This window comes from Eubalaena glacialis, chromosome 14 (assembly GCF_028564815.1).
Source record: "Eubalaena glacialis isolate mEubGla1 chromosome 14, mEubGla1.1.hap2.+ XY, whole genome shotgun sequence".
NCBI classification, from domain to species: Eukaryota; Metazoa; Chordata; class Mammalia; order Artiodactyla; family Balaenidae; genus Eubalaena; species Eubalaena glacialis.
This window is the reverse complement of record NC_083729.1, coordinates 13,944,271-14,016,359: the sequence shown is the minus strand read 5'-3', so window position 1 is coordinate 14,016,359 and position 72,089 is coordinate 13,944,271. Positions and strand designations below refer to the sequence as shown.

Sequence of the window (72,089 nt, the reverse complement as noted above, 5' to 3'; positions counted from 1 at the left end):
GAAATGACCTGTTTGCCCCATGAATGAAAGACTAAAAGGGTAATGACTAGCTATATACACTTATCTCTCTATCTTCCCACCTAGTCTCCAAATGGAACTTTCCAAAACAAGTAACAGGTTAAAAAGACTGCATTTGGGGGCTTCCCTGGTGGCGCAGTGGTTAAGAATCCGCCTGCCAATGCAGGGGACACGGGTTCGAGCCCTGGTCTAGGAAGATCCCACGTGCCGCGGAGCAACTGGGCCCGTGAGCCACAACTACTGAGCCTGCGCGTCTGGAGCCTGTGCTCCGCAACAAGAGAGGCCGCGACAGTGAGAGGCCCGCGCACCGCGATGAAGAGTGGCGCCCGCTCGCCGCAACTAGAGAAAGCCCTCGCACAGAAACGAAGACCCAACACAGCTAAAAATAAATAAATAAATAAATAAATAAAAAAGACTGCATTATACAGACAGGTGCCCAGTAGGTAAGCAATTAAAATTGTTACGGTAAACGAATCTTTAGCAACATTTAATTCAACTCATTGAAAATATTATAAGTAAAAATAGACAGTATGAGGTAAAACAATGTTATTATACACTGACAACACAAGTATTCCTTCTGGCAATTTCAATTCAGCTCATCTTTAAGGCTCTAAGAAGCCTCTGTCAGGCCACAGGGAGCTCCTCAGAACTCCTGGCACATTGGACTATCTGCTCCACTCCTACTGCACTAATGCTTATTATGCGCATTTCCATCTTTTCATTTGTACATTCTTTCAAGCTTGAGTACAACAGAAACTACAAATCAAAGCATTGTGCATAACCTTTAGTACTAAACAGGAATCTAGGAATCATATGTATGGTAGGCAGAAATCTAAAATAGCCCTCTAAGATTCTCACCCTCTCGTATACACACCACGTTGGACAGAACCTTTGCATGTGATGGGAGAAGAGAATTTTTACAGATAATTAAGAACCTTAATCAGTTGACTTTGAATCAATCAAAAGGAAGATTGTACTGGATAGCCCTGACCTAATCAGATTAGCTCTTTACAAAAGACCAGAAATTTCAGAGATTCTCATGCTGAGTTTGAAGGGGCCACCACAAATTCTACACCTGCAAGGAAATGAATGCTGCCAAAAATCATGAGCTTGGAAGAGAACTCTTAACCTCAGATGAGACTGCTGTTTCAACCAGCACCCTAACTGCAGCTTGTGAGGCTCTGAGCAGGGGACCCAGCTAAACTATGCCCACACTATTGAGTCATAAAAACCAAGATAATAAATGGGTGTTGTTTTAAGCCACTAAGTGCGTGGTGCTTTGGTGTGCAGCAATAGAAAACTAATGTAATTATCTGTACTGACTGTGCTACTTGTGCAAGAGGGTCTGGAAAGAGCGAAGCTGGTTCCTCCAAGCACAAAGTGACACATAGCGAGTGTATCAGTCAGCCTGGGCTGCCGTAACAAAATACCACAAGCTGGGTGACTTAAACAATAGAAGTATATTTTCTCACTTTTCTGGAGGCTGGAAGTCCAAGATCAAGGTTCCAGCAGGGTTGGTTTCTGGTGAGGCCTCGCTCAGCTTGCGAACTGTTACCTACTCTCTTATGTCCTCGCATGGTCTTTCTTCCACACACATGAGGGGGGAGAGAGAAATAGAGATTGCACGTGCTCTGGTGTTTCTTCCTCTTCTTAGAAGGAAACCAGTCCTATCAGATTAGGGTCCCATCTTTATGACTTCGTCTAATCTTAATTACCCTTTTAAAGGCTCCTTCTCCAAATACAGTAATGGGGGAGGGAGTTAGGGCTTCAACAGATGAATTTTGGGGGAACACAGTTCAATCCATAACAAATAGGTAAAGCAGATGGCAGAGGCATAAATGGGTGACAGTGGAAAAAGAGGAAAAAGGATGCAGCCTGGAAAATCTATGAAGGAATAATTGCAAGGGCCTGATGCTTACTTGGATATTGAAGATGACGGAGCAATACAAACTGAAGCAAAGTTTTCAGTTTTGGGGAGATCCACCAAAAGGGATGCAACCACAAAAAAGAAACCGTCATTCCTTAGGGGACCATTGTCCTTTTGTTTTGGAGGGAAGTATCAGGAAAAGAGGGATGGAAATAAGGCAAGGAATTTTGTTGAAATTAAGGAATCAGCAAGTCATATGAACAGTTGTATCTACTAGAAAACAAGAAATACAGGCTAAAAAAGTAAATAATAGGTTCACATTTTAGCAAAAAGAATTGAAATGTAAATGGTTATAGAATTGTTACAATTGAGGTTGAAATTAGTGAAAAACTTATGGAATTTTTTCTATTTTTTAAAATATAACTATATTTTTGTTTCCTAATAATCAACCCATTTTATTTTGTTTGATACAGTTGAGCGTGGAAAAGTGATCAACTATAATTTTATTGAAACTTGAAGTATTTCATATAGCAGTTCTAAAGCATGTTTATAAGACATAAACCTCATGAGGCAATCTGTGATTACAGAGTTCTGTGGGGTAATCAAAAAGGGTATAAACTCTAAGTCTCTACCAGAGATCTGTAATGCCCACTACTTATGAATGATTCTGAAATCAATAAGGATAGCCTAGAGCAGTGGCTCCCAAATTTGTTTGCACAGTAGCATCACTGAGGGGTATTTATAAAAATGCAGATTATCAGGGCTCACCCTAGGCTTACTGAGTTAGATCTTGGAGCTGGGCCTGGATCCTTCTAAATGTGAATCATCCTCAGACAAATCTGATGCATGACTGGAGTATTGGTCTAGGACAGCCTGGCAAGATACTTCATGGTAACCTTGTGCTTTATCCTTCTGTCATCATGATCGATTAAGTAATTTCTACTAGAGGCTGCTACTAGCCTCATTCAACAAAGGAGGAAACTAAAGTTTAAAAGAAGTGGCCCTTCCCATTTACTGGTATAAATGGTGGAGCATAAACCAAGACTGTCCAACTACAGTATGTCCAATGTGCCCTTTCCACTAGACTAAGCTTCCTTCTAGTGTCTAAGAAACCTCACATTTCATTCAGAAATGTCTGAATGCATTCAGTGAATATTTTCTTAGTACTTACATATTCAGCTGCACTACATAAAAAGATGAGAAAGCACAGCAGCCCCAGCAAACTAATACAGTGGGATAGAGGCAGAAGGAGGGGCCATTGTTTTCCAGTTGGATGGCATGCTACACCGGACAGCTTTCAGGACCACAAGCATGAGGGAAGAATGGGTTATCCTGAGTGTCAGGAGCCTGCAGAATGCTGTGTCCTGAGGAGTCCTCTCTGAAGAAGTGGGTCGGTTCCCTGTGAGCAGCTCCCAGTGACACCTCCTTGTCCTCTGTCTTGCACTTTTTTGACTTGCATTCCAATCTGTTGCAAATGCATTGTAACCATCCCTCCTGCTGCCTTTTCAGATCTCATTCCTAGTAGGGGTAACCACTGACTACAGGAGGTGCCTGTTTTCTAACTATGTCACCTACTGATCTCTTCTCTGTAAATTCATGCTTAATCACCTGCTACTCAGTGAAATGTTGAATTGTTCAAATAAACATTGCTGGGAGAACTAAGATCAACAGTTTAGGCCTGTGTGTTAGCAGTCACCTCTAAAAGGGAGTGGGGAGGCCCAGGCTTCTGGCCCAAGATCTATGATTACTATACCTGAAAATCCACTGCTTTCCCACATCTGATACCCGGATGGGTTAGGTACTTCCTCTTTGGAAATTCATTTTCTCACAGTTCTGGAAGCTGATTGCCCAAGATCAAGGTGTTGGCAGTGTTGGTTTCTTCTGGGGCCTCTCTCCTTGGCTTTTGGATGGTCATCTTCTCCCTGTGTCTTCACATCGTCTTCCCTCTGTGTCTATGTCCCAATCTCGCTTCTTATAAGGACACCAGTCATTCTCAGTTAGGGCCCACCAATATGACCTCATTTTACATTAATTACCTCTTTAAAGGCCCTATCTCCAAATACAGGCCCTATTTCACATGCTGAGGTACTGGAGGTTAGGACTTTAACATATGAATGGAGCACAGGACAGAATTCAGCCTAGCACCCTTTAAAACCATGTCTTTAAAACCTAATTCCCATCTCACCCAAAACCATGTCCTCAAGTCTTTGATCTAAAGATCCAGTAAAGGCATTTCCAGAAATATGCCCAAAGAAAATAATCAGTGATACAAATAAGCAGTTATGTATCAATATCCTCATTTTAACAGTAGAGCAGGAAAAGAAATCAAGGCAATAAGGAAAAAGAATAGTATGTCTCTACTAAATGTTTTCTAAATGCTTTTAATGAAATCAAAAGGTACTCGTGTTATAACAGAGAATTTTAAAAAGGCAGCAAAATTTTATTACAACAAAATCCCAAAATGTTTTTTCTAAGTATTTCCACAAAAATGTAAAATAGGTAAGAAACATTACAGGTATATTTTTTTCTTATTATGTATTTTCTAAATGTTCTACAAGGAGCATATATTATTAATAAAATCAGGATAATATTATTTGTTTCAATCTTCCCAGCATATCCAATCCATGATTTACTATGTATACTAATTTCATAAAAAAAGAATTTTATATTTAGGTATCACTCTTCTCATGAGTTAAACAAAAACAAACTTAAACCTGTATAGCATATTACCATATAGGGAACAAATGAAAATTCCTATCTGTGTGGATATCCCCATTATTTCCACAATATAAAACAGAAGATACATATTTTATCCTATTGCAGTAATTTACCTAAAAAATGGGGACAAATATCTAATATACCTATTGATTTTAGTGAAACTAATCCATGATCAAATAAATTAGTGTCTGTGAATAATAGCAATATCATCTTTTAATTATTCATGACTAGGGTTGCCAGATAAAATATAGTATGTTCAATCAAATTTGAATTTATGATAAACAATTTTTTATTCTAAGTATGTCCTTTGCAATATTTGAGAGGGTCCATGCAATATTTGGAACATACTTATACTGAGAAATCATTAACTGTTTATCTGAAATACCTATTTAATTGGCCACCCTGAATTTTTATTTGCTCAATCTGGCAACCCTATTTATGATATCATTTCAGAAAGCCACATTCTCTGCTCTGAATATTCATTACTCTAGCTCCAGCAGGGGCTAAACAATTGAATTAACTGGAAAACAATTCATCAAGCTAAAACTAGAGCTTTCTAATTCAGAGGGAAACACTCCCCAAGGAGGACACTTGAAGAGATTCCAAGCTTGTGAATCTTGCTGTGTACGCCACTCGATAATTGCCTTTGCACACCTCTCTCTCCGCATCCCTGTTGAACAGTCCCAGAAAAAACAAGAGCAGCAGGGAATCCAAGTACCCTCGTTTCCAAACGAATTCTAAGTGAAATATGTGGGAGCCCAGCAATCCTTCCCTGACTCTCAGAGCCACCCAGCCACACGGCTGAAGAGCACGACAGCTGCGGGAGGGAGCGTGGGGCTGCACCAGCGGTGAGTCCTCTCTGATGCCCCGAAAGCAGGAAGCCAGGGATCGCCACTGGAATACCTGTTACCACGGGAAGAAACAAGGAAGAAGTTGTCTGGCTTCTTTCTTCTTATCCCTAAGATGCTTATCTCACATTGTGATCACAGAAAGATGAAGGCTGGGCAAGGACAAGAAGGACACTTGGACAACTGGTGTCATTATCCTGTGGCTATTATCCAATGGCTATTATTCCATTGTTGTATGAACAATAAAGATATAGACCAAAAGATGCAGGATTCAAACCCCCTGGTTCGGGGTTTCCCTAGTGGCGCAGTGGTTAAGAATCCGCCTGCCAATTCAGAGGACTCGGGCTCGAGCCCTGGTCCGAGAGGATCCCACATGCCGCGGAGCAACTAAGTCCGTGCGCCACAACTACTGAGCCTGCACTGTAGAGCCCACGAGCCACAACTACTGAGGCCGCGTGCCACAACTACTGAAGCCCACGAGCCTAGAGCCCGTGCTCTGCAACAAGAGAAGCCACCGCAATGAGAAGCCCGCTCACCGCAACGAAGAGTAGTCCCCGCTCGCCGCAACTAGAGAAAGCCCGCGCGCAGCAACGAAGACCCAACGCAGTCAAAAATAAATAAATAAAATAAATAAATTTTTTGAAAAAAAAAAACAAACCCTGGCTCACATTTAGGTGAGACCTCATCCTCCAGAAGATTTTGGTAGCCAGATGGCTCTCTGGATCCTTCATTAAGTACTTAGCTCAAGCCTCAAAAGATACCTACTCACTGTTTGGTGCAGTTGTTTAAAAGGAAGATCAGCAACAATACTGAAGTCTGAAAACCAGATCAGTGGGAATAAGAAGGAATCCAGCAGAGGGCCTCAAAAGAGGACATGTTCACTGTCTGACCTTTTAACCAGATGACCCACCATGCCAAAAGGGACTTGCAAGGGCAGGTCCAGGTTCCTCCCAGAATAACCTCCCCTCCCCCCGCAATTCATCAAGACACGCCCATCCCAGCAAAGAGGTTTTATAACCTAGTAGAGAAAGTGACAAGTAGATAGCATCAGGGTTAACACCTGCTGTTCAATCACAAAAATGGCCCTAAGACTCAAGCTGATGAATTATACATTCATCACCCTGCAATCATACATTTACTCACCGTGCAACTGTCCTATTCACCTGCCATGGTCCTGCACACACAAAGTGAGGATAAGCACCATTGTCCAACAGTTTGAAATCTATACGATTAGCCCAACACTGACTGGATACAAACCGAAACAGAAACGATGCCTTTTGTATTCTAATTTTTGCAACTTAAATATCATTGCTTTCAAAACTATTCCAGTATTTATTTTTTGTCTGCATTTTGCTGAAAAGCCGATGCTTTCCTGGTGTGAGGTTAGCGTATTTTCTTTTAGCCCCACCCTTTGCGACACTAAATACTTTAGTTATGTGTCACTTGCCTTAAGAGCCTGAGGAACCCTGCTTCTAGTCCTCTTCACCCAGCCTAGCTTCTCAACTGAAGTTTTCTTACCTACCTAGGCTGATTGTCTCCACATGTCCTGTGGCTGGAAGTTTCCATTCAGCCAGCCCTGTAGTATACACAAAGCAGCAGAGACCTGAAAGAAATGACTCCTAGTCATTAGGAATAAGTTCTATTCCCATTTTTCCAAGCTTTTTTTTAACTGATACTGGTAATGAAAGGCATCTGAAAGTATTCCAAAAATTGAAATGCACTGTCTTCATCAACAAAATACTTCTGATAACTGTTTGCAAAGCGAGTCTGCTGTTAGAGAACCTAAAAGTCTGGGCTCTCCACTGACACGGGCATCCAACAGTGTGCTCCTTCCTCGCTGAATCCATGAGGGTGCGAAGTGGGAAAGGATTTTTAATACATCTTGGCTACCGCTCTGTCGTATGAGAGGACAGCATCTAAACTAAGATGACTCTGTCAGGCTGCTTTCCCCTCACAGAAATAGAAACTGGATTTATCTCCTGGGTATCTTCATCAGGAGAGTAAAACTCAATTGCTGTGCATCAAAAAGGACCACCTTGGGCTTCCCTGGTGGCGCAGTGGTTGAGAATCTGCCTGCTAATGCAGGGGACACGGGTTCGAGCCCTGGTCTGGGAAGATCCCACATGCCGCGGAGCAACTAGGCCCGTGAGCCACAATTACTGAGCCTGCGCGTCTGGAGCCTGTGCTCCGCAACAGGAGAGGCCACGACGGTGAGAGGCCCGCGCACCGCGATGAAGAGTGGCCCCCACTTGCCGCAACTGGAGAAAGCCCTCGCACAGAAACGAAGACCCAACACAGCCATAAATAAATAAATAAATAAATAAATAAAAAAGGACCACCTCCCCACTTTGATATAATGTTGGGATGGGGAGTTGTCAAGAGGCAGAAAGTCTGGTTGAGTGCCGAGGCTTCTGTTTGCTAGAAGTACTATAAGGAACAGTGCATAAGGCCTGGTGTCAGCGCCAGCTTCCTCATCTATAACATAGGAATGAAACCCTGCCTCCTAGGCCTATTGTAGGAAATGAATGAGATAATTTGAGCAAAAATATTCTACAACATGGATGGACCTAGAGATTGTCACACTGAGTGAAGTCAGTCAGACAGAGAAAGACAAATATCATTTGATATCGCTTACACGTGGAATCTAAAAAACGGTACAAATGAACGTACCTACAAAACAGAAATAGAGTTACAGATGTAGAAAATAAACTTCTGGTTACCAGGGGGTAAGTGGGGGGGAGGGATAAATTGGAAGATTGGGATTGACATATACATACCACCATATATAAAATAGATAACTAATAAGGACCTACTATATAGCACAGGGAACCCTATTCAATACTCTGTAATGGCCTATATGGGAAAAGAATCTTAAAAAGAGTGCATGTATGTATACGTATAACTGATTCACTTTGTTGTACACCTGAAACTAACACAACATGGTAAATCAACTATACGCCAATAAAAATTTTTAAAAATTCTACAAATTGTAACGACCCTGATAAAAACAAGTTCATAGCATGTGAGTTGTAGCTACAGAGGAGAATGTCTCTAGAGGATTCTTCTCAAAGCACAGGCAGAAATCATGATTTGAAAATAATGCTTTTATTTTAATATATGTGTTTTAAACAATGTATATCTGCACCAAACAGATATGTAACCCTGGAAAAAAAAAATAGCATGCTGGTATTTTCAGTTTGTTTATTTTAGACCACTTACAGAATAGCACAGTTTTTCTCTCTCTCTAAAAGCCTTTCCTAATCAATAATGTGTTTAACCTCAACTTTAAGGAGGTATTTAAATTAGCACATGATTCTCAAGTTCTTTCTTCCCAGAGCAGTTCCACAGAGTAACTTTCTAAATATTGCTTTTGTCTGGGCCAAGTCATCTTGCAATGCCAGAAATACATTACTGCAAAGTTGCATTATAAGACAGTGCCATCATATCAAAATGGTGAAAACCAGAGCAGTTTTTATTAATAACAGCAGAACCTAATTTCATGGGTTTTAATTTACCATTTTTATATTTTACAATGACATTATCCAGATATAAATTGTTATGATGAGAAGCTATTCACTAGGGACAGAAAAAAATGTTAGAACTCTGCTTTTAAAATAAGACTTTGCATATATCAGTGAAGGACACACTAATAAAGATTGGTCTGGAACATTTCTCTTTATGACGATTGACTTATCAGCAATAGTTACTGCAGCAGAATTGGAAATTACATAATTGCCAGAAACTGTAGATATTTGACTTGGCAAGAACCCTAGGTTTATCTGATTTATTTTTGTAAGAATTGGGCCCCGTGGATATTTAGAAATGTTTAATGAAAGAACAGTAGAATATAAATGAAACAAGCAAAAATCCTCTTTTCAAAGGCTGAATTTAACTCCATCATCACTGTTGTGATAACACAAATAAACCAAAGACAAACCTTTGGTGATGGCGTTGGGGAAAATTAAAACATTATGAGCTACTAACATCTGGACATTTTCTCCCTCTTCAAAATCATTCTCGTCCATTCTCTGCCCACTATTTATCAGTGGGGACTGCATAATGTGACACCGAGCCTCGGAACATATGCACAGTAAAGAGAGAACAAAACCCGAAGGGCCACATTCATGTACGTTCTGACTTCTGTCTGCACTCAGGGAGGAGGCCATCCATTGTTGAGAAAAACAGAGAGACAGAGAGAAAGAGACAAGAGTTTTACTAACCCCAGATTCTGTTCTCCTGCCTTTGGACCTCCAATTCCTGGTATAATGCTTGTTACAAAGCTGATTCTCAATAAGTGTTTTGTTGTTGAACTGAAGCAAAGGAGAAAGATAGACTAAGAGAAAATAAAATAAAAGAAAACAGCTAGATATGGTAAGAAGAGACAGCCTGCAAAGACCTGGTTTCTATTCCTGGTTGCATCATCAACTGGCTTTATGATCTTAGGTTAAGTCCTTTCTTCTTTCTAGACCTTGGTTTCCTCATCTGTAAAATGAGTCCATTTTTCTTGATGGTATCTGAAATATCATCCACTCCATTAACCCCTAGTTCAGAAGGTTCCTATCAGAAGTGATGAGGGTGGGAACTAGACAATGATGGTGAGGATGGTACAGATTCAAGAGATGTTATGATGTTGATGCTGAAGAACTCAGTGCCCAAATGAATGGCAGGATGGCAGAGCTAGGAGAGGCTTTGCATAACTCTTGTGTTCCTGCTTAGGTAACAAGGCTCACAGGGGTAAGAAACATAGGACAGGGAAAAGATTTTGGAAGGAGTGGATAAGTCCAATTTTGGACATGTCAAGTTTTAGATGTCTGTGGGTCATCAGGCAGCACCGATACCTATGTTTTCTTAGAATAGTCTCTGTTGAGCTATTGAGTAGACTAATTAATTACTGAGAACATTTTGGCTGAAAGTTGGAAAAACGCAAATGGGTACAATCTCATTCAAGCCCAGGATTAATGGAGATAGGATTGGGAGTCATTTTCAGGTCACGGAAATCACCTCTTCAAACCCTAGTCTGTCCTCTGATATAGAAAGTCTTTCCAATTGGGGACACAATGTCTTATATTCTTTTTTAATTAATCCAGGAAACATTTATTTCAACTACTGTATGAGGCACTAGAGATGCAGAGATGATTAACTCATAGGCCCTGTCCCCCAAGGTTTCCACAGACTAATGGAAAGGAAAAATACGAGAACAAGAAAGTGTAAATCAGTGTGCTTAGTGCTTAGGATAGAGGCTGCAGGGGGTGCTGTGGAAGGGACCACCGTACAACAATGGACATGTGATGGGAGGACATGGCTGGTTTTGAAGGATACTAAGGAGGTCAAGCCAAAAGATGCTAATGAGTAACAGGATGTGACAAGGAGGAAGATGCAGGGTCTAGGATAAATCCAGGATCTTACCTGAGCTACTGGGAGGATAGTAGTGCCATCCACAGAAATGGGAACATAGGAGTGGAAGCAAGCTTTGTTATTTTACTGGGGAGGAAAAAGTGGGCTGCCGAGGAGTCTAACCAGAAAAGGCTATCAATCTTGAAGTCAAACTTCAAAAGACTGAAAAATGTCATGAAAGCCAATTTGGCCCATATGCATCCCCAGAAATACAGAATCCAAGCTGGACTAGACTTGGAGTCTGAGCTGTGCCGCACTGAGGGACATTCATTGCTGAACTATATTTTACAACAATACTGGGGGGAGGAACCTCTAGAAACAAGCTGCTTGTTCCTCAAATAGCAAACACACATATTTTCTCACCACCAACGGGGCTGTTGCCAGGAAATCACACAGACCCCAAATAAAAAACAGGCCAAAGGAAAACAAAGAGAAAAGACTCCTAGTCTCCTGTTCATGGGGCACTGAAGTTCAGGGCAAGGCCCTCCTTAGGTGGTCACAGGGTCCAGATAAAATCCTCCCCAGAGTCCCTGAAATTTGTTTTTGCAGGTGAATCAGGAGGCAGGGGACCTGGGATAAGGATGGTTACTGAGTGCCTGTTCTGTGCCAGGCATTGTGCTTCATCCTTCACATTTCTTGTTTCCTTTCTCTCTATGAGGTCAGTATTATTATCATTCCTATCTCACAAATGAGGAAACAGGCTGTGAGGTTAAGCAACTTGCAGAGACCCATAGGAAGTGGCAGCACTGATGCTCAAAGCCAAGCCTGCAGACCACGTTGCTTTTCTCCACAATATACTGTCTGTCCAAAGAGAGCTGCCTGCGAGCTCCTGATGCATGGAAGTGAAGCTCCTACCACTGCCACCTCCACACAGGAAATAACTTAGTGGCAATGCAGGGGCAGCATAACGAGCACGAATATAGGTAGATGCCTCAACCCTCTCTTTCTTTTTTGTTGTGTTTTTTTCTTATTTTAAAACAACCTAACAGAGAAAGCCCCTGAGTCCTCACAGCCCCTCTCAGATCATGGGTCCTCCGAGCAAGCTGATAACTGCCACCAGGTCCCAGGCTAGGAGGTATTTCCCTGCTTTGTTCTATTCAGGCTTGGCTCTGGAAAGCGGAAGCATCACAGCATCATACAGAACCAGACAGCTTAAAGGCAGCCTCTGTGAAATCCAGGACATGTCCTCCTTAACACACCGTAGCTCCAGGTGCAGCCGCTTATATGCCATGAACATGAGGGTACATACTGAAGTTCTACTTAGCACTTGCTCATCTGGCCGGCATGCAACAGGAAACTGAATAATTTCTTTTTCTTTGGATGAGGCATAGCAAGCTGATTAATGATGTGAGGGAGAGTGGGCTAAGGAGGGGAGTTCTACAAATGTTTCTTTTAGGTGAGCCATAGCAGGCGTGGGGAAAGAAAGGTGTGCATTGTAAGGGGTGGCAGGCCGTGTTTGGCTAATTAGAGTTTGGTTAATGCTGGTGAGTGTCGAACATTCTTGCTAATGGCTGTTACTAATGGGAGAAATGGGATCATTTGTTAACTTTACTTACGAAAGTAAGTGTTGAAGGCAGGATGGAGAAAAAAAGGTGAACATGGACCATTTTGGCTAAGCCAAATGAGAAGTGGAAAAAACTCCTCATGATTTTCTTAAAAAGATCAAGACCCCGATTTCACACTGGCACCAAGTTCCCTTGCCTTCATGAGAAAGTAGTCCTTAATTTCTACTTGGCCTGCCTGATTTTTAAGCCCTGTGGCCATCTTCTAATTGACCTTTTCTCCCTGTTCAAACATGCAGACTTTTTTTTAAATGGAAGTTGTCTTGGAGGTGTGTGTTATTAAGAACTTACTGTGAACTGTGCTACGTGCTTTTACTTGCATGATTTCATTCAAGTTTTACAACAAAATTGTGAGACGTATATAAACATTTAATTCCTATTTTACAGATGAGAAGATTGAAGCTCAGAACACTAACCTACACAGCAATTAAGTAACACTTTTATTTTTGAAGGACTTATAGTTTAAAGAGCATCTTTAACTTTACGACTCCCCTCAGGATAACTTTTTAAAAATATTTTCTAAAGTACAAGTGTTTTACATTTTTTTACTCTTTCCCAATCCATCAATCACATCCCATCACATTGTGCCACAGACAGAGTTCTCTGACTCCCTGAATCCCTGGTATCTCCTGAGTCATGTGGATAATCAAGATGGACAGACTCAAGAAATGTGAACTTCAAAAACAACTTATTCTTCACTGGTGAATTCTGAATGGTATACTCTCCTCTCTGGAAAACCTTCCCAGAACTTGTATTTTGCAGCCTTGACCTATGTAAGCAGAACGTTGACATAACTGCCATCTGGGCAGGGCCTGGTATATGCACATTGGCCTCCAGTCAATATTTTGGACAAGGAATTTCCACCTACCAGCTTTTGGCAAGAGAGCTGTGCATACACACCATAAACAGGATTGATATGAGAAGCTACTCCTTAATCAGGCTCTGAGACTTATAGAGACACAGTCTTGTTGGATAGGGCTCATATTTAGAAACTATGAAGACTTGTCTGATCTAATTATTTAGACAATTCAATTAACTGCATAGGGTTTCAGACTGACCTGCTGTTAAGCTGGGGATAGAAGAATGGGCCACTGGAGAAGCTCCCTGAAGAGCAAGTGTGATTAAACAAACAAACAATCGTTTTAAGCTTTAGAGGCAGGTAGGACTGAGTTAGAAACTTGATTCTACCAACTGCCAATTTTGTGACTTTGGACAAGTTGCCTCACTCAGTTTGGTAGTTAAAAAGTAGTAAATAGTCTGAAATATGAAAAGTGTCCTACGATCAAAATCATGAGCTCTCATTGTCCATATTTTTTCATTCATAAAGATTTCAAACCATCCTTATGCATTTCAAAAGGGAAAAAGCAGTCACTGCAAGCCTTTGAGGGCCTAGGCTCTAGAACTCACACAGTGTTACTTCCCAGCACCACATGAAATAAAGCAAGTCACAGGCAGGCCTGGATTCAAGGGGTGGGAAATCTCTACTTCCTGATGAGAGTGGCTGCAAAATACTGTGTATGACCCCGTCAGCCACAGAACCAGGAACTCTGGGCCAAGCACATTACAAGCATTACATATATATTCCTCCCTAAAAGACTCAAACTAGGTATCATAACACCCACCTTATAGAGATGAAAAACAAGGTGCAGAGATGTTAAGGGACTTACCGAGATTAACTACGTGTTAGTAGCAGGGCTGGCTTTTAAATGCAGGTTTATTTGACTCAAAAGCCAACACTGATACCTGATATATTTTGAAGGCCAATCATGAGAGATGCCATTTCTACAGAAAGGAGCTAAGAAGGATAAATCACTTTATCCCCACATTTATTTTCAGTACTATTCCAAAAGAAACACTGTGAGTGCATAAACACTCTATGCAGGGGTCAAGGTGCTCCCAGGTCTGTTCCACACCTGCCTCAACAGTCACAGACTCTCAGAGGGCTACAGGCATATGTCCACCACTCCTCCAAAAATATCCAAACACATGAATCTAAGAGACTTAAGAATAAGCTCAGACACCTCTCCATCTATTAACTTTCCCAGCCCATACTCTCAAAAAATAGGAAATGTATTTAAATCAAGTGCCCAAAGAAACCCCAGTTAGCCTGTATTCCTTGAGGTAGATGGTGGTGGTCAATAATTTCCAAGCCTGGGTTTTACTCATTTAGCTCTGTGTTTTGAAAGCTCACTAAGGTAAAGTCAGTTAAATGAGTGTGGTAGGCAAAATTCTAAGATCATGTCCCCACAAAAGACTCTTACCCTTAAATGATTCCCTCTCTTGTGAATATAGTGGGACATCACCCCCATGAGTAGGTTTTGTACACGGCAAAAGGGATTCTGTAGCTATAATTTAGCTTACTCATCAGCTGACTCCAGGTTAATTAAAAGGAGATTTTTCCAAGTGGACATAACCTAATCATGTGATTTCTTCCAGAACAAAGCATTGCCTCTGTCTGTTAACAAAAGAGAAAGGCAGTGATTCAAAGCAGGAGAGGAATTCAACACAAGGGAGGTTCTCCGTTAATGAGAGGGAGGTCCTGGGGCAAGAATCTGAGAATGGCCTCTAGGAGCTGAGAGTAAACCTTGGCCAACATCCAGCAACTTGGACCTCAGTCCTACAGTCACAAGAGACTGGATTGTGCCAACAGCACGAATGGACTTGGAAGCAGATTCCTCCCCAGAGCTTCCAAGTAAGAGCCCATCCTGGTTTACACCTTGGTTTCAGCCTTAGGAGATCCTGAGCAGAGAACTCAGTTAAGCCCACCTAGACTTCTAGCCTGAGGAACTATGATATAATAAATACACTTGTTTTAAGCTGCTAAATGAATGGTGATCTGTTACAAAGAGGTAGAAAACGAACACAGCAAGCCAATTCAAGTGACGGATGGGGACAAAAGGAAATCCTGACTCTTTCTCCTTTTCCACAACCCATTCTGTTGTCTCAGGAAAGGTGAAGCCGTGTTGACTAATATTAGGCCCAACATGCCCCAAACTATCCATTCTATGACATGGATGGTGTCCATTGCTAACTGTATTAAATTTTCCAAAATAGTCTTGATTGGAAATATCATTAGACCACATATTCTCATTTTCAATCTGACAGTCTAGTTATGCCATAATAGCATATCTACTTGGTAAGATGTCGATGACAACATCACAGCAATGCTTTTTGCAAAATTCTTTGTTCATAGTTCACTAAAACAAAATGATAATGAACATATCTATTATTGCTATGCACGTTATTATACTACCTATAATCCTTACAGCCTTCCTGACAGGTAGATGTTACTATTCCAATTTTGAGGGCAACAAAACTGAAATTTGAATGGAGTAAGTGGTCCAAATACATTGATTAGCAGAGGTAGAATTTGAGTGAATGAGGTATCATTTATTGAGGCGACAAACACTGAGCAGAAAGCAGGTTTTAGGGTTGAAATCAAGAGTTCTGATTTGGATATGCCAATTTGGAGATGCTACTGATCACCCAACTATATTTTTTAATGTAGTAATCATTATGGACAGAAACATTTTGTACTAAGGAACTTGTACTTTAGCTAACGAAAGGAGATACTCGAGAAAATATTATTTATAATAGTAAAAACTTGGAGATCCCCCAAGCATTCGATAGTAGGGAAATAGACAAATTGTAGTGTACATACTCTAGAACATTGTGGAGTCATTAAATGTATGATTACTCAAACCAAGTGGACTGGGAGTTACACCACCAGCTCCCCTCGTTTTCAGGCCTTCAGACTCAGAGTAAATTACACCATTGGCTTTCCTGGTTCTCCAGCTTGCAGACAGTGTACTGTGGGACTTCTCAGCCTCCACGATCACATAAGCCAGTTCCCATAATAAATCTCCTCGTATATATCTATATATATATCCTATTGGCTCTATTTCTCTGGAGCATGCTGACTAATACAGCTGCCTACATATATGTGTAGTTTTCCATGCTCAATAACAGAGCTAAGAATCAGAATATAATAAAGGAAAACAAATGAGAAAATCTGAAAGAAAAACAAATAATTTTTTATATCACCCTTAGCACTCAGAACAAAACAACATATTTACATATTGATACATAAAATAATTTAAAACACTCATTAGGCTCATATTCTATTCTGGGTGGTATGCTATGGGAAAAGAACAATAATCAAGGAACTTATTGAATATATGGATGCAGAGTTACATAGAAGAGACATGGAAGGGACCAGAAGCAAAAGCAGATCTTAGGTATAGGCTAGAGGACTGGTCAAAAACCAAAGACTTTTCCAATCCCTTCTCTCTGCAAAATCCTCCTCCTGTGTTTTGCAGAACACAAGCTGAGACTCACAGCTTTTGTTCCTAACTGCTATTCTAATGCCTGCCCCTTCTCAGCCTGCCCTCCCTGTTCTGTCTGTGCCACTAAGACTATAGAGTTTAGGAAATGGGAAGAATCACCACACTGACATTTGATTGGTTATACATGGACATGAATAAGAAATATTTCTAAACTTCTGTTCCTACAACTATATTGCAGTGTGGATTTAAAGATCAGTTAAAGATTTTTTTCAATTTTAACTTTGTAGTACAGCTGTAGCAAAATTATCAGTAAAAGCAATAACTAATATTCGTTAATCACTTATGAATGCCAATCACTGTCTTAAATACTTTTATTTCAACCATCACAACTACCATTTGATGTTGATACCATCGGTATTTCCATTTTCTAAATGAGGAAATTGAGATTTAGGACAATTAAACAACTTGTCTGGGATCACAGTGAGACACAGGGGGGTGAAGGATTCAAACTCAAGCAGTCTAACCTGGAGCTTATGTATTTCACTATCTAGAAGATCCTTTGGAGAACTTTGATTAAAACTTTCAAAAACTTCTGATATTCAAACTAAGTCATCAACTCCCATGAAGAAAGGCCAGAAATCTGTCTCAGTCCATGATGGTTTGACAGAATCAGGCTGGCATGGCACACGTGTCTTACCTAAAATCAGAACCGTAAGTGAAGAACATTATTGGACGTTATAAACCAGAGTCAGGGACTGGATTTTACATATTCTTCTCTGTGTGTATACAAGAGGGACAGATTGTGTTTAAGAACGTTTAAAGATGGGGCAAACACCAGGCAAAACAGTGCAAGTATCATTCTGCCACACTCTGTTTAGCCACATTAAGTGCTTTGACTTAATAAATGGAAATGGCCTTCCCATTGTGAAAGAAACACCAAACACTAAAGCTAAACTCAAGTCTAAACTCTGTGTCTAGAACAAGATCTCAGCTGTTAAAAAGTCTCCAGATTTTCAGAAAGTTCTCCAAAATCTGTCAGGATAAACAATAATAAATGCTCGGGTCCACAAATGAGTTTGCCATTCATTTTGGCAGTACCAGAAAATGTATAGCCACGAATGGAATTGATACAATGAGTAACTTACTAATGTTAAAGAGATTTAAAAAGAAGGAAGCAGTAATACTGATATTGCTACATATTAAACATTTGAACATTGTTTAGACATTGATTCCTAAAAACCCAGACAATGGTTATGAGTGAATGCACTCAAATAATACTATTTCTTTTTATTTTTTAAGTCACATATTCAGAGAGTCAGTTAGTTACTATGGAATCACATGTGATGTCATAAATTTGACATTCTAAATGCAAACCTAGACTGAGCAACAGAAAAAACAGGAAATGGAGCTGGGGAGAGGAAAACCTGCATAACAACAAAAGGATTTCAATAGTTAAAGAAATGAGTCAAACATCTCTGAAACAGAAAAAGAAGGTCAGTGAATTGAATGTCCTAGAATCTTGCCAGAGAACTGAGGAAGTGTAGATATCAGTCCATCATTTGCCTCTGGAAATGCTCTGCAGCAATCAAATTTCAGATGATGACCACACATAGAGACAAAAGGAGAAGTAAAGAACACGAAGAGTGGAGAAAAAGGAGATTAAATCATGTGGTGTAAGTCCATCCAATAAGTCAGCACTTATTGAGCAAATGCTCATATGTTAGTGGTAAGAGGCGAAAACACAGTTGCTATCTTTGAAGAACGCACAACCTAGTAGGAAAGAGAATACATAAACAAAGTACAATTCAGTACTCAGTAAAAGTATGTACAAAAGACACAGGCAACACAGAGGAATGATTAATACTGGGAACTTCTCCCAGGTCGTGCTGAGCTTGGTTCTGAAGAACACTGAAGGGAAAAGGAGGTTATAAGATATAAGGGTGGTATATAGACAAATACAAGTCATTTGGCAAAAATAGAACATAGAGGTAGAGTGTAGAGTGGAGGGCACACAAGTTGGAGATAGAAAGGATACATCATGAGACTCCTGGCCTCTCTAATCAAGCGAATGAAGAGTGTATCCAGAAATGAAGCATAAGCAGATTTACATTTTATAAATATCACCCTAAATAAATGGGGTAGGTGGATCTAGAAGTTGAGAGGATTTAAGGCCATGAAATCTGGGCAAAAGCTATATTCTAAGAATGCAGACCCATAACGATCTGAGGCCTGGAACAGGAGTGGAGAAGAGGGACTAGATTTAAAACACCTTTTGGAGTAAGTGACAGGACTTCATGGTGATAGTGTTGAGGGGGTTGATGGAAAGATTTTAGGATTAGTTCCAGGATTATGCAGCTATGCCATTCTCTTCAGACATAGACTCAGTCATTCAACTAACATCAACGAGATTTTTCCTGGGTGCAAGGCACAGAGCCTAAAGAGATTAACAGACTGCCCCTGAGCACTCTGGTCTATGCTAGAAGTTGAGCTCCTTAAACAGATAAATAACACTAATCTTGATTGCATTACAGCTACTGAATTGGCAGGAAACAATAGAAACACTGCTCCAATACAACAGTATTTCCTGCAGTTGAAAATGAAAACAAATATTTGAATAGATGTCCATGAAATAAGCCATTTTCTTATGCTCCCCTACATGGTCTTCCCTATTAGTTTGTTAATAAGAGACCTCTTTTCACTCTTGATGCTATGAATAGTTAGAGAATATGAATAGAAGACATGCCTGTCGACTGATCTGTACAGGATTAAAGTCCTTGATTTTAAAAATCTATTATTGATGAGGCTCAGATCCACAGAAAATTGGTTTATGAATAAAACAAACAAGAGAAGTTTCAGTTCTACATGGCAAATGAAAAAGTTCCATAAGTAGCAATCTTCAGAGTAACAGAGAAAAAAAGTTGTTCTGTGTGAGCAGCTTCACATTTAAATCCAAGTCCTGCTGACCCCTGGGAAATTCTCCCACAGCATTTCCCATGCTACCATTTTGTAAATGATAAATGCTTCGTGTCTCAAATCTATAAACCAACAAAGTTCTATATTAAAAATCTGTTTGTATAGTTGTCTGATATGTGTTCTTTTTACTCATGCTTGTTAGAACAGAGGAAAAATAATATCTATAATTTATATTTTTGATAGTGGCAAAGAGACAAATTCTAACTTTCATTTATCCTTTGATTCCCCAAACCCAAGGTTTCTAATGCCCCGAGATGAAAAATTAATAAACATTCTTTGTTTCCATATTAAGAATGAGACTGGACCGAGGTACTCAAAAGACAGCCTAGAAGCAGACAAATCTAGAAAGGATTCTGAGAAATCAGGAGTTCATCTGAGCACCCAGGTGAGCTGACCTCTTCAGAGTTGGTGAGAGAATTAAAGAGCCAACAGCATAATAAAAAAATACTAGCAGGCAGGGGAGTTTGGGGAGAAAAAACTGAGCTATCAACATCTGTATTAAGGGATACCTAACGTCCTCGTGGCGAGGTTAAGAAAATACTAGAAGAAGCTGGCCCTTGCCTACCCATCCAGCACACATCCCAATGTTCATGCAGAATAAATGGCGTAGAAACCTCTGCTCAGCCTGTGGGAGGAGACTGGCCTTTGTTCAAATCAGGGAGGGAAGGGGAGTCCGGCTATCGCATTGACCACCTTCTGCACCATCTTTCAGATGAGGCGTGCAGTCATACCGCATCACTCGCTGAGATGCTGCCCCATGCGGGGTCACTCGTCGTGTAGACGCTGCCTTTGTGCAGCTGAGGGAAAAGTGCTTCTTGGCCCCTGCCGCACGATACGTATTTATATTCACATGTGCCTGTTGTGGGAGCAGGGCTGGCAGATCACCGTGATCAGGGTGAGCAGAGACTAAACTACTGACTTTGGAGGGGAGCCAGAGGCAATCTGGGTGAGGGGAAGGATACGGGGATGGAAACTTCCACTTGCCTCTCCATGGTCTCCTCCATCCTGTTCCTCCCAAAGGCAGTGCTAGAGGGCGCTATTCCCTCTTCTGCAGCTGCCTGGGAGTCCCGCTACAGCCTTGTTGAGGTACCAGAGGCCTTCATCTTTGTAATCTGGTCAAAAATGTTGGGTATGTCTTTTCAGCATCTGCTAACAAGCTTATCCTTAAGGGCGCAAGTGGGGAAAAGGGAGGAAAAATGCTCAACTCTACTAAGTTCCGCATAAGAGGAGTCACAGGTGAAAAACTATGAGATATCAGACTTGTTTCTTGGTTTTGGATGCTCTTCCAGGTAGATTCCCACTTTATTGCTCCTCACAGAAGTTAGGATTGGGCCAGAGCTAGAATAATACACAAGGGCCAAGACTGAATTACACGTCCTAGAGGGCAGGGGCCTTCTCATTGATCACTGCTATATTTAGCTTGCCATGGCTGTTTCGTAAGCGTATGTGTGGGAGGACTCGGTGGTGGGATATTACACTCCTGGGTCTCTTCTCTCCTTGGAAGGGATCACAAGAATTAACCTCGCCGAAGACAGACTCTCGAGGGTACCTAGTGAGAAATCAGTGGTCTCGAACTTCACGGAGCCCATCCACCAGAGCTCCATCAGTAGATGAGTCCAGAAGCAAGAACACAAGTCTTAAGGTAGAGATGGGAATGAAAGGGAAGAGTACATGCCAGAATAATGATAATAATAATAACATAGATTGATGCTTCCCATGCACCAGGCCCTGTTCCGTGTACTTTATATCTTTTAGCTAACTTAGCCCTCACAGACCCCCACCCCCATCAATCCCCAGAGTAAGAAAACCAAAACACAGAGTAACTTGCCTAAGATTTCACACTAGTAATGCTCATAGAGCTAGATTAAAACCTAGGATCTCTAGGTCTATAAACTGCACATTGAATGATTAAACTCCATGGTTTCTCCTTCCTTCCTTCACACATTCAAAAACTATTCATTGAGTACCCAAGACTCAGAAGAGGGGGTGAAAATGTCAACAAAGCAGATAAATTGTTGAAGAGTATTAGGTTGTGTGACGCTTTGAGCCCTTAACTAGGCCTAGTCACATAAGAAGAAAAAGTTTGTTGTGAGAATTAGTTTTTGGATGCAGAGTGTGACACAGGCCCAGACACTGGGAGAACCAATCCATCTGTCTCTGTGAGGACTGGCTCAATAATCTAACCAAGAACATGTCCTTTGAAATGTGTGAAATAATCACAAAAACTGGAATAATATATGGATGCTTAATAATCTATCTCATACCTTAGTGAAGGAGTCCTTTCTCTAGAATGACTAGAACCAGTTCCTATTTAGGAAGATGATTCTCTCCAATTGAGCTTCACTGGCACAAGAAGCTCTGAAGGTGATGGGGAGACACTTGATTCTCCAGCCTACTGACCTTCCCAGCACTCACTGCATTAATCACAGAGCAAATGTGGAGACAGATGCCCCTGAGGTGCTTTGCAGAGCCTTCTGGTGGGAACTTCTGGTCTAGCTGCTCATCAAGTTAACTGGAGGTCACAGATGGAGGCAGTGGCAAGCAAGGTCCCTTCCTCAAGCCCTCTGTCCTACCTGAAGGTCTCTGACTGAGCAGGTATATGTGAAGAAAGTGACAGAACTTTGCAAACTATGTGCCAGCTACCTAGGGGCAAGGAAAAGGACCTCTACCCTATCTACTCCAAAAGAAAAAAAAAAAGTGCGAGGTGCTGATGGAACAACTGGGGGGAAATGAAAGCAGTCTGTCTCTGTGTCCATGTAACAGAAATGTCTAATATATGGAGCCTTGAAACGTCTGAGCCCCTTTAAGCCCTACTTAAAGGAGCTGAGATGAACCAGGATCCACCTAAGAGCTAGGAATGGAACACAGAGAAGGGGACAGCTCCTCGACTCCAGCTGGGCAGGGATGAGGACGGGGACCCTAGGCGGGCATCTAACTCAGAAGCCCACTTTCTTGCTCCAGCCCCCCAGTAGCTCCACGACCTCCCGGACTTCATCCACCTCCCCTAGCCATCAAGAGTCGCCAAAGCCGCTGTCAGCGCAGCCCTCGCCACCCACACCAACCACTGCGTTCGACTCACGTTCTTCCAGGACCCCGGAGGTCCAGCTCCAGACCGGGTCCCTGCGCAGCACCAAGATGGCTGAGAATTCCGACGCCTGGTCTCCTGGCCTGGGGCGGGAAATCCGAGAGTCCCGGTACCCACGAGAGTCGCGGGACTCCCGAGAGTCCAGGGATACGCACCAGCGGGAATATCCGCGCACGCCCCCCACTGAATGGAAATCCTATGCCCAGCGCAGGGCTCTCTACCCGTCACAGCTGGATCAAGACTGGATGCCTGACCTGGTCAGGCAGCGAGAGGAAGAGGAGGACGTGGACGATGCCTACTGGGCATCCGTGAGAACACTGTACGAGAAGACACCGAGCTGCTCGCGCCCCAGGCCGGTGAGCAGGGCCTGCCTCCCCTGGTACCCGGGTTGCCGCTCCACGGAGCCCCGCGGCCGGACCTCCCTCAGCCTCCCTCCTCTCCATGGTATAGGGAAGTTCACCCAGCCCCCTGCTTCTCCTCCCTAAACCTACCCCTCTGCACAGTAGCCTCCAGGACCCAGCCCTTGGCTGTCTCCAGCATCCAGTCCTCCAAGCCGGGACCCAACTGTTTCCTTCCCACCCTGCCCTGGGATGAGGCCCATTCCTGATCCCTTCAGGTCTGTGTGACTCGTCCTCCTGTCGGTGCCCCTCTCTGCAGCCCAAACCCAAGCATGCCATCACCATCGCTGTGTCATCCCGTGCGCTCTTCAACATGGTGGACGGCAGGAAAATCTACAAGGAAGAGGGTCTGGAAAAGTACATGGAGTATCAGCTTTCCAATGAGAATGTCGTCCTGGCCCCAGGGCCGGCCTTCCGCTTTGTCAAGGTACTCTGCAAAGCTGTCTTTGGCCCTCCGGGACTCTGGATGGCAGGGAAGGACTCATGCTAATCCCTGGGATCTCATCCAGCTTTCCTTATAATTCCTAGTCCACACTTGTCATTCTTGCCTTTTTTAAGTCTACCCCAGGTCAGTTTATATTTTAACAGAAGCTTCCACACTGTTGAGGGACGGACTGCAGCCCTAGATTTGGCATGTTGAGCTTCCCTAAGTGGAGTCCAAATCCTGAGACCTGTAACAGAAACTTTTGTTCTCTCCATAGAAGGAGCAGTAACCAGAAGCAATAATGAGTTTACAATTCCAAGCAGTAGAAATAAAACACCCCATTCAAATGACAGTAAATTCACTTTAGCTGCTCTTGCCCCAAACACAGCATATTAAGAAAGTCAAGATGCTCTTGGCACTTAGGGGCATGACTTTAATAGAGAAAGTAAGGTTCTTGGAACTTACACTGAAATGTATAGCACTTATAGCTCTGACCCCCTATATAACTTATACAAATATTACACAATAACATCATAACCAGGCAGAAACAAATGACACCTCCACGTGTTGTAAGTAGAAAGTAGTTATGAGGCATAGTGGAAGCATGAGAGGAAACCACAAACCTATTCTAAAGACTCATGTTTTAAAAAATATACAAAATGCTCACTTTGGCAGCACATGTGCTAAAATTGGAACAACACAGGGACCATTAGCATGGCCTCTGCACAAGGATAACATGAAAATTCTTGAAGCAGCCTATACTTTTCACAATAAAAAATAATCATCAGATGATCAAGAAAGGCAGGTTTTATGAATCAAAAACAAAAATAGACAAACCATAAAAGGGTTAGCCTGATGCTATCTATGTACCTCACAGAAATAATTCTAGTAAACCAAATGTTGTAACAATTTTCAACAAACATTACCCATCTTTCAGTAAACATTAACTGAAGTCCTATGTATGCGAGGCTGAAAATACTGAAATGAATGGCATAACCCTGCCTTAAAGGAGCCACAGTCTCTCAGTGAAGAGTCTTCAGGGCTTGCATTGGACACCTATGGGATCCCTTCTCTCCAGACCCCCAGTGCCCACTTTGCCTGGCCCTCTTTACACACATTTGTGTTTGTAACCTTCAGGCACTGCAGCATGTCAATGCTAGACTCCGTGAGCTGTATCCTGATGAACAGGACTTATTTGATATTGTTCTGATGACTAATAACCATGCCCAAGTGGGAGTGCGGCTTATAAACAGCGTCAATCACTATGGTAAGTAAAATAAATACCGTGTGGAAGAACAGCTCGCTGCTCTGGAAGAGAGAAGCCATGTTATTTTGCTCACTGTGGCCTAACTAATGCAGTGTCTGATAGTGACACCCCCTTCTGCGTGAGGAATGTTTATTTGCCTATGTCAGAACAAGAGAGGCCATGTTCATTTTTAACTTCAGCACAGAGTTGGGCCCAAAGCTCTGGACTTAACTTGTCAAGTGTGAATTTCAAAGTCTTAATCCCAGGTCCTGCAATATATTTCTCTGTTTTATGTTTTTCACTTCTGAACTTGACTTCAAGGAGCCGTCAACCCAGGGCTTTCTCTGTGCGATCAGACTTCTTGCTCACCACAGATGCATGTTAAAGGTTTAAAGGTTTTTACCTTTCCTTTCCACTCTTAACATCTGACTCTCCCCGGCTGCTCTCCCCACACATCAAATTCATACTCATGCCAGCAAAACTGTCTTTATTCCTTTACAGGGAAAATTGGTTTGACACTAGTCTCTTCAAAGCATTTCCATTAGTGTGTTGGTGACTTTAAGGGGAGGTCCTCGTTTTTCCTCTTATGAATTTACCTGACTTCTTATGTGGGGACCTTTAGCCCGTTTTCTAAGTGACATATCCAGTCTTAAGGGTATGTCAAGTCAAAATAAGGTTTAAATTTGGCATATTTAACTTCTAGGCTTAAATTAGGCATATTTACAAATAGTCACTATCTATTACAAGTTATAAGTTTTATATTATATTATCCTAATTATAAGGCCAACATCTTACTGATACACAGTTGAAAATATGTTTGCCTTTCAAAAACGCAGTCTTCATAGTATTATGCTATGAAAAGAGAGAATGTATATAAAAGCTTTAGCAGAGATGAGTGGTGTAATCACTCAATAAAGGACAGCTATTATTTTTACAAAACAGCCTTATTTGATTTAGTAGGTGATTTAAGTCTATCTATCCCTCACCACACTAAGCCAATTGAGCTTAGTAGCATGAGGAATTCTAGTTATTTACATACTAATTCTGTTAATGAACAGATAAAGCCCAATCTTGCGCAGCCTTGCTCATGGAATAACAACTTTTCACCTGAAGAGTTAGTTACCTTCTCTCGGTGCTGAAGGCAATATGTATCTCCCTTTGCTATGGTCTTTTCTATATTATAATTATCTGTTTACATGCCTGGCTCCTTAGTGAATTGTGATCTCCTTGAGAAGAGGGACGATGTTTTCATCATTTCTGAAGTCCCCAGTACCACCAAATAATTTCTGATCATTAAATTAATATTATTTAAGGATTTGTAGAGTACACTTTTATGCCACTTATGCCCAATGTTGGTGTAAGTGAAGAAGTGAGAGTATTTTGTCCATACCACGGCAAACACTTCCACTTCAACTGTTGATAGATCCTATCCACTCTCTTGGTCCATGCAGATGATAAACAACTGACTAGCTGGCTCAACAACAAATGGCTCAAAATTCTGCTTTATATCATCTGCAGCTGCCCAGTTTTATCATATATCCAAAAACACTTTGAATGGGTACATAGCTTATATGCTTAATGTTATACCTTAGTTATTCTCACATCATTGGAACCATGGTTTGCTTTTATAAATAATCCTGTGCTGAGACCTTTCTACATAAGCCTTTATCAGAGTTTCAGATTATTCCCTTAGGATAAACTCTTTAAAAAAGGAATCCTAGGTCAAAAGGTATAAGCTGCTTAAAAGCTGTCGATACTTTTATCAATAAAAATCAAATTACTCTCTAGACAGCTTGTACCAATTTATACTTTCATCCATAGTGTATGTAAGTGCCTATTTTACAAACCTCTCACCAACATCTAGTGGGGTTTTTTAACTGTTGTTGATTTGAAAGGCATTTAATGGTATATTAATGTTAGTCTGCTAATGATTGCATTTAACATTTCAAGTCAAGAGAGACAATTTCAGACCTTTTGTTGTTGTTTTGGGGAAATAGTTTAAATGCTATCACTACTTGCTATTACTATTGTATTGTTACTAAAGAAATACTAAAATGGTACTTAAAAACAGAGCCACATCTTAACTGGCCCTCTCAACAAGTGAGGATGCTGTAGCTAAAGGAAAAGTGCACTGTTCTAGTCTAGACAAGAGTCAATGTGAAGCACTGGGCTTAGACAGTCTTTATGTCTCAGTTTCCTTTTCTGTAATGAGGATAATAATGCCTGCCGTAACAGCTGTGTGAGAGTAAACTGGCATGGCCTATCTGGATATACTTCATAAACTATCATGCACCATTATATAAAATAGCTGAGACATGTTTCAATATTGGTACTACAAAGGTAGTTCTAAAACTTCAGTAGGCACTCATTTATTCCTAAGGTAACTTTCACTTGCATTTCCAGTAAGTATACTGTCTTTAGTCTCTGACATAACAAAGTCTTTCTTGCCTGATAATAGGATTACTAATTGACCGCTTCTGTCTGACTGGTGGAAAAAGCCCCATTGGCTATTTGAAGGCATATCTTACCAACTTGTATCTTTCTGCGGATTCTGAAAAAGTACAAGAAGCAATACAAGAAGGTATTACTTGGTTTCCTCTCTCTAGTTAATAAAGAGGTCTGCACTAGTGTTTCATTCCATTGGCCTTCACGTATGATTATGTGGTTTACGTCGTTGTTGGGTTTTCTGCTAAGGTGTTTCCACAAGTGGCAGCCCTTAAGTTTGTCTTTTAGAGCTTTCACCTTCATGGAGGTGGACATCTTCAGTGATTATCCTACACCCATTTTACATTTTCCCATCCCTTATAGAAACGGAGGCAGTACAAAGACAACTGTTTTGAGATGTATGGTTGTGAAGAAGAGTTGTGTCGTCAGGTAATAGCGAGAGAGGAAATTCGAGGTCAGGGAAGAATTTTTTTTTTTTTTTAAATAGACACTAAAACATATGGTCCTAAGAAGAGTATTAATTAATTCCAACGGTCTTCCAGGGATCGCCTCTGCAACAATGTTTGATGGAGCCAAAGACATGGCTTACTGTGACACACAGCTCCGTGTGGCCTTTGATGGGGATGCCGTCCTCTTTTCTGACGAGTCTGACCATATTACCAAGGAGCACGGGCTGGACAAATTCTTTCAACATGAAGCACTATTTGAGAATAAGCCTCTTGCTCAGGTAGGTTCAATGAGCTCTAATTAATTTTGATCTACTTATTTTCCAACATACCAATATAAATATTTCTTCATTGTGATGACTTTTAAATTTTTTTAGGCAGGCCACTCCTCACTTCTTATCCTTCGTAGTTTTCTCCCCTTGTTTCATGAACTCCTTATTTTAAAGCATCTGCTGCCAACTTTTTTTTTAATTTTAGCGTTCTTTTATCTATCCTTTTGGAAATGTTTCTATGATCTTCTCATGAGAAAGAGTTCATCTCCTCCAAATTATGAGTAACAGAGGTAATACGGCTTACCAACTAGCCATCTCTACATAATAGTTCTCAAAATAGTAAGGTTATTTCCAATAGGTCAGTAAACATTTGTTGAACCTCTCTGTCCATATCCTTAAACTCCATAAAGGTAGCACTTAACTGAGAAAAATCTGCAAAACTGAGAGTTTAAACTAAATCAAATAAGGAGCCCCAAGCAAGTACAACATATGAACAATTAAAATTTTAGGTTTTTTGGAATCAATCCATGAACCGAAGTGTTAAAAGTCACGGTCTGAAATGAACAAAACCTGCAACTTCTGAACCAAAGGAGATTTGAACATCAAAGTATTCTCCAAAATGAATACGAAATAATGGATCATTCAGTTTTAATCTATGAATCTTACCTAGGTCTTTTTTTTAAATTGGCCTTTTTTTTCTCAGCTCTTCTTGAACTTAAGATCTTAAATATTGTTAGTTTTGTTACATTTATAAAAGTAGGAAGAGACTAATTGAAAGATGAAAGTTTTACTAACTCACCTCACATTACAGCAAGTGATATTTAAATTCTGTGTGTTTTTGTGTGTGTATGTTTAACTTCACAGTCTCTTCCTAAATAGCTTCTCTAGAAGTCTTGAGCTCATGTCAAAAAGTTGTTCAGTGTTAACAAGGTTTACTATTGGGAGGAAAACCCTTTGTTATATTTTACATAAGTCTGCTTTGCTGAAATTTAGAGCCCATTGTACATTAGCCTTTAAGCATTATTAAAATGTTCAAGATCTCTAAAAAAGAGCACTTAAAAAGAAAAAACCTTCAAAACAAGAATTATTTCAAGATAATCTTAAAATACCATTTTTTTCGTCTCAGGGAAAGAATCCAAATTTCTTTTAGATTCTGTACTTATCAGTTCTTTTCTCCATATTTTAAATCATTTTTCCCATTAAACAACTGAAATTGTGAAGTTCAACACTAGTTATTGCAGGAATACCCAATGAATTTTTACTAAGCATACTTGTTTTCATAATGTGGTCCTTCTGACAGTGGAAAAATATGGTATTTTTCACATAGAAAGTGTAGCTTTCCTATAAAGACCAGGCTTTGCCAGATGTTTCCACTGATGAGAAGGAAGTTATGAGATATGATTCCTAACCAAGGCTTTCAACTATGTTGGTCATGGGGCTTATGGTTTCGTCATGACAATATCCCAACTGTCTCCAATGGAGGAGATCTGAGAGTCACCAGCAAATGGGACAGCTGGACGGGATTAATTTAGCCACTCTCATTGTAGCTTATAAAGCCTCCAGTGTGGTACCATGACAAGTAATGGATGTCTCCTGATTTGATCTCTATCTCATTTCACCATTCTGGGATAGTGATCTGTGTGTGTGTGTGTGTTTTAATCAGAATTGTTGAGGTATACTTTATATGTAGTATAATTCATCATTTTTAGTGCACAGTTCTGAGAGTTTTGACAAACATACATGTACAGTCGTGAAACCACGATCAAACTCAAAATACTCACAAAATTCCCTTGTGCTTCTTTGTAGTCATCCTAGCCCCCTATCCTCAGGATCTGTCAAACACTAATCTGATTTCTGTCCCTATAGTTTTGCCTTTTCCAGGTGTCATATAAATGGAACCCCATAGGATGCAATCTTTTGAATCTGACTTATTTTACTTAGAATGATGCATTTGAGATTCATCTGTGTCATTCCCTGTATCAGTAGTGCATTCCTTTTTACTGCTGAGTAGTAGTCTGTTCTATGGATGTACCACATTTTTTAATACATTTACCTATTGGAGGATATTTAGGTCATTTCCAGTTTTTGGCATTTATAAATAAAACTACTTTAAGCATTTGCATACAGGGTTCTGTGTAAACACAAAAATCTCATTTCTCATGGGTAAATACCTCGGAGTAGGATTGCTAGGTCACAGGATAAGTATACGTTTAACTTTATAGATAGTGCCAAACTATTTCCCAAAGTGGTCAAACCACTTTGCGTTTCCAATGAAAGATTTTTTGCTCTGCATCCTTGCCAGTATTTGGTAATGTCAGTTGTTTTTCATTTGTTTGTTTGTTTTAAGCTGTTCTGGTGGTTACATAATTGTATCTCATTGTGGTTTTAATTTGCATTACCCTAATGACAGATGATATTGAACACTTTATCAAGTGCTTATTTGCCATCATATGTATTCTTTGGCAAAAATATCTGTTCAAATCTCTTGCTCATGTGAACTGGGTTGTTTTTTATTTCATTATTGAGATTTGAAAGTTCTTTGTATTACAATTCTGGATACAAGTCCTTTATCACATATTTGTTTTGCAAATATTTTCTCTCAGTCTGTCCTTGTCTTTTCACTCTTTTAATATTTTTCAGTGTCCTTCAATGAGCAGAAACTTATAATTTCAATGAAATTCAATTTATCTATTTGTTCTTTCATGAACTGTGCTTGTTATGTCATACCTAAGAAATCTTTGCTAACCCAAGGCAAAAATTTCCTCCTATGTTTCTGAACCGAAGTTTTTAGAATTTTATGGGTTTTTTTTTTTTTTAGAATTATTACCTGTTTGAGTTGATGCATTTGTGCAAAGTATTAAGGTTCATTTTTACTACTTATGGATATATCTTAATTGTTTCAGCACTATTTGTGGAAAAGACTGGCTTTCTTTTCCTTTAATATAGGTATCTATCCTTTTGCCAATATCACACTGTCTTGATTATCATAGTTTTATAGTCAGACTTGAGATCTGGTGGCAGGAGTCCTCCAAATTTGTTATTTTTCAAAATTCTTTTGACATTCTGATTCCTTTGCATTTGCATATAAGTTTAAAACTTAGCTTGTCCATTTCTGGAAAAAAAGCCTGCTGAAATTTTTATTGTGATTATGTTGAATTTATAGCTTAATCTTGGGAGAATAGATATTTTAACAATATCAAGTTTTTCAGCCTATGGACATAGTATATCTCTCCATTTATTTAGATCATATTTAATTTCTTTCATCAGTGTTTTGTAGGTTTCAGCATATAGCTATCACACAAAGTTTATTAGATTCATACCTAAGTATTTAATAACTTTTGATGCTATTATAAATGATACTTTAAAATTTTTAATTTGTTTATTGCAAATACACAGAACCACAATTTATTTTTGTATATTGACTTTGTATCCTGCAACTTTGTTAAAATCACTTGTTAGTCATAATAAAATTTTTGTAGATTATTCAAGATTTTCTACATAGACAGTGTGGACTGTGAATAAAAACTTGTTTCCAAAAAAAAAAAAAAAAACTTGTTTCCATTCTGTATGTCCTTTATCTTTCTTGCTTTATTACCCTTGCTAGTACATTCAGTACAATGTTCAATAAACATTATGAGAGTGGACTTCCTTGCCTTATTCCCTGATCTTAGAGGGAGATCATTCCCTGATCTTAGAGGGAGAGTCTTTGACTCTTAAGTATATTACCTACAGGTTTTTTGCAAGATGCCCTTTGTCAGGTTAAGGGAGTTACCTTCGATTCCTGTTTTGTTTTAGAGTTTTATAATAAATCCATGTTGAATTTTGTCATATGTCTTTCCTGTATCTATTGAGAAAAACATGCGGCTTCTCTAGTCTGTTGAAATATAAATTATATTGATGAATTGCATTGCTGGTATAAATTCAACTTGGTTATGTTGTATTATCCTTTTTATATATTGCTGGATCCAATCTGTTAAAATTTAGTTAAAAAAATTTTTTTTGCCATTATGTTCTTGAGTGTTCTTTTGTTGTAATATCTGATAGAGTAATGCTGACCTTATAAAATGAGGTGGGTAGTATTTTCTCCCTGTCTATTTTCTGGAAGACTTTGTGTAGAGTTGGTATTATTTCTTCTTTAAATATATGGTAGAATTCTCCAGAGAAGCCATCTGGGCTTGGACTTTTCTATTTAGAATGCTTTTAACTAAGAGTTCAATTATTTTGATAGATACAGAACTACTATGCAGATTTTCTCTTTCTTCTCTTTCCTCTTCTGGCAGTTTATGAGTTTGTGTCTTTCAAGGAATCTGTCCATTTCAGTTAAGTCACTGAATTAACGAGCATAAATATTTTCTCATATTTTACTATTATGATTTTACTATTTTTAGGAACTTTAGTGATGTATCCCTTTTCATTCCTGATATTAGCAATATTTGCCTTCTCTCTTTTCTTCCCCCCTTGTGGTCAATCATGCTAGGCTTTAACAATTTTATTTATCTTTTTAATAACCAGCTCTTCCTAAGTTTTTAAAGGTGATTTGAGGCTTCTTTTCTATAATAAACATTTAATACTGTAAAATTTCCTCTAAATGCTACTATAGTTGCATCCTATAGATTTAGATAGGTGGTTTGTAATTTTTATTCAATTCAAAGTACTTTTTAATTCCCTGTAACTTTATCTATGAGTTATGAGTTATTTATAAGTGGGTTATTTAATTGTGAAATTAAATTTGGAATTTTTCCAGATACCTTTCTGTTATTAATTCCAAGTAGAATTCTGTTGTAGTCAGATAATATGTTTTCTATGATTTCAACTGTTGAAATTTGTTGAGGATTATTTTATACCCAGAATAAATGGTCTATCTTGGTAAATGTTTCTTGTCTACTTGAAAAGAATGTTTATCCTGCTGATTTGGGGTTGAATATTCAATAAATGTCAATTAGATTAGGTAAGTTAATAGTGTATTATTCAGGTCATATTGCCCAGGTGTTTAATATTGTCAGTGATTTTCTTTCTATTTCTTCTATCCACTATTGAGGAGGCAGCATTGAAGACTTCAAGTATAACTGAGGATTAATCTGTTACTCCTTTCAATTATATAATTTTTGCTTCATGTATTTCTAATTTCTGTTGTTTGGTGCCCAAATATTTAAGATTATTATATCTTCTTGGCAAATTAATACCTTTTCATTATGCAACACCCCTCTCTCTGATATTCATACAGCCATTCTAGCTTTTTTTTCTTTTTTGGACTGATGTTTGTATGGTACAACTTTTCTATGCTTTTACTTTTAACCATTTATGTTTTTACATATAAAATATCTCCATATTTAAATTGGTTTTCTTGTAGATATTACATAGTTTCTGTTGTTTTTCTGTACAATCTGACAATCCCTGTGTTTTAATTGCTGTTTTTAGATCTTATTTATTTATTTATTTATTTGCAAGTTGACTAAGTTTTATTATAATCAAATTCTTTCTTTACAATTGGTTTACTCTTTTAATTAATTTTTATATGGAGTATAGTTGCTTTACAATGTTGTGTTACCTTCTACTGCACAGCAAAATGAATCAGCCATACATACATATATCCCCTCCATTTAGGACACTACAGTGCATTAAGTAGAGTTCCCTGTGCTATCCAGTATGTTCCCATCAGTTGTCTATTTTATACATAGTATAGATCATTTATATTTAATGTGATTATTACTTTGGTTGGATTAAAATCTACCATCTTCTTTTTCTATTTGTTTCATCTTTAATTAACTTTAGTTTCTTTTTCCTTTTATTATTTTTGCTTTTGAATTTATTGTGTAGATTGTATGCTTTTAGGATTCCATTTTATCTCCACTATTGATTTATTACTCATTTTAGATTTTACAGTGGTTACCATAGGATTTACAATATACAACATTAATTAATCACAGTCTACTTTCAAACAATATTATGCCACATCATGTACAGTGTAAGAACCTTACAACAGTATACTCTCAATTCCTCCCTCCCATGTTTTGTGATACTGGCATACATTTTACTTTCATCTATACTATAAACTCATAATACCTTGCTACTATTGTTTATTTGGGTAGTCAATTATCTTTAAAGTGAATAAGGAAAAAACAAAAATATGTCTTTTGCATTCATCTTCATTTTAACCATTTCCAAGAATCTTCATTTCTTTGTGTAGATCTAGGTTTCTCCCTGGTATCTTATTCCTTGTGCCAGAAGACCATCTTTTCACATTTCATATAGAATCGATATGCTGTTACCAAAGGCTCTTAGTTTTGTTTTTTTTTTTGCCTGAAAAACTCTTTACTCTCCTTCTTTTTTGAAAAATATTTTATTTTGACTGGCTATAGCTTTCTGCATTTACCCTATTTTTATTTCAGCACTTTAAAGATACCCATTCATTGTCTTCTGACTTGCATAAATTCTGAAAACAAATTGTTTGAGATACTTATCTTTGGTCCTTTGTAAGTAATGTGTCTATTTTTCTCTGGCTGCCTTCAAGATTTTCTATATTTCTTTGTGTTTCAGCAGTTTGAATATGGTGTGTGTATATGTATTCCACAGTATTTCAATGCCCTGTTCTTTTTTTCCCCACTATTTTTTTCCCTTTATTTTCAGCTTGAGTAATTTCTACTGACCTATCTTCAAGTTCACTGATTCTTTTCTCAGCTATGTTGGCTCTATTAATGAACCCATTAGAAGTATTCTTCATTTCTGTACCACAATTTTTATTTCTGACATTTCCATTCAACCCTTATCTTTTCCATCTCTTTGTTGAAATTACTAGTCTACTCATGTATGTCATCCACCTTTTAATAGAGTTGTTAAGATATTAATCAGAGTTATTTTCAATTTCCTCTCTTACATTTATGACATCTAGATCATCACTGAGTCTTCTGTTAATTACTTTCTCTTGAAAGTTAATTGCTCTTTTAATTTATTTTTATTGTAGTCACATAAATCTTTGATTAATTTCTAATCATAGTTTGTAGATGGTATAGGCTCTGGTTAATAGTATTTTTGCCTGGTAATAGGCATGGCTCCTCTTCCGCTAGGAATTAGTGTGACTGATTGAATCACCAAATCAGGCATTCAACTAGGTAAGCATTTTGTTGCTGCTATTGTTACCTTCATTTCATCACAGGCTTCACATTCCTCTGGAGGGTACTGAAGGGTTTTTCATAACATTCCTTTTCCATTTTCAGCTGTAGGCCTTCTCTTTGTGTCCATGCCTCATGGGTGGCCTCCACATTGTTACCCTTCTCCCAACTGTTATTGTTTGTCTCTGCCAGCTCAGGTGGTGATGTGAGAGGAAGGGACATTCTCTGTTGTCCCAGATTAGTCTAAATCTAAGTGTGTACCCCCCTAGGTCTTAGGGATGAAGTTATATCATTGATCTCACCTTTCTCCCAGTGATAGGGGTGGTATCTAATGGTCTGGGTCTCCTGCCCCTCTCCCAAGGGTGGAGGATTTTTCCTTCCCCTTCCCCCATAGCAGTAGATCTTTACCTGTTCCCTGGGGGTAACAGTGTTTGAAGCCGTTCTTCCAACAGTTTAATACTTTTGTCCCCTAGGAAGTATGGGACAAGGTAGATCTTTAGTCTTTTCTCACAGTGGCAGCTGCTCCTCTCCTCCACGTCTGCATCACCAAGGACTGTATTCTTTCATTTTCCACCCTGTCTGCAGTCCTTCTCATAAGAAACTAGTGAAATCCATAGGGAAAAAAAAAGCCTGGAAAACAGTGTGCATTTCTTGTGTCTGTGGCTTCCAGGGCTTCTATGTTCTCTCATTAGCCCATACTTGTCCTTTTCCAATTTGTTTTTAAAAATTACCTGAATTTTTCATACCTGCTTCTATGGCGTCTGGTATATCTTCCTTTAGTGCTCTGCCAAAGATGTGCCAGTTCTTGAATTCCATCTGTCCTTGAAGATTTTTCCGTAATTTTTTCCCTTAGGTTTCATGTTAGTCAGTTGCCCTGCTACTTCAGCTCTTTCATGGGCTCAAGAAAAATTATGATGTTTCAGATTATCTGGCTTTTTCTTGTTGTTAGGATAGGAGTAACAGTCTTTCCAGCTTTCTATATCCAAGGCAATCCAAATGTTCTAAATCATAGAACTCCTCAAAAAGGTATCTTCAAGTAACTTTCCTTCATGTTTCTATATTTTTTCTTGATAAATTACATACTTACACTACTGTACAAATATATAAACTGTTAAACATACCCCAAAATAGAAGAAAGAAAGAATGATATGGGTACCTGGTTTGAACATGGTGATATAAACTGACCAAGCCCTATTTATTCTCTTTGAAAATCACTCAAAAGCATCAGGGAGAGCCGTGTTCCTCTGTGTTTCAAAATCAAACTGTGAGCAGGGCAGCTTCTGCCAACAGTCACTACCTCACACTTTGTTTCTGTGGCCAAAAAAATAATAACAATAATATAATATGTTATAGTTTTTTTACCCATGTGACTTTTTGTTTTGTTTTTTTTTTTTTAATTATTTAATTATTTAATTATTTATTTTGGCTGTGTTGGGTCTTCGTTTCTGTGCGAGGGCTTTCTCTAGTTGTGGCAAGCGGGGGCCACTCTTCATCGCGGTGCGCGGGCCTCTCACTATCGCGGCCTCTTTGTTGCGGAGCAGAGGCTCCAGACGCGCAGGCTCAGTAGTTGTGGCGCACGGGCCCAGTTGCTCCGCGGCATGTGGGATCTTCCCAGACCAGGGCTCGAACCTGTGTCCGCTGCATTGGCAGGCAGATTCTCAATCACTGCGCCACCAGGGAAGCCCGATTTTTTGTTTTTTTCTAATATGTGCAGCCTTAGACAAAGCAACATTAAACAAATGATCACATAGATAAGCCATGTTTGTGGAAAATGGCTTCCATGACAGCAGAGAAGAAGGGAGCTTCTGAATTGTGAAAACAAGTCAATATTAAAATACTATCCATGACCTTTCCCCAGAATCCCTCTAATTTTTCCAAGGAAAACTAATCTACTTCAGAGATAAGTAATAAAAAGAGAACTAGCACAGAACATATGCAAAGATACTATGAGAAAAAGGCAGACACAGAAGAGCAAAATCTAATAACAGATGAAGAACTCTCACTAGAAACAGTTGCCAAAGTATAGGTAAAAACTGTGACTAAACATTTACTTAAAAGAAAGTTGGGTCATAAAGTGGAAATCCCCAAAATCAGGGAAGAGATGATAAAATGTTAAATGGTAGAACTCTGGAAATGAGCAAATAGAAAAATAATATTTTAGAGAGAAAAATAACAGAAATAGGTCATAGGTAAAGAAAATCCAACATATGCAAAATTAGAATACCTGAAGAAAACACTGAAATTATGTTATGGGGGGAGGAGGATAGGGTTGTGTGTGGTAAGTATAAAGATGCAAACTTATATCAAAATATAAGGCAAGAAAACATCCTGAATTATCAGAATATTTTAATGGATACATTAAACTATTAAAGGTTAAAAACTAAAGGCCACATTATACTATAGGGAAATAGAAGAGAATGATCATCACTGAGACATGCCCTAGTAATATTATTTGACTTCAAAAAAAAAAAGAAATAATTCTTTGGGCACCCTGCACACACAAGTGGGGAAAAGAAAATCAAGCTATCCTGAGTCTTCTCCACAGCAGCACTCAGTAGCAAAACACAGTGGAGCCCTACTTATAAGATCATGTGGAGAGGAAATATAAATCACAGATTCTACATCCAGTCAAAAGCTCATCCAAGTAAAAAGGAAACAGATCAACAGTTAAGAACATAGTATATTCTCAGGGATCATTATTTCCATAAGATATTCTTGAGAAAACTAATACAAGAGGACACATTTTGGCCAATATGTAGGTGACTACAAACACACAAAGACACAAATGGGCATAGAATATATTTAACCATAGATCTAAAACTAAAACAACTGCAGGGATTAGAGTGACAGAAAAGAAAGCACATATTATATGCCCTAACAATGTAGAAATTATTTAACTATTAAAAACTGGAAAAATATGGAGGAAAAAGTTATAAGGAAGAGTAGGTGTACTGATATCTTCAGTTACAATAGCTGATCAAAGGATAAAATATAAAGCTGAGAGACAGAAATATAAGAATCTTTAATAATTCAAATGCAAACACTGAGAAAGATGAAACAGTTAAAATCAAATGATTGAAGAAAAAACAGAGGATAAGAGAAAGGTGAAGAAGTACCCTAATTTCATTATTTTTCATTATAAAAAATAATAGCTCCTGGATTTAAAAAAATAGAGGACTGAGGGTACTATAAAAAGTTATAAAGGTAACCAATAGAAGGAAATAATACAAACCTTCCTAAATGTTAGAAGAAACACACATACACACATGTTCAAATAAAAAAGACACTCAGTGAACAATCTTTTGAAATCTTTAAACACGAAAAATGAAATACAAATTGTAATACAGAACCATTATCACATATATTTGTGATATCGATAAATAGAAATGGCCTAAAACTCAGCTTTTGTTTTAAAAATTAAGACTTTCAGATTGTATCACTTAGAAAAATCCAATTCTATGTTCTATACTAGAGGTACAGCTAAAAGTAAGTGTTCAGAAAGGTTGAAGATAAAAGTGTGAAGATATATAAAGTAATTGTAAATATAGAGAAGACTGGATTCAAGCCAAGAAGGAATTGAACAAGATAAAAAAGTACACTTTATAATGTTAAAATGTGCAATTCACAAAAAGTAAATCAAAAGAGTAGTGCTTTTGCTGATTAACTGAGCTTTCAGAGTATCCCATTTTGCCATGGATAGTTTACGTCTGTTGCCCTGGTTCAACTTTTTATGGAAGCTTCTTTCACTCTTAAAATATCTGTGTTTAGATGATAAATTATATGGCCATCCTATGTTTTACTCTAGGAATACAAGGATGGTTCCATACAAGGAAATATAATCACATAAATGCAAGGAGTTTCAGCATTGTATCACTTGGTCTATACTGCATGTTTCATGCAGTACTGTAAGTTCTTATAAACATCAGCTTTTTTAGCGTTCACTTCCTTTGGCTCACTGGATGACAGCTGTGACATATGTTCCTTTTACAGGGTCCCTTGAAAGGCTTTCTGGAAGATTTAGGCAGACTGCAAAAGAAGTTTTATGCCAAAGACGAACGGTTATGTTGCCCTATCAGGACCTACCTGGTTACAGCTAGGAGTGCAGCCAGTTCAGGCGCCCGCGTGCTGAAAACCCTTCGCCGCTGGGGTCTAGAGATAGACGAAGCTCTTTTCCTTGCTGGAGCCCCCAAAGGTCCCATCTTGGTGAAGATAAGGCCCCACATCTTCTTTGATGACCACATGTTCCACATTGAAGGGGCACAGAAATTTGGCACCATCACAGCTCATGTACCTTATGGAATTAATCAAAAAGAGAACAATTAGGGATGGGAAGGGGAAATAAAGCAGTGAGTCTGGTATTACAGAAGCCATGTCTTGTGGATCTCTAGGGCAATTAGGTATTTCAGTAGATTAGACCTCAGAACTTTGTTCATTTGGAAAGGTTTTCTCTTGAGTTTTTTAAAACATTTTGAACTCTCAAGTTACCTTCAAACTACTTCTCTTGGAGCTGTCAATGCTGTTGATGACATTGCAACTACCTCTGTGTGTAAGTCATAATGATGACTCTTTAGAATAAGTTTAGAACTTGAATCCTTGAATGCTTAAAGGACTATGTCAGAAGCCTACTTAATTTTACAAAGCATTGCTCATTTATGGATGTTGGTAGCTAGAATGAATCATTACCCATCATCATTATAGAATAGTGGGTCTTCACAAGTGGAAAGAGAAGGGTTAAGTACACTCTTGAAAACTGGAGCTTTTTAGTCTGTTGCCTCTGTGAACAGCCTTTTAATCAATGCAAAAATGAAAATACCACTCTACCTGCATGAGTATACCAATTTTGACATTGCTTATTCAGAAATAAAGCAGTTATTCATACAGGTTACTTTCATCTAAGATGAGCTCCAGACAGAACCTCCTGGAAGGGTTCTTTGAAGGTTATTTCCTGGGTTCATTGCCTCTGGACTACAAGGCTTCATATTTGAAACCTCTGGCTTTGGGCCCAGCAGGTAGGTCCAATGTTTATACGGGGGAAAAAAGCCTTGGCTACCACTTCAAAATGTGACATGAAGTAAATGTAGTATCCTAGCCTTCGTTGTTGTCATTCTGTTGTGATTTTTGTTTTGTTTTCAAAAAAAACATTGATTGGTTATTAACCATAATCTACTACATTAGGAACAAGCTGGTTATTTTCAGATGTTACCTCATTTTCTCATCAAACCAAACTTTCGTGACATAATATCAATATTATTACCTTCCTTTTTTTTAATCAATGAAGAACCTAAAATTCAAAAAGATAAAGTAGCTTGTCCAAGGATGTGCAGGTAATAAATGGTAGGACTAAGATTCAAATTTAGATCTCACTTCAAAAGCTATATGCTGTCTATCTTCTCTTCCTCACACCCTCTCCTGCTCCTTCTAGCCCCATCTCCATCTCTACCCCACCCACATATACATATTCCACCCCGGTTCTAGTTAAAGCATACCACTGCTGACACACATCTTTTGATCTGCTTCCTAATTTGATGTAAGGCAGTCCAAAATATATCAGTCATGACACTTACTGAGTACCTACTGTTTTCTACACATTCCCCAAGATAAAGGCCACAAGAGAGACTCAGGCATAATCCCATCCTTTAACAATCCCTTAGAAGAAGTCAAATGTGCAAGCTCAAATAGCCAACACGAGAAGGCTGTTTGTCCTCAGTGCCAAGTGAGGGTCACACACAAGGCTGAAGCAGAAATCTGTATGGGCTGGAAGTGGTCAGGAAATGTAGAGAACAGAGGTGGGCTTTGTAGGACAGGAAAGATGTGGACGGATAGAAAGGAAGAGAGAGAGGAAACGTGCTCCAGGCTCAGTGAGTGTGAGAGGCAGCTTCAAGTTACAGATAGGATGGAATAAAGGCCCACCCCCTCATGATTTCTGTTCCTGGTGCCTTGTCTAATCCTCAGGGACAGTGCTCGTCCCACCTCTGAGCTCCATTCTCAGCACTCATAAGAAACCTTCTTCTGGCATTCTACCCCTTGGCTCTTTGTACTATGCCTTTTTGTTGCATGTTATATCCTTCCCAAATACAAGGGAGTGGAGGAGAGTTTATCAAAATCATCTAGGGAGTTTTATTTCAAACTACAGAAGTTGTGTGTCTCTTCTCTTGTCCTGAAGATTCTAGAATGGGGGCTGGGGCAGGAGAGGTCTCTGGACCAGACAGTAAGCACCCTGAGGGCAGAAATGGTGCCCTATTTCTTCGTGACTCCCACAGGGCACAGGGCCTGGCATATATTGGATGGGTGAGTAGATGAACATATGACGACTTAAGAGTAGCTTGGTCTAAAGTTTGAAGTTTGCAGCTTGAAGATGGATCCCTGTGGCAATAACCCCTGACATTTCTGAAGCATTTTACAGTGTGAAAAGCACTTTCCCTTCCTTGTTATATTTAATATTCTCCGGGAGGGAATGGGGAAGACACTTGTGAATGAGCCTGCTCAGAAGTCTATGTGTACAGTAAGTGCACGCTTTTCCCAGTGTATCTCTACCACTGTCACATAAGACCGTTTGAGAATGCCTTTTTATATATGGGTCAAGGCCACAATGGTCTAACATTCTCAAAGCGGGGTCCCCAGATCACCTGCATCAGAATCACCTGGGAACTTGTTAGAAATGCACATTCTCAGGTTCCATTTTGGACTCTAATGAACTTGAAACTGGGCCCTGAAATTTCTGTTTTTACAGGTCCTGCAGCTGATTCCAATGCAACGCTAAAGTCTGAGAACCACTGGCCCATTCTATTTCTAACTGATTCATGTTGCTAAGTTCTTAGCGTCAGCTGTGGGAAAAAAGAGCCTCTCCTCAGACTTCAGTTCGGCAGGGACCATTGTCCAGAGGATGAAGGTAAACTGAACTGAGGGTTAACAAGTCCCAGGCGCCCTTAACGGAAAACACACTAAGCCAGCCCCGAAGTGTGGGATTTGTAAAGCAGCCTATAAAGAGACTTGTAAATTCAAAGTAGTCATTAGGCATTTCCAAGGGGAAGGCCACCACCACTCTGGGATTTCCATGGGTAGGGACCTCAGGAGCCTGAAAACCCGGGGCCGTGCTCACCCTTCTCTCAGGCTGGGAGCCGGCTCCGCCGAGGAGCCACACAGAGCGCTGTCCTCTACTAACCAATCAGGTGCCCTCGGAAGGGGGACTACAAGTCCCAGCATGCCCCACGCCGCCTTCAGGAGGCGACAGGCCGCGCCCCAGCGTACTTTGCGTACAGGTGGCGAGCTCAGACCCGGGCGCCCGGCGACCCCGGAAGTCCCGCGCAGGGGCAGGTGGGCCCTGGGCCCGGGCGGCCATGGCAGTGGCTACCGTGGCGGCGTTACTGGCCGCACTGGGTGGGGCCCTGTGGCTGGCGGCCCGGCGGTTCGTGGGGCCCAGCGTCCAGCGGCTGCACCGAGGCGGGGACTCCGGCCTCATGCACGGGAAGACAGTGCTGATCACGGGTGCGAACAGCGGCCTGGGCCGCGCCACAGCCGCCGAGCTGCTGCGCTTGGGGGCGCGAGTGATCATGGGCTGCCGGGACCGCACGCGCGCCGAGGAGGCGGCGGGTCAGCTCCGCCGCGAGATCTGCCAGGCTGCGGGCCCCGAATTGGGGCCTGACTCCGGCGGGGCCGGCGAGCTTGTCGTCAAGGAGTTGGACCTCGCCTCGCTGCGCTCCGTGCGCTCCTTCTGTCAGGAGGTGCTCCAGGTGTGGTGCTCTGGGAACCTGCCGGAGATCGGGGACTGGCTAGGGGCTTCGGCGGGCGAGGCGGGGCCTGGAGGGTCGGGGGCTGAGCCAGGGAGAGGACCGCCCACAGTCGAGGGGGTGTGACCTTGGGAATGATTCGGGCGGCTTGGGAATTGAAGGCTGGAAAACTTGGTAGGGCAGTCGTCTGTCTTCCAAGAATGTTGAGAAAGAAAATGGGCCCAAGAGGAAAGTAAGCGAGTTTCTGAACATTTCCTCTTGCCGTGTGAGGACAACTCAGGAGGAGATCCGCCAGGTTCCTGGATTGTTTTTCCTGTGTCCAAAGTGAATGTGCACCAAGCCATCTCTCAAAGAGTCAGAGAGCACATAGGGGAAGTTGCTAGACAAGGACCTTGGAGCAATTTTTCCCCTCTGCTAGGGTAGGAAGTTTAGCTTTCTGCCACCAGTGAACTCATGAGCGGTATCCTTAACCATACTCTGGCCTAACTTCCAAATAGACTGGAGCTTGGAATGCCAGTGGTCACGTGCTCTAAATGGGGACAGAAATAAAAATAATATAATACCTAGCACTTATTGAAAGTTTCCTGTGTGCCAGGAGCTGTTCCAAGCATTTGAGATTTTTTTTTTTTAATTTTTAATGAAATTAAAGTGACTTTGACTGCTCTTGTCATCCAGTCTTCACAGTAACCCTGTGAGGTAGGCATTGTTATCCCCATTTTACAATGTAAGGCCACTAAGTCATAAGTAGGCTAAGTAATTTGCCCAAGATCTGTCTCTAGAGCCCTTGCTTTTAACCCCTATATAGTACTTCTGCTGCCTGCCAGTGAGGTAGCGGATTTCTTTGTTTAGATAGTAGATATTACACTGAAATGGATGTCCTCTGCTGAAATTGAGGTAGAAGGGTTCCCTGCAGAGGTGACTTGCAAGAGGGCATTCAGAAGAGTGATGTTTAAAATTAGCTGGCATAGAAAAGGAGCCTATATGAAAAGGAGTCTCCTGAGTCTAGAGCAGAAGTTCCCAAACTTTCTAATTTTTTCATGATGCCCTTAGGCCAAAACAAATATCTAACAGCTTACTCATTAATTAGATCCAAACAACTTAATAAGTATTTATGTAACAACTTAGTAGCTGTTTGAAAAAAAAAATACACATAGCATAGATGAAAGAAAAAAAGATTTTTATTTCATTTTTCAATAACCATATTTATTATAACCATAAGTATACTAATGGGAAATGTGCATCTGTTGTTCACTGTACCAGCTTGTCAAACTTTGGAATCAGACTGAACATTGCCACCCTCATTTCTGTTCTATGTTGATTTTTAACATTGTACTTGCATTTTATTGCAGCAACTACTAAACACTCAGCTTTGCACAGGTAGGACATCATCAAAAGGAATATAGCACAATAAAATGTTGAAGATGTGAACCACCTGGAGCTTGGTAGTTTTTGAGATGTTGAGCAGAGTATCATTTTGTTTCTCTTGAAAATTTAAAATACTCCAAATCACCCTGAGAGTTTCCTTGTGACTCTCTAGGGCAACTCGATGCACAGTTGGGGAGCTGCTGCAGATCCAGAGAGTTTTGGGTTGTTTTGCCTTTATGACCAGTATTTCATTATCAGGTTTAGAAATAAGAAGTAATAGTGTACAAGAGATGTTGGGAGAATCAAAAGTGGATCTTCCTATTCATTAAAAATGTAGATGGGGCTGGGTATACTTATTCCTTGATACCTATGGTTTCTCACTACTTTGACCACTTGACAGAACCAATTAAAAATTAAGGAGATAAAGAGATAACTAAGTTGTCCTTGCTTCTAAATATGTATTAAGTTCCTTCCTGGCTCTGAAGTTCAGTAGTTCAGTGACTATAACCAGAATTAAAAAAAAAAAAAGGAAGTGTAAATTTCCCACAGGTTGGTATTCTTGGTATTTATGTCATTTATCTTCTAGAATTTAAAAAACAGTAAATGATACAGTCTTAAAATAACACAAGCCCAGCAAAGAATGATGGCTCAGAAATGATTAATACAGGAAACTCTTCCAAAGGATTACTGAAAAGAACACTCCTTTCTTTCCCCCACGGGTGAACTTTTGCCTTCTTTTTGAAGTTGACTATTGGAAAAGCAAAAGGTGCTGAGACAGACAGAATGAGAAATAGTTAATCCACTGACAGGTAGGCTTTGATAACAGTTGTGAAATTTAACACATTTTTCTTTTCACTTACATTTGGCAAAAGGGCCAGTGATACTTGAAATTTGACCTCAAATTTATTTAATTGTGGGTCATCACTGTGTCTTTACACCTGGAACACGTTGTACATTTCTTTTTCTCTGCCCATCAAAAGAGACAGAGGAGCCAGGAAGGGACAAGGGAAAACCAACTTACATGAAGTAAAGAATGAAAAGACTTCCCTTTGAGGACAGTCTAAATTTTAGGACTTTAATCTGGGAAGATGCAGGAGGATATGGTCAAAGTGCGAAATTCTGACTGTATAGATCTCTAAGTTGGGGGCTCCTCGAAGCTTGAAAGAGGTAGATTTCATATAGGGAAAAAAGAACTGTGAATTCTAGAGTCGTAATAGAGGTTAAAGGTGTTTGCTGGGCAGACCTCCTCTGTTAAGTCTCCTTTGCTGTTATTGTGAGACTTAGTATGTATGATTCATGGTTTTGTTTTTGATATGTTTATACTACCTGTTTAATATTTTTCTTAATGTTTCTTTGATTTATTCATGATGTTCTCTCCAGTCTTAATTTGCATCCCTCACCCTCTCTATTGCTTATCCCATTTTTAAGGAAACAACTTGGAGTTGCTCCATTCCCATGGTGACATTTATTCTTAGAAAATTACAGAATAAAACAATCCTAACTTGCCCCTGGTGTTGATACTAGTAGCTCTGGGAATAAACAATGCTGACCTGTCTTCTGCTGTAGTTCCACTCTCTAGCTCACATTGACTGTCTAGCTATGGTTTGAAAATCCCAATTAGAAAAGCAGTCTAGCTTACTAATTAAGAATAGGGCCATTGGTGTCAGATTTCAACTTCAGGTTTTTGTTTGCCACTTAGGAGCCCTGTGATTCTGGACAAATCACCAAACTCTGGTGCTTCAGTTTGCTTATAGAGTTGTTGAGAGTAGATGAGATAACATGAAAAGCACCAGGTCAGGCATGCAAGTCATTGTTGTCATCTTCTTCTTTTCTCTCAATTGTTGAAAACTCATAGAGGTGTTTTTTAGAATTTTAGTAGTTTGCAGGAATTGTTTAAAATTTTATTTTAGGCACATTTAAGACCTGTGTTCATAACTCTGCCATTCTCTTTTTGCCATTTGAAGGAAGAGCCTAGACTGGATGTTTTGATCAACAATGCAGGCATCTTCCAGTGCCCGTATATGAAGACTGAAGATGGGTTTGAGATGCAGTTTGGAGTGAACCATCTGGGGCACTTCCTACTCACCAATCTTCTCCTTGGACTCCTTAAAAGTTCAGCTCCCAGCAGGATTGTGGTAGTTTCCTCCAAACTTTATAAATACGGAGACATCAACTTTGAAGATTTGAACAGTGAACAAAACTATAATAAAAGCTTCTGTTATAGTCGGAGCAAACTGGCTAACATCCTTTTTACCAGAGAACTAGCCCGCCGCTTAGAAGGCACAAACGTCACTGTCAATGTGTTACACCCTGGCGTGGTGCGGACCAACCTTGGGAGGCACATACACATCCCACTGTTAGTCAAACCACTTTTCAATTTGGTGGCATGGGCTTTTTTCAAAACTCCACTAGAAGGTGCCCAGACTTCGATTTATTTAGCCTCTTCCCCTGAGGTAGAAGGTGTGTCAGGAAAGTACTTTGGGGACTGTAAAGAGGAAGAACTATTGCCCAAAGCTATGGATGAATCTGTTGCAGGAAAACTCTGGGATGTCAGTGAAGTAATGGTTGGCATATTAAAGTAGGAACAAGGAGTGGAAGAGAGCTGTTTGTAAGACTGGATGTCAGCTCTATCGTTTTGTTTTGTTTTTTTTTTTTTTTTTGCCTACTCCACGTGGCTTGCGGGATCTTAGTTCCCCAACCAGGGATCTAACCCGGGCTCCCAGCAGTGGAAGCACGGAGTCCTAACCACTGGACTGCCAGGGAATTCCCTGGATGTCAGCTCTATCTTTGATCGGGAATGGTGTGGCTTGGGCACTTGCTACTTGAAAACGCAATTTTGGTTTTACCATAGTACTGCTAAGAGGTACATAGAGATACTTTGAAGTTACTAAAAAGTTATTTTTTGGAGAACATAAAATTTCAGAAAAGATGTTTTAAATATATATATTAAGCATATCAATGATTATAATGAGTGATATGGTTATAATATATTTTAAAATTATAATTGAACAAGCATGGATTACAAATATTAAAGAATTCAGGGACTTGAAATAGATACTTTGAGAAGTTTTTCAAATATCTTTGAGTCTTATGATATGTTTAAAGTGTTAAATGTTTTAATGACAGTACTGGCTGTTGTGGAGAAATAATATGCATGGTGTGAATGCACAATTCTTACTTGGAATAAATTTACTGATGCAAATTCTTAATTGTGTATTCCTTTAGAAGTTTCTCTGAAATTAGTCCTTTATCATCTCATTAGCCTCTACTCATCTTGGTATGCCCAGTGCCTTTTCTTCCCACATATCTTGCGCACTGCTTTAAGAAGTAATATTTCTAAAACCCAAATCTGTGTCACAGTGTCATGTCCCTGCTTAAAAACTTGTGGTGGTTTCCAGTTGCCCATAACTGGGTTTCCAGCCTTTTTTCTTTCTTTTTTAAGCTGCAGAATGTTTTTCTTCAAGAGAAGTCTTATTCAAATGTAGAAGCTGGATGGGTATAATAGATCATGGCAATGCTGTGAGGATGGAGTCTTCCAAGGCTATTTCTGAAGGGACTCTGTGCAATTCAGTAGTTTATAAACCATTTCCATTTAAACATTTTAGTATACTTTTGAGACTCCCCATGAACTGGCCACATGCTTACCTTGTACTCTTACACTCAGTGCTGTCCAGTAGAACTTTCTGCAATGATGGAAATAATTCTGTCTGCACTGTCCAATATGGTAGACTCTAGACACATGTGTTTATTGAGTACTTGAAATGTGACTGAGAACTGATTTTCTAATATTACTTAAGGTCAATTTAAATTTAAATAGGCCTAGTTACTAACGTCTTAGACAGTACATCTCTACTCCTTTCATTGTATAACCCACGCCTCAATATGGACCAATCACCCACTTGCCTCTGGGCCTTTCCTTATATTGTTCTTTCAATCTGGAATATCCTTCTCTTTTTTACTGGGAGTACTACTTAGCCTTTAACATTCCCTTCAAGTGTGTTCCTTTCCTTAATATCTGTAGGAGGATCCAATTCTCACTCTACTTTTTTTCATTGATCTTGGCAGATTTACCAGGAATTTAGTGCACTAATTATTTGTTCACAACTCTAGCTAGACAATTGCAATAGGAATTGTCCAAGGAAAGATTATATTCTTACTAGTTTTCCTTCCTCAAGAGTCAGGTATAGTACCTGACACAGTAAATACTGACTAATGTGTGAGTAAATAATAAGTCAATGGTGGTATACATAAAAATAATTGAGTAAGTAGGAATATTGTAGGCATCAATAGTAATTTTAACTATTTGTTTTAATCATCTCATAATATTGGCAAAAGGAATTATGACTATAAAGGATAGACTGAACTACACAGAATTTAATGGCCATTTTGGTCAGGAGTAGTCCTTGATTGGTTATTATTTTTAAGACTGTAATATCTGGTTACCAGTATCAGTTCTTTCTAAGAATGGCAGGATCTTGGCAGATGGTATAGAAGGTCTGTTTTCTGTTAGAGCATTGGGTTGTGAATATGAGAAACACTTAGTGTTTGTATCATCACAGGTGTGTCTTTGCAGGTGTAGTCATTATAGCTGCATCATATTCTTTGAAACTTATTTTTAAAAAATAATCCTACAAAGAGACCTGCTGAATTTAGAAATATGGGCAGGAAATACATCAGAATGCAACCTGGAAAAATGGAAGCTAATAAATCTGTCCTACACCTCGACTTCATTAAAAAGGAGCCTTTTTTTTTTTTTTTTTTTCATTTAATACCATCTTTTCTGGCTGCATTTTGATACCTGATGCTTGTCAGGGGATTTGGGCCTTTTGTAAGAGTTGAGCCTTTCAGAGTTCTTGTTTGTGGCACCATAATAAAATAGGATATATGAATTTATCATTATGGAAAACTAGAAAACTAGAAACTCATCTGGAAACACTACCTATTAAGGTAAAACGAGCTGCCATTTGGAAGATGTCCTTCCCACTCGGTGTTTGGTGGAATCAAGGGCTAATTGCTGTAGTATAACTAGTTAGATTTTGAAGATTATTTAAATCGTTTGCTTCTCTCTCCTTTCCCCTTTCTGCTGACTTCTATTTCACTGGGCAAGGAAATAAGAAAAAGACAATTCTGTTACTTTGATACTCTCGCCTTTAGCAAAATATTGTTAAGAAAGAAGCATGTAATGTGCCAGATAATGGAACAATTGAGTTGGAAACCCATTTTCATGTTGGTTACTGACTTAATCTTTTGAAATACTGACTTCTATTTCAAGCAGGTTTTTCTGAAAATGAGTGAGATTTCTGGGTCCTCTGCCTCATCTTCACTCAGAGTAACTATTTTATATAGTGGGGTTCTAAGTAGCATTGGGAAAGTGATCTCACTGCTTAAATATACCACCACATTGGGTTTGATGAACAACTCTACTGCTTAATTCTCTCTGTGACCTTGGCAAGTTACTTAACCTCTCTGAGCTTCTGTTTTCTTGGCTTTATCATTGAGACACGAATGCTAACTTTAATGGATTGTTCAGTGAAGAGGCCGACAGAGTAAAGAGTTTAACAAAATACCTGCCACATGTTCATTTCCTCTTCCCTATGTACCTTATCATTATACTATTATTAGTAATAGTAATTAGGTGAGAACACATAATGGGAAAAAAACCTCTAAGAGTCAGGAACCTTTTTTTAAAAAGGCTAGATTGCAAATACTTAAGGTTATTAAGCCATATGCACATATTCTTTTTCTGTTACATATTCTTTTTTAACAATCTGTTAAAAATATAAAAAATTCTTGGATCACAAAGGCCATACTATTTACCTATGCAACACCCCAATGTATTCACTAATTTGTCTTTTTTTTTTAGATTTTTTTTGATGTGGACCATTTTTAAAGTCTTTATTGAATTTGTTATAATATTGCTTGTTTTGTTTTTTGGTCACGAGGCATGTGGGATCTTAGTTCTCCAATCAGGGATCGAACCCAGAACCCCTGCATTGGAAGGTAGAGTCTTAACCACTGGACCACGAGGGAAGTTCCCACTCATTTGTCTTTAAGACACCATGTAAGGCGCAGTTCTCATGTACACTGTTACTCCTACTAATAAGTCTCCTGTTGTTTCTCCTAATCATTTCTAATCTCCTGTGACTATTTGTTTGCGGACCCAGGAAGTGTAAAGAGTGTATTCTTCAAATCTCTCTCCAGCTACAGATTCTGGTGTGAGGAATAGCAGTTATCTGCCTTCAGCTTCCTCTCTCACAAACCTGCTGCGCCTGGCCAGAGATCTAAGAGAACTTATATTTGAATATTTAATTGATTCCAAATGTGCTAAGGAACGCTGCAGAGAAGACATGTTACTAATCGCTCTTCAGGAGCTTGGCCCCTACAGAAACAGCTTCAGATGTTTCCCAAACCTTCTCTGGATAATAGGGAGTTAAATTAGTTACAGGTTACCATGGAGGAAGGGCGTCTACTCCTAGAGGAAAGTTAAATGGAGCCCTCAGTTTTGCACAGACATGAGGAAGAGTTTTTGCTACACTAGATGTTTAATCAAAGTACAGTAGAAGCCCTCTTACTAGCCATCATCTAACAGACTGGCTGCAATAACTGATTCTCCATTCTGTTTGTAAAACATGGTGACTGATGCCCACAGCAGGCGAGTGCACTAGGCTGGCAGGCTCCCCCCTAGCGTACCTCTGGCACTTCTGCCCCCACCTATTCTGTTATATACTTAGGAAGAGTGAGTTTCGTGCCATTCATTTACTCATTTAATAAATATTTATTGAATGCCCACTATGTGCCAGGCATTATTCCAGGCTCGCAGGACTTAGGAGGCAACAAAGGAAACCAAACCAAACCTGCATGTGTATGTTAGCTGTGCTCATTATTAATCATACTAGAAGTTATTAATCATAATGCAAACCAATGAAATATGAATACAAAGAGAAAATGGATTTCTATGAAAAGTAAGCTGAGTGCTTTGTAAAAGCTAAATGAAGGTGAATCACTAGAAACTTACTGTTGAATAACGTTTCAAAACAACTGTCAAATACTGAAAATAAATATAAAAATCTAAAAGTTGTCTGTATTAAGTGCTTTGCAAGTGGCTTTAAATTTTGACCCCATTTTAAAGACTGAGAAAAACAAAAAAGACAAGTCCTTAGCTTTATATCAGAAGTTGGGAAATGAATGGACATGTTATATGTTTTAAGTTCAAATAATAATGTTGTGGTGCATATGATTCATCTTTACAATTTCTTTCTTCAATCAACTTTTCATGTGACCCACCAATTTCAAATAAGAGGGCTTCTATTGTATAAATTAGAGCTATCACTGACATATCAGAAAAGTTTCAGTTTGGCGGAACTGGCAATAAATCTATCTGTGTAGTGAATCACATTCACCCAAAGCCTTCTAATCTAAATTTGGGAATATGTTTTATTTTTTTTAATGTCCCAATATATTTATTATTTGATGTATTTTGTCCTGAATGTTTTTGCAGCCTAAGACTTATTTTCATCAACTCTGTTTGCTTCAGTCTCTCATTTAAAGCTCCTACTCATTGTGTTAAACAGATAAATTCTTGAACACTTAGCAGAGTTATTTTTCAGTATGTCATTTTATCATTAGAAGTTTCCATGTTACATATGATGTATTACAGCTTGATCTGTCCTAAGTTGCAGGTCTTAAAGTCTATTTTCAAACTTCCTTTATAAATTCTAACTTAAAATACTTGTACCTTTATTTATTTATTTATTTATTTATTTTGTATACTCCATAGATCTGGATAGTTATCCAGTTATTAGCAGAATGGCTCTAAATCCTAATGGCATCTTTTTTGCTACTATGTGAGCTGTAAGTTGAGTTAGTAAATAGAAGTTTCAATTGTAAATATACTCAACAGATTTTTATCTGTGCAGACCTACACACAGTGTTGGCATTTTAGGTATATCTGGAAGTTATACACATGGTTTGAGGAAATGCTGAGCAGGGAGAAATGTATAATCTTTATTAGTTTGTGAAAAAAGCAAAGCAAGTTTCTGCCACCAACCCATGAAAGCACAGGAAATGGCTTCGTGTAGTAGGTGTTCGAGTCTAAGCATTCTGTTGACAGAAGTGGGTTCTACCCAGGGATTTTGTGTTAATGTAATCAAACACTTCAGAGCTGCAGCCTAGCAAGCTCAAGTCCACCCACCTCAGAGTTTATCTTTAGCTCATCTGGAAGAGTTTATTTTAAACACTGAACATTGTTTGCTGCTGTTGAAATGAAAGTGAGAGAGTTACAAGCTTTCTTCCACTGCCATCTGGCAGATTTACTGATGGATCAGGTTCTTTAATCCGTGCAGCCCCGTGTGTGGGAGCTATTGTCTCTGTGCTGATCATGCAGCTGGCTTGGCTGAACTTTCAAAAGCTCACACAAAGCTATCAAGAGCCATCCTATAGATAAATGAAGCTGGGGGTGTTACAAAAGTCACTGTATACTTTTCATTTTCCTCTGAGCCCACATTTTTTACTCTATAGTTCCCTGTGAACTGGAAAAGAGGATAACTATATTTGAATATTTTGAAAAAATAATTGAAGTTGCAAAAAAGTGACTATACTTAAATTAGAAAATTATGGCAAAGTGGAAAGGAAAGGAACAGCAGATTTGGGGGAGAGGTCTGTATCTCATTACAGTAAATGTGGGATGCAAGAAGTCAAATGAGAGTGTTCTTCTCAATGGGGATTTACCTTTCTAGTTTTCCACAGTATGTGTGATGCGGGGACATTCAGTGATACACACACATTACATAGTTAACCATTAGTTGTAGCCTCCATGGGTATGAAACTATACAGGATCTCACACAGGACATCACGCCAAGTATAGCGTACAGCTAACTCCAGGGCACAATTTTGAGCATACCCACAAGTGCATACACAAGCATCAAGAGATTACATACGAGTAGTGGGCTGTGTGCAAGATAAGATACCTTCAATATAACATATTAAGTTTGTAGGAACATAAGACAAATAGAACCAATAATATTTTGGATGTGGTCAATTGCCATTCAGTTTTCTTTGCTACCTACATCTGGAGCACCCTTTTTATCTTGCATAGGCTGGAGAGTTTTAAAACAATAAACAAAAATCTACATTGCCTATGTTCTGGATGAAAACCAGTTTCCAACATGTAGATGCCCCTAGAGTGAGATTTTGAAGAGGGAATTGAAAAGGAAGACTTCTTCCTAGTGTTTCTGACTATTTTCTGCTGGCAAGAAAGGTTGTGGGTACAGAGTGGTTTCTTTTTGTTTAGTTTGGTGGGTGTTTTTTGTTCTTTTTTTGGTTTTCTTTTGGTTTTTGATAACAAGAGGCAATTGGGGTGGACCTGACAATTCTGTGTCCATCCGCTTCTTAATGGGTGTTGAGAGGAGGCTACAATGGTGGTGGCCTCCTAATCCCAGTTTCCTGATCCCTGACTCATAGCTGTGGTGCTGTGTGTTGTAACTCAGTATTTCCATCGCACCCTCCAGATTCCCACCTTCCTGATCGTGGCAAAGGCAGTCACTTCCCCTTGCAGGTCAGTTCTGTTCTATTTCTGGAGTCATTCCTGTGAATATAACCTATCCCACTTTTCCAGCCCTTCCGATTATTTTGTAGACACCTAGTTTACTATAATCTATCTTGTTCTCCTTAAAATACTGTATCTGGGATGGATTTTGTTTCCTATAAAGAAAACAGACCACCAGGATTACTGACCAGAGAGAAGAAACATAAATTTGTAAATAAAAATCACTTTGCAAATGAGCAAGTGAAGGCATATATAGAAGACATGAAGAAATTGAATATTACAGCTTGAAAGGGACGGGGCTGATGAAAGAGAGGCAGCCAACATGGCATGCCTTTGGTGAAATCAATGGTATGATGTTTGGGCCTTAGCTTAGCAGCCTCAGATATTTGAATTTGTCAAAATGTCAGTTGATAATGAAAAACCACCAAAGCAACTGGAAATCTCTTTCCTTTGGGTAGCATTTTGTACCCAAGTGAGGAAATCCATTTGGGGAGCCAAATTATAATCAGAATCTTGATTTGTTATTATAGAATCGGAGGAGGGGAAGTTAATTCTGAGGCTGAATATTTGGTGACATTAACAGTGATACCTGCATAAGCAGGAGATTTATGCTCTGGATGGACGTGGACCTTAATGTGGGCCTTGTAAGCATGTGTTCTGTTGTTGCTGACTATGCTGCCTTCTGAGTGACTTTTTTTTTTTCCTTTTTTAAAATATCTGTTTATCATCTAAATATTGCTAGTCAGGCTCAGGAGACATTTTTGCCTCTAGTGTACCTCACAGAGAGGTAGAAAAGGGACCAAGTGAATTAGCCACATTCAAAGACACAGATAGGGGTAGAGGAATATATTATTCATAGTTGGAAAGACTGTCAGTTAAGAGAATATCTGAGAATCATTCCTAATATGAGATTTCAGGCGAACGGATTAATTTATCACAGCTGTTTTCCATTTAAGAAAAAAGTAATAAATACTGGGCTTCCTTTAGCAGGCAATTTGATTAAGATTGTAGAATGACTTGTAATGGATAATCCTGCATAGGTGTTTGGGATAGTGTGAACTGATTAAAAAGACATTCATAACTGAAACACTGGCTACCCTAGGAATATTTATTTCTATTTATCTGCTGCAAATCAAATCAGAGAAGTAAAGGTGAGAGGGGATTCAAAGGCTAGATGTGAGTTTTCAAGAACCAGACTATACTGCATTGAAGACAGAGACATGTTTGAACATTCCCACTTCCTGCTAACATCTGGCACAGGGCTGTATTATATCTATTATTCACAAGATATTAGGTTGATTATTTAATTAGTTAATTAATGACCTAAAAACTAAGCAGTCTACCACACTATTGATAGCCAGGGTAGATGGAGCTGACTTAACCGGCCTGGAGGATGGTCTCTTCCTACACCTTAGAGAATGACTTCAACCTTGACAGGGAAAAGAAGGCCCTTCTGGCTTGTGAAAGTAATGCTGGATTTTCCTACATACTCTTATACAGAACACGGAATGATAAACATGAAAGCCCTGAGTAAGTGTGTCATCATTTTTGACAACTGTAGTCAGTGGTAATTCGGAATTAATAGGAGAGAAGCTAGAATATCAACAAAGAAGGCTCACAGATGAAAAAGAATTAATCTTGCCACAACCTCCCCTGGAAGCTTCTATAGAGTTTAAATTATTGACTACTGCCTTCCAGTTTTTTCTGCAGTCCTGTGTATTCTAGTAAACAATCTGCCTTCAGTTGATTAGATATGATCTTCCAGAGGCAACACAATTAATTCTGCCATAACCAGTATGTATTTACTCTGCCCCATAATCAATTTTCAAATAAGTATATATGTATAAAAAAATTAAAGGGCTTATTTTTTTTTTAAAGAATGCCACATTTTTGCAAATTCCTAAGACCATGGGTCATAAATTAATAGGACAAATTAGGAGAAAGTTCTTTCTAGAATAATAATAACTACTATTTTTGTGAGATATTTTACGTGTATTATCTCTGATCCTTGTAACAACACTGCAGGGTATTTCTATTCCCAAGCCTAGTGACTTGCCTGAAGCCTGATGAGCTCATCATTTGAAGCAAAATTTTTCAGATTTTAGAGCCTCTGACTCCTTTCATTGTACCAGTGTACACTTCTTTTAGTGAACTAAAATAATGTACACAGAAAAAGTTAAAATCTTCTCTAAAATAAAAAAAGTAGATATTTAATTCTCATATTTATAATTATTATTATTCACAATTTTCCCTTTAGTATATTCATTTTCTGGAGGAGATAATATTTGAAATAAGATTTTTTTCTGCCTGTTAGGTCAAGAATGTGTTGAAAAAAATTTTTTCATTGACTACTATATTTAGTTTCTCTGTCAACACCAGTTAATTGAAAAGGTTTCTGCATAATATCCCCAAGTATAAATTATTTATCAGGGTGGTTAAATAACCCAGTGCCCAATCCAGAGTGTTGGTTTTCTGCCAGAGGGAAATATATCATCTTTCATGGGTTTTGAGAAATTGCACAAACAATGAAGATGTCTGACTTAAATCATAGTACAATGATCAAAAGAACCATATTACTGTACTTTATAGTAAATGCATCCATTTCTTTTGAAATACAACAGTTTTAACTCTCCAACATCTGTTGAGAATTCAGAGAGATTACACATATCCTATTAGTGAAAACCCACTAATTAAAGATTCCTAATACTTAGGATAGTTTTCCCACTATGTAACTGATAACACATATGATACATCAATATTATTTCATGTAAAATTTTCTAAATAAAATGGGAGGTGACAGAGAAAAGGTTTTTTGTGAGTTTCTTTTTCAAAATAATTATTTCAGGGAACATTGCTTTCTGGAATTGGCAGGCTAGGTTATTTGGACCAATTTTTATTTAAGGACATCTAACAATTCTGATGAAAATAGAAAAAAATAAATTTTCTTAAAAACACCAAAATGCTGACAAGCTGGTGAGAAATTCTTGATCAAGATCATGCAAACATGAAGGTAAGAATCCTAAAAGTTAAGCGAGAAGGCAAAATTACTTTGTCATAGAGAACATTTGTCTCCCTACAAGAAACAGCGAGTATAAAATTTTTTTAATACTTAGAAACCTAGAAACTGAAGGAAGCTAGAAATGAAAGCCTGAACAAAATCTGGGATTGATAGGCACCCACACAAACTCACATTAAGCTGGGATTCTGAACGACTACACACTCAAGGTAAGGGTGAGCAAGAATTAACGTTATATTATATTCCCAACTATCCCATGTAACAGGGGAGTTGTCTTAAGATTGAGAAGAAGAGGGAACATATAAAAGAAGAGAAAACCTATCCCTGGAAGGCTATAAACTAACCCCTGGCCCCCATGCATAAGTGAAAATTGATTTCACCAGGGCAATACAAGAAAACTCAAACCATCAATTTGGTCTAAAATTGTTAGGGACTGGTAATACCCTAGATGACCAGCAGGAAAAAAAAAAAAAATTTCAAATCCTCTTTAGAGGAAGGTACCTTCATAAAAGGGCTTGGACAACCTCCATAAATAATTTTTTCAGGGGTAATGATTAGCACTAAAGTTGCAAGTGCAGGTACCATGAGTGAGAGTCATCAGCACTGACGCCAAAATATCAGATACGGAAATTATCAGACTTGGATGATAGACCCACTATACTTACTGTGTATAAAGAAATAAAAATGACCTTGAAAATTTCAGCAGGGAGCAAAAAAATATAAAAGCAACAAATTTTAGAATGCTATGGGACTTGGACTTCTAGAGATGGAAATTACTATAACTGAAATTAAAAGTTCAGAGTGTGCATTTGGCTGCAGATTGAATGTGACGGAAGAGGGAAGTAATGAGCCAAAGGGACAATAAGAAGAAACCATCCAGAGTGCTGTGAAGAGAGATGCAAAAATGGAAATTTTAGGTGAGAAATTAATAAATGTGGTAGATAGAATAAAAATATATATTTTTGGAGTTATAGAAAGAAAACAAAGAGAGAATAGGGACAGAGGCAATATTTGAAGAGAAAATGAGAGGGAATTTTCCAGAACTGATGAAAAACAATAATTCACATCTCCAACAAGCCTAATTTTAAGCAGGAATATTAAAAAGGTAAACATTGAAAACATACGTCCATGCAAGAAAACTGCACAGATATTTATAGCAGCTTTATTCATAAGTGCAAAACTTGGAAACAACCAATATGTACCTCAGTTAGGTAAACAAAAATAAACTGTGGTATATCCAGACAATGGAATATTATTCATCACTAAAAAGAAATGAGCTATCAAGCCATGAGAACACACAGAAGAATCTTAAATGCATATTGCTGAGTTAAATAAGCCAGTCTTAAAAGGCTACATGTTGTATGATTCCAACTATATGACATTCTGGAAAAGGCAAAACTATGAAGACGGTAGAGGTTAGCAGTTAACAGGGTTAAGAGAGAAGGGAGGGATGAATAAGGAGAGCACAGAGGATTTTTAGGGCAGTGAAACTATTCTGTATGATACTATAATGGTGGATATATGTCATTGTACATTTGTCAATATCCATAGAATGTACAATACTGAGTGAACCCTATATTTTAATAAAAAAGCATTTGTAACTAGATACATCATAAAGAAACTGAAGAAAACAGAAGTCAAAGAGAGGATCTTAAAAGCTACAGTGAAATTGCCTTTAAAAGCAAGACTGATGGACAGCTGACTTATCACCAGAAGTAGTGTATGTAAGCCAGAAGACAGTAATACGCGAAATGAAAATAACTGCCAACCCAGAATTCTATACCCAATCAAAATATATATCCAGGATGGATGTAAAATAAAAATCTTAACAAACATACCAAAACGGAGAGAACTGCCACTATTGAACCACATCAAAGGGCGTCTTATTTTTTTTTCCTATTTATTGCTTCACTTTATTTTTGCAATTGATTTTAATACCATAATTAGAGTTAACACCTTACACTAAGTTAAAATATAGCTATATAAATGATGGCTGCTCATAGATTTTTTTTAGAATATTTCATATTATATATATATATATATATATATACACACACACATATATGTCATTGAAGAATAGTTGATTTACATTGTGTTAGTTTCTGGTGTACAGCAAAGTGAGTCAGTTATATATATATATATTCTTTTTCCTATTCTTTTCCATTATAGTTTATTGCAGGATATTGAATATAGTTCCCTGTGCTATACAATAGGACCTTGTTGTTTATCCATGTTATATATAATAGTTTGCATCTGTTAATCACAAACTCCCAATCCAACCCTCCCCAAAGGACATTTTAAATGATTCACTTCAGACACATGGAAAGTAATTCCAAACAGAAGTTCTGAGATACAGGAAAGAAGCAAGAACAAAGAAAATACTGTGTAAGTATAAAGCTGATGATCATGTTAGAAAATAATAATTGTATAAACATTTATTATTTATAAATAATAATGTATATAAAATAACAATGTAAGATAATAGACTTATACCTGATAATATTTAGATAGAAATCAGGAAGGGGTGAATTGAGTTAAACTGTTCTGAAGATTTTCTATTGTGCAGGGGTGAGATAAAGGTAAAGTTTGGTATTCAAACTTATTGTTAAGGATGAATGATGTAATATAGAGTAACCATTGAAATAATTTTTAAAAGGTGTAATCTCTAAACTAGTATAGCAGAAAAAACAGAATGATAAAAATAATGTTTCTGAAAGAAAATAAGAAATAAGGAAAAATGTAGAAAATGTGGAACAAATATAGGATACAAAATAACATGGTAGATGTAAAACAAAATGTGCAGTTATAATAAATAAAAGTGAATAAATACTTCTGTAAAAAAGACGGAGCTTTTTATACTATTTTAAAAACCCAGTGTTATAGAAATATATCTTGAAAGTAAGTATGAAGATATTAAAAACAAAAGAAAGGAAAAATATGCATCAGGAATAGTCACCAAGTTAAAACTGGCATAACTGTTAAAACAAACTAACACTTAAGCTGAAAAGCACTATGTAGATAAAGAAGGTCACTTCATGATGATAAATGTTTTTAATTCACCAGGAAGATATAACAGATTTTTTTTAAAAATTCATAAACCTAACTATGAAATTTAAAGTTACGGAGCCTCAAAACATACAAAGCCAAAAGCAAAAAAGCATGTCTACAAGGGGAATGGGCATATCTACTGTCATAGTGGGATTTTTTTTTTTAACACACCTATCTCAGTAATTGATTGACAAAGCTGGCCAGATGTCAGTGAGCCTGTCGCAGATTTGAACAGCAATTTGGTTAAGTGAGTTGATTTAATGGACAGATATGCAGCACTGTACCCAACAAAAGAAGAATATATCAACTCTCAAGGACAGGCAGAAGAATGTCAAAAAGTGATTTTATAGTGGGGTATGAAGCAAGTTTCAACATATCTCATGAATTTGAGAGTACCTAGTGTTCCCTAATCACAGCAGAGTTAAGATAAACGTCAGTAACTAAACATAGTTGGGAAACTCTTGTATGTTTGAGAATCAAGAAATACACTTCTAGATTAGTGATGGATCAAATAAGAAATCAAAACAGGAATTTTAAAATATTTTTAGAAAATGATAGTGAAATAATAGCCTTGAATGAACATATTAGAAATAGAGAATAATTGGAAATCAATCAGCTATGCATTCATTTTCAGAAGTTAAAAAATGTACAGGAAAAATTAACTTGAGTAAATAAAAAAACAAACAAATAAGGAATTTAAAATATAAGAGCAGATGCTAATGAAATAGAAAGCAAACATATAATAGAGAGGATCAGCAATATTAATTCTTTGAAAAGATTTATAAAACTGGCCTGTGCTTGTAAAGAAGGCACAAATAAACAAGTAAACAATATCGTTCACTTGGCTTAAGCGCACTATCTCTGTGTTCAGTTGTAAAGTAAAAAAAATAAAATAAAATAAAATAAGAAGAAAAAGAAAGAAACTAGTAAAAAAAAAAAAAAAGACATACTAAAAATATTATTTCTAAGATTGCACCAAACCAATAATGTCCAGTTAGGGATTATGTAGTTTATAATTAGCTGGGACCAATCTTTTCTTATAATACGTCTATAAATTTATAATGCTTGTTCAAGTTAAATATATCTGACTTTCACACACATCTAAGAAGCATATCATGTATGGACACATGCGTCTAACTTTGCCTTTTGATCTTCTCCACAATTTGTGAGGTGGGTATTCTTAGTCTCCTTCTAGAGATGAGGAAGTTGAGGCTCAGAGACATGAGGCAGCAGGTGATTAACAGAACGGCAGGTGGGCAGGCAGGTAGGCAGTCTCAGGCTTATGTGACTTGTCATCCTTCAACGCCCCACAAGCATTTAGGCCCTTCTCTCAGCAGATTGCCACGAATCTCTGTGAACACGATCCACTAAATCCTGAAATGAGATCCACCTCCTTCCCAGTTATTTTAATTTTTTTAAAGGCTCTCAAAGACCCAGTTGAATGATTATCTCCTGGTAGAACTTCAAAAACTATAAATTAAACTAGAAAGGTGGGTGGCTTCTCCTCAATCCCACCTTTCTATCCATGAACCCCAGTTACCAGGGGAAAAAAAAATCTTCTTTGAAAGCATAAGTTTCCAGCCTCTTCTGAATAGTGGGAAACCTTTTTCAACTGATCGTCATCTTAAAGGGCTCCCAGAACTGCATGATACCCCCAGAATTAAATAAATTACACATGCGGTTATGAGAAAGTTAAGTACTTCTGTATCCACATCATTAGTCATCGAGATTCTTGTCGGGAGTAAGAGCCCAGCCCCACAGGTCAGCCACTTCATGTTTCCTTAACACTTCCACTGTTTTTTAAACCCCTGCTTCTTGATTTATGACTGTACCGTGGCCTCAGCCTGCGCCTAATAATGCAGCATGTACCACCCCCGATCAGAGTGACACGCATATTCCCTTGCACCAATTTAAGTCATCCCATATGTGGGCTCTCGCCCTTTCTTTTGCTATCTGGAAGTTCATGAAAGCAGGTGACCAGTGCTGCAAGACAAGGACCATCACTTCAACGTGAAGACTTTCAGCAAATGATTCTTACTTCTCCACTAATTTCAGCCACTCAATATTCTTGAAGTTTTTTTGGCTGCTTCTAATTTTCCTTGAATTGGGCAACTTACTTCTACTGGGAATGCTTCCCCTTGTTTTCACCCTGCATGGGCAAGGGATTGTTTTTCACTTCCTTCATAACGTCGCTACCCACGTGACCAGCCCAAGATCAAGTGCTGCTTCTATAGGAAGCCTTTCCCACCCTCACCTCCATTCAAGCCCTTAACATATTACTGCGTATTACTATAAGTAGTGTCTGTGTCTATGTCAGATCCACACATGTCTCTATGCCTGGGACATATTAGGCATCCAGAGAAATTCTACTAACAGTTTTTGAGTATCTGTTATGTTCCAGTTACTGTGTTGGGAGCTGGGGATACACTGATTAATAAGACCATCAGGCTACTCCCAGTCTAGCAGGTGTAGTTAAATACATGCCTACAAATAGCTATAATACAAAAGGCTTGAGTCTATGATGAAGAGCTCAAAGGACAACTAATGGTGGAGGGTGGGAAGGCTTTGGCAGAGCATGTGGTTTGGGAAGCGTGGCCTGGGAAGGGTGGGTTCCCTGGGGAAGAAGAGAGAGAAGAGTGCTACAGGCACTGCAGTGGGAGAAGCACAGGCTGAGGCTCGGGGACGTGGTCCTGGTGGGGCAGGAGAGTGGAGAGTAAAGAATACACTGGATGGATGGATGAGACAACAGCCAGGAAAGGTATGAAGGGCAGGTTAATGTGACCTAGTCTTTTAGACAGTGGGATGTCCTTGGAGTTTTTTTAGCAGATGAATGGCAAGATTAGCCCTGTATTCCAGATAGATTGCAATCACAAGGACGAGGGTAATGTTAAAGTGGGGACAGTGGTGGGAAACAAGCCAGTTGGGAAGCTGGTTTTCTAGCCCAATCAAGAGCTCATCAAGTGATAGCTACTTTGGAAAAATTGACAGCTCTGGGAGATTTATTGCACGTGGGAAGAGAGCAAGAGAGTAGAGGCAAGGAAGACCTTAAGTAAGATTAAAATAATCTGATTCTTTGCCATTTGAATGTAGGCATCCCCTTGGCACGCTCTCTCACCCAAAACAGGGCCAAAGGAGCTCCAATAACCCCTGGTAGACTTAAGCCAGCTCACGAGGGTCTTCTATACCCATCAGAGCAGGCCAAATAGGGACGTGGCCATTGTGGACAAACGAAAGCTCTGTCTTGCCCTGGTGCAGGACAATGTTTTCCTTTCACTTACTCATTCTTTCTTTCTTTCATTCATCAAACTTTTTCAAAGCAGCTTCATGTGACCTCAAGAAAATTGGGGGAGGAAATAGGCAGGTAAACAGGGGTTTGTGCTGAATTTTGCCCCCCTAAATTCATATGTTGAAGCCCTAGCCCCATGCAGTACTGTGGAATGTAACTGTATTTGGAGATTAGGGCCTTTAAAGAGGTGATTAAAGTGAGATAAGGCTATATGGGTGTTCCCTAATCCAATATGATTGGAGTCCTTTTAAGGAGAGGAAGTCAGAACACAGACAACATCCACAGAGGAAAGACCTCGTGAACACACAGTAAGAAGGCGGCTGTCTACAAGCCAAGGAGAGAGGCCTCAGCAGAAACCAAGCCTTCTGACGCCTTGATCTTGGACTTCTAGCCTGCAGAACCATGAGAAGGTAAATTCCTATTGTGTGAGCCACACCATCTGTGATATTTTGTGATGGCAGCCCTGGATGACTAACACAGCAGGTAACTGCTATTTGTAGTGGTAAGAGTGTGATCAAGTCTAAACCTGGTACCATGGGGCACGAGGGAATCATGATCAATTCAGCCTGGGAGAATTAGAAGAGGAAAAACCTCCTCAAATGAGGTTTTGAAGGATGAGCAGGAGTTTTATAAACAAACATGGAAGGATGGCATTTCAGACAGAGAATTCCTTCTTTCTGGCACCTCAGTCCTTCTCTCCATATTAGTCCCCTGATCCATTCCTGAAATCTTGTTTGTCTCAGCTGACTCTCAGCCAGTCCTTATGAACAGAAAGAGCACAAGGCCCACTCTTTCTTGAGGCTGCTGGCTCTGCTCTGCCTACCCCTGCCCGGCTTCGTCCTCGGACAAACTGCCTTTACGTTTTGCAAGATGGCTGCTGGCAACCTCCAGCACACATGGCCCAGCCAACCTGGGCCCCCCCAAGCCACCCCTCACTCACAGCACACTGATCGAATCTTATGGATTGGGCCTGCTTGGAGCATATACCCATCTGGGCACCCCCATAGCCAGAGAAGTGGTATTTCTCAACTGGCCAGGCCAGCTTGGGTGACAGTACCACCCCTCCGGTCAGTGCCACCTGAATCTCATGGAATGTCTTTCACGCAGGAAGGAGGAGCTGTGCTGTTAGATGTAGAAGAAACACCAGGGAGGCAAAAGCAGCAGCTGCTCCTTGCAGTAGTGGTGTTATTCCTCTTTAGAGAAGACAGACTCGGAGAGGCTAAGTGGCTTGTGAGCATCATTATCATTCATTCATTCATTCATTCAGTCATAATATCCTGAACACTTACTGTATGTTAAGCACTGTGCTAGGTCCTTGGAATCAATTCATGAACAATGCAAGCAAAGACCCCCCACTAATGAAGCTTGAATTCCACTGAGAGAGGACATGAGTAAAGAGTAACATTAAGAAATCAATTATATACTAAGAAGGTGATAAGGAAAAAAAACTGTAGCGTATGTAGAATCCCTTTCAGGTACCTAGTGTTTCACAGGGGTGGAGGGAAATACAAAGTCATGATAATAATGGAAATGGCTAAGATTAGTTCAGTGAATATTAGGTCAGGCATTCTGCTAAAGGTGTGAAGGTATTAATCTCTGAGGTTGGTATTGCTGTCTTCACTTTACAAATGAGGAAATGGGCACAGAGAGGTTGTGTGGCTTGTCCAAGATCACACATACCTGATCAGTCTACTTCGAGCTCTGTAACATTCCACTGTTGGGCTTCAGTGGGCTTCAAGTTGATCTGGGGGTGGGGAAGGGGACATGAGAAGACAGAATACAGTTCTAGACCATACCATATGCATCAGACACTGAAAATAGTGGGGGAAGATTTCCAGAGTAAAGGAGAGTGCTTTGTGGGGTTTCCAGAGTAAAGGAGAGTGCTTTGTGGATGGGGTCTGTGTGTAAAGCCTTCCTGGAGAAAGTCAGAACTGAGCTTGGCTGGAGTGTTCACCTGTTTGAAGAAGTCACCCTTGAGATTTGTAACTGCAAGACTGCTCCCTGGGTCAGATCTGTGGTCCAAAGGGCTTGAGGGAGATTTGTGGGAGACAAGACTCGTTGTCAGCCTCAATATCGGATAACGCACAAGTTGCCTAACCTTGGCAATAAGTAGGATAACACTCGCAACATTTAAGGAGTCCTTATCAAGTGTTACACAGTGTTCACAGCACTTTACTTGTATTATATAATGTCATCCTCACAGGCACCACCTGATAAGGTCATTTATTATATGTGTTATCTGTCGCTGTATAACAAATTACCCCAGATCTTCATGTCTTAAAATAACGTGCGTTTATTTATTCTGTGGGTTAAGAATCAAGGCCCAGCTTAGCTGGGTCCTCCAGCTCAGGGCCTCTCACAAGGCTGCCATCCATTCTCAGCCAGGGTCACATTGTCTCATTCAGCTCAGCAGGGTCCACTTCAGGCTCGCTCAGTGGGTGTTAGTAGGAGTCAGTTCCTCGGTGGACATCGGCCGGAAGGCATCCTTAGCTCCTCGTCCTTTAGGCCCCTTGGTATGTATCTGGCTCCTAAAGAGAGCGAGCAAGAAAGAGTGAGAGAGAGTCAGCAAGATGGAGGTCACAGACCTTCAAAACCTAATCTCACATGCAGAAGGCCAACAGTCACATGAAAGGATGCTCAACATCGCTAGTTAGTAGAGAAATACAAATCAAAACTGCAATGAGCTATCACCTCACACCGGTCAGAAAGGCCATCATCAAAAAGTCTACAAATAATAAATGCTGGAGAGGGTGTGGAGAAAAGGGAACCCTCCTACACTTTTGGCGGGAATGTAAATTGGTGCAGCCGCGATGGAGAACAGTATGATGTTTCCTTAAAAAACTAAAAATAGAGCTACCATATGACCCCAGCAATCCCACTCCTGGGCATATACCCTGAGAAAACCGTAATTCAAAAAAACACATGCACCCCAATGTTCACTGCAGCGCTATTTACGATAGCCAAGACATGGAAGCAACCTAAATGTCCATCGACAGACGAATGGATAAAGAAGATGTGGTACATATATACAGTGGAATATTACTCAGCCATAAGAAAGAATGAAATAATGCCATTTGCAGCAAAATTGATGGACCTAGAGATTATCATACTAAGTGAAGTAAACCAGAGGAATACAAATATCCCATGATATAGCTTATATGTGGAATCTACAAAAAAAAAAAAAGATTATGTAAGCTGTTTGTTTCCGCAGTGATGGCTTAAATTCTATTGGATATTGGGAACAATAGTTATACTATACTATTTATTTCTCAGCTCTGGATAATGCAAATTATTTGATTTATGTTACATTTCAGTGTTTCCTTTGTTATCAATCCTCCTAATGCAACCTAGCCTTCCTTATTTTTCAAGATATGAATCAGTCATGAATTTACATCTCAGTTTAATTCAGTAAAAGTCTAATCTTTAAAACAAAACAAAACAAAAGCCTAATCTCAGAAGTGGCATCCTATCAGGTTTACCGTATTCTAGTTATTAGAAGTGAGTCACTTGGTCCAGCCTACATTATTCAGAGAAAATTACACAAGGACATGGAACCCAAGAGACAAAGATCACCGGGGGACATCTGAGAGGCCTGCCTACGACAAATATGACCCTCATTCCACACAAGGCAAAACTGAACCACAGAGTGTTTAGAGAACTCCCTCTAGGGTCTCAGCTAAGATGACGGAAGGAGGATGTGAACCTGCGTGATCTGAATCCAGGATGCTCGCTGTGTTAGTCAGGATGCTGTCCAGATGGCATGAGCTGTGCTCTGTGAAAGAAAGACTTCCCTCATCTTCAGTTATTATCACTGGCAGGGGAGGGGGGTGAGCTAAACGCATCTTATTGTAACAGAGAATAATCGGTACATCTTGCCTGCTGCAACCCAGACTCGGATCAGCAATACACGTGGTTCTGCTGGAGCAGAGGATGGTGGCCTTTGGAGGATGGGTGCATAGCAAAGAAAACACTAAATGCCCAGGTGATGCTGTCTCAGGACCTGGGACTACTTCTTACCCCTGTGGGAGAGCACTCTCCCTTTAGCTTCATAGAGCTCTTTCCTCTCATCCAGCCTTAGCTTGAGGCTTTCTGTGACCTCTCCATCCCGCAGTAGCACTTTCCACACCCATCACTCTTCATCTCATTTTCCTGTTTCATTTTTATAGTATTTCTTCTGATCTAAAATTATTTTATTAGTTTAATAAATACATAAATATTGATTAATTTTGTTGATAATCTGTTCCCCCTTCCAGAACATATGATCCATGAAAATGGAGACCCAGTCTGTCTTATTCACCCCCATGTTCCTAGCACTACATGTAGAAGGCACTCAATAAATACTTTCAGATAGATTTGCCACATATATAACAAACCAAGGATTAATTGGTATCCAGGTTGTATAAATAGATTCAGGCTACACAACATAGTGATTTGATATTTCTATACATTTCAAAATGATCACCATAATAGGTCTAGTTATGATCTGTCACCATACAAAGATGTTACATAATTATTGGCTATATTCCCACACTGTACCTTTCATACCCATGACTCATTTATTTTGCAACTGTAAGTTTGTACCTCTTTCTCTCTCACCTATTTCTCTTCTCCACCCACACCCCTCCCCTCTGGCAACACCTGTTTGTTCTCTGTATCTATGATTCTGCTTCTGTTTCGTTATATTTGTTCATTTGTTTTGTTTTTTAGATTCCACATAGTAAAATCACACGGTGTTTGTCTTTCTCTGTCTGACTTATTTCACTTAGCGTAATACCCTCTAGGTCCTTTCATGATGTTGCAAATGATGAGGTTTCATTATTTTTATGGCTGAGCAATATTCCATTGTGTGTGTACTTCTTCTTTATCCATTCATCATTTGATGGACACTTAGATTACTTCCATATCTTGGCTATTGTAAATAATGCTGCAATGAACATAAGAGTGTCCATCTTTTCTAATTAGTGTTTTAATTTTCTTTGGATAAATACCCAGGAGTGGGACTGTTAGATTGTACGGTAGTTCTGTTTTTAATTTTTTGAGGAACTCTCATCCTATTTTACATAGAGGCTGCACCAATTTACATTCGCACCAACAGTGCACGAGGGTTGTCTTTTCTCCACGTCCTTGTCAACTTTTGTTATTTGTTGTCCCTTTGAAAACAGCCATTATGACAGGTGAGGTGATATCTCTAACATAGTGTTGTAGGTCAACTATACTTCAAAAACAAATGAATAGGCAAAAAAACTCAAAAAAAAAAGAGACCAGATTTGCGGTTACCATAGGCAGAGGGTGTGGGGAAGGGCAATTGGATGAAGACAGTCAAAAGGTACAAAGTTCCAGTTATAAGATAAATAAGTACTAGGGGTGTCATGTACAGCATGACAAATATAATGAACACTGCTGGATGTTATATATCAAAGTTGATATGAGAGTAAATAAGAGTTGTCATCACAAGGAAAAAACATTTTTATATTTCTTTAATTGAATATCTATATGAGTTGATGGACATTTATTAAAGTTATAATGGCAATCCTTTCATGATGTATGTAAGTCAAATCATTATGCTGTACACCTTAAATGTTATAGTGCTATATGTCAATTATATGTCAATAAAACCAGAAGAAAAAAATAGATTCATAAGGAAGAGACAAAAACTCATTCAAAAAATTGACCAGGGATGTGAACAGGCGTTTCCAGAAGTAGAACCCGGAAATGAAATGAACTTGAGAACCCCACTAATAAAATAAGAAGATACAAACCCATTTCCATGTGATGAGCAGAAATTAAATGGCTTCACAATTATCAAAGATAGTGGTAAACAGAAACACTCATACACTGCTGGGGGAAACATAAAGGTGGATCATCTACTGTGGAAAGAAAATTGGCAATAAGTAATGAAATTACAAATGAGCATCCTCTCTGGCTCTGCAATTCCACTTCCAGATGTATATTCTAGAGGAATTCTGAAAGATGTGCACAAGAAAACACATCCAAGAATATTCATTGCAGCATTGTTTTTAACAGTGAAAATTGGAAAACACCCAAATATCCATCTATAAATAAATACAATGTACTGTGTATGTAAATTCTATTCATCTGCTAAAAGGCAGGGCCCAGATCTATATATACAAATCTCAAAAACATATGTTATCTTCCACTTCTGGTTATGCACAGTAGCTCTAGCAAATCATTGTTCTAGCTGAGAACAATAAGACAAGTAGATAAAATAAAAGGCAGTAGAAAGCTACTGTAACAGCCCAGATTTATGGGGCTAGGTTGTGTGCACAGTTTTTGACACTGCTTTGATCTGGTGCATTTGCCAATTGAGAGAGTCTGCAAAGCCTGGCAAAGAATAGTTGCTAAGAGGCTGGGGAGATAAACACTGGAGTTCAGAACTGCCAAAGCAGCCAGGACTCAAGGGCCCACAATTTTAGAGAGACTAGAGACACAGGGAAATGACACAATATTCAATAGGAACTTGACCATAAAGAAACTGACATTATAGTATTGTCATGGGAACAGAATAAAATAAATGTGCCTAACATGATGACTTCTTGGCAATGGTCTTCCCCGAAAGAGGTAATGGGGTGTGTCAAATGTGCTAAGAATATAAGCCTGGTGGATCTTTAGATGATATGTTGCTGAGTAAATCATATATAAAATTGTCCAGAAGTTAGAGTTGTGAGTTTTAATCCTGATTCTAGCATTTTTCCTCCACTCCCTTCTCTGAACTTCCACAGTATTTTGTATATTTTATAGTACAGTAGAAAGGTAGATGAATTCAAACATAGTACACAAAATGACAAAAATTCAAAATTACTCAAATCTCCAAAATTTATGAAAACTGAGAATTGCCTAATGATCAATAGTGCTTAATTTTCTCTATTGTTCCATGGCAATGCTCTATTCGTCAGCACACACAAATCCTTAACCTGTCCATTCTGTTGTTCACCCAGGCAAGTAGGGTGGAACACTCTTCCTGCTACTTCTTTCATTACTCAGTGCTCTTATAATATAAGCATTTTTTCTATATCCTATGTCAATGCTCTCCAAGGGTACATTAAGTGGCAAGGATAATGCTTTTGCTGAGAAACATTCCTGAGAATAAAAACATAACAAAATAGATTTAGATGTGATAAAATACTATGAAATTGTCAAATATCTGCCAGGGTAACTCAAGCAGTTGATTTAGAGTTGATTTAGGAAAACATTAGAGATAACCTCAAGGAAAAAAAAAATTAACAAACTTCTCTTAGTTTCCTGAAAATCTTTATTTATATATTATGCATTTATTGTTTTAAAAGTAAATTCAAAAGCAAAAACAAATTAGTTATTTTACGGTATGGATAAATTTGTAAGTCTCAAAAACGTATCCTTTCTTCTTTTTGCCTATAAGAAAATTAGTTTGGACTACTCACATCTGTAATTGTGGCAAGTCTCCAGTAACAGATCACTTGTATAGAAAGGGGTCGCCCTGTACCGACCGCTATGTTGGTTCTTGTATCTCAGACCCACGGCTCTATGTTGATGGCCTATCTTCCACCTGGGAAGACACCCAGACAGCAGCCATCCAGGCTGCCCCATCTGTGCCCCTCCTTGTACCAGGCCCAGGGCCCAGGCTGCTCTCAGGCTGGGGAGGTTTCCCAGAACTCCTCTCCCTGGTCAGTCGCTGGAGGACTGTGGAGCCAGCATGTCTCCCATACCTCCCCGAATCCTCAACCCAGGCCTGGGGGACCAGCCTAAGATTGCAGGGCTCCTGATGAGGTAAATAAAACTGACTGGCTAAACCTTGAGAAGTTCAAGCCTAGGATCTCCTCGATAAGGCAGTGAAAGCTCAGTGCAAATGAAGGCCATGTTCCAAGTCTTGATAATTTCAGTATGTTTCTCAAAGTTTGCAGATAAGTCCAGCTTCTAGCCAGGTTCCCACGGTGACCTTGAGGAAAGGCAGAATTACCCTTGGATGTGCCTTTGCTTGGAGAGTCAGCCCACAGCGCATGTGAAACGGTTTAGGCCGGGGGGCAGCAGGACATAAATGCAACTAAGAGTTGGGAGCTCAGTTTTTCCCCCTCAGAGCCTGTTTAACAGTTTCCCTCTTTTGGCCTTGATTTCCTCATATGCAAAATACAGGATCCACAAGATCATTTCAGAAACCCCATCTTTCTTTATGGGCATATGAAAATAAAAAGGAGCTATCCACCGTCCCCCAAAAAATTGAACATAAATTTTGCAACACACAAAACCCACAATAAACATTCCTTCTCCTAACGCTGCGCCCTGCTACCTCGGGCTTGGAAATGCTCAGAGATCTTCCCTGTGCTTTCCGTTTTATGATTTGAACTTGACAGAGTCCAGAGAAAAGGAAGAAAATGTCCCCCTCTTTTCAGGACCATCTCTCTGTCTCCATGCGCTCAGCTGTAAAATGAGAATAACAATCATTACCATAAGGAAATACTTATTTCCAAGGGATATGGGGAAAGTTCGTGAGATAATGGGTCCTGCAGCTTCCAGGAGGGGAGGAAGGGGGGCAGGCAGCCCCACCCCACCTTGAGGTGTAGTAACTCTTTCAGGATCAGAGGGAATTGCTCCAGAGATCAAGTTGGGAGCATCGGGGGTATGGAACGGCAGTTCAGCTTTTGTTAAACCTCCAGGGTTTTGGTCCCCTGTCCTTCCCCCGCATCTGATGGAAGATGCCAGAATCAGAGCCCCCAGGGCCTCCTGCCTGGACAGTCCTCTCATTAGCAATATTGTGGAAGACACGCTACATGGGCATTTCCCCCCAGTAAAGCTGCTTGTGAATTTGTATTAAAAGAGCCAACTTTCTTAAACTAGAATTGCATCTCATTGCCCTCCAGTCATTTCAGGGCACCCAGGCCAGTGTTGGGAGAAGCTTGTTTTATTTTTAGATGTGGATACTGCCTTCCTTTTCACCACGGAGAACTGGAATCCTTTTGGCCTGTGGCCACACAGATGTCCTCAGGGCCTCACCATCTCTGTACTTTATCAGCTCACACC

At 39.2% G+C, this 72,089-nt stretch overlaps 2 protein-coding genes and 1 non-coding gene across 7 annotated transcripts; all 3 read left to right on the top strand.

Moving 5' to 3' along the window:
- The first annotated feature begins 18,117 nt into the window (after nucleotides 1-18,117).
- On the top strand, nucleotides 18,118-39,414 carry NT5C1B (5'-nucleotidase, cytosolic IB). Of its 5 annotated transcripts, none has more exons than XM_061210541.1 (11): nucleotides 18,154-18,186; nucleotides 19,959-20,050; nucleotides 20,429-20,561; nucleotides 21,171-21,308; nucleotides 22,628-22,860; nucleotides 22,897-23,107; nucleotides 23,409-23,576; nucleotides 24,711-24,840; nucleotides 27,278-27,400; nucleotides 27,807-27,991; nucleotides 39,082-39,414. In XM_061210541.1, the coding sequence occupies exons 1-11, from the start codon at nucleotides 18,154-18,156 to the stop codon at nucleotides 39,412-39,414; spliced, it is 1,779 nt and encodes a 592-aa protein (XP_061066524.1). The 5 variants fall into 5 exon arrangements, with proteins under 5 accessions (XP_061066526.1, XP_061066524.1, XP_061066523.1 ...); XM_061210540.1 differs by having other exon boundaries at nucleotides 19,959-20,051; nucleotides 20,379-20,561; XM_061210539.1 differs by having other exon boundaries at nucleotides 19,959-20,051; nucleotides 20,379-20,561; nucleotides 21,171-21,316; nucleotides 22,630-22,860.
- Nucleotides 24,233-24,339, top strand: LOC133074868 (U6 spliceosomal RNA). Its single transcript, XR_009697271.1, has one exon. It is a non-coding gene; the product is annotated as a U6 spliceosomal RNA (small nuclear RNA).
- Nucleotides 39,415-42,356: 2,942 nt separating the features above from the next.
- Nucleotides 42,357-47,196, top strand: RDH14 (retinol dehydrogenase 14). The gene is made up of 2 exons (XM_061210544.1): nucleotides 42,357-42,821; nucleotides 46,148-47,196. Exons 1-2 carry the CDS (start codon nucleotides 42,429-42,431, stop codon nucleotides 46,763-46,765), a joined length of 1,011 nt encoding a protein of 336 aa, XP_061066527.1. The 5' UTR covers nucleotides 42,357-42,428; the 3' UTR covers nucleotides 46,766-47,196.
- The last annotated feature ends 24,893 nt before the right edge of the window (nucleotides 47,197-72,089 follow it).

Excerpts from the sequence above, each read along its gene's own strand:
- NT5C1B (XM_061210539.1), top strand. The coding sequence starts at position 18,154 with ATGAGTCAAACATCTCTGAAACAGAAAAAGAAG. Across the intron at positions 24,841-27,277 it reads AAACAGCGTCAATCACTATG|GATTACTAATTGACCGCTTC; the intron begins GTAAGTAAAATA and ends GCCTGATAATAG. Across the intron at positions 27,401-27,806 it reads ACAAGAAGCAATACAAGAAG|GGATCGCCTCTGCAACAATG; the intron begins GTATTACTTGGT and ends ACGGTCTTCCAG.
- RDH14 (XM_061210544.1), top strand. The coding sequence starts at position 42,429 with ATGGCAGTGGCTACCGTGGCGGCGTTACTGGCCGCACTGGGTGGGGCC. Across the intron at positions 42,822-46,147 it reads TCTGTCAGGAGGTGCTCCAG|GAAGAGCCTAGACTGGATGT; the intron begins GTGTGGTGCTCT and ends TGCCATTTGAAG.